The sequence below is a fragment of the Coturnix japonica genome, chromosome 3, assembly GCF_054131305.1.
Source record: "Coturnix japonica strain WE chromosome 3, WE-NBRP24, whole genome shotgun sequence".
NCBI classification, from domain to species: domain Eukaryota; kingdom Metazoa; phylum Chordata; class Aves; order Galliformes; family Phasianidae; genus Coturnix; species Coturnix japonica.
In genome coordinates, this window is record NC_140665.1 from 72,978,110 (window position 1) to 73,049,852 (window position 71,743).

The 71,743-nt window shown below is 41.1% G+C and overlaps 1 protein-coding gene and 2 long non-coding RNA genes across 5 annotated transcripts; 1 reads left to right on the forward strand and 2 right to left on the reverse strand.

The window, feature by feature from the left end:
* Nucleotides 1–6,805: 6,805 nt before the first annotated feature.
* LOC107311947 (hormonally up-regulated neu tumor-associated kinase homolog A-like) lies at nt 6,806–36,595 on the reverse strand. 2 transcript variants are annotated; one of them, XM_085541921.1, is made up of 10 exons: nt 36,101–36,594; nt 35,286–35,578; nt 30,945–31,000; nt 29,149–29,287; nt 25,297–25,424; nt 23,152–23,287; nt 21,639–21,816; nt 10,979–11,192; nt 10,612–10,617; nt 6,806–10,092 (listed from the first exon to the last, which is right to left on the reverse strand). In XM_085541921.1, exons 1-10 carry the CDS (start codon nt 36,428–36,430, stop codon nt 9,341–9,343), a joined length of 2,232 nt encoding a protein of 743 aa, XP_085398047.1. In that variant the 5' UTR covers nt 36,431–36,594; the 3' UTR covers nt 6,806–9,340. The 2 variants fall into 2 exon arrangements, with proteins under 2 accessions (XP_085398047.1, XP_015714367.1); XM_015858881.3 differs by lacking the exons at nt 6,806–10,092; nt 10,612–10,617; nt 10,979–11,192; nt 21,639–21,816 and adding an exon at nt 21,853–22,655 and having other exon boundaries at nt 36,101–36,595.
* A 17,778-nt stretch (nt 36,596–54,373) lies between these two features.
* On the reverse strand, nt 54,374–54,958 carry LOC116653253 (uncharacterized). The gene is made up of 2 exons (XR_004306808.2): nt 54,815–54,958; nt 54,374–54,683 (listed from the first exon to the last, which is right to left on the reverse strand). It is a non-coding gene; the product is annotated as an uncharacterized LOC116653253 (long non-coding RNA).
* Nucleotides 54,959–55,079: 121 nt separating this feature from the next.
* LOC107311948 (uncharacterized) lies at nt 55,080–60,908 on the forward strand. 2 transcript variants are annotated; one of them, XR_001554318.3, is made up of 3 exons: nt 55,080–55,462; nt 57,525–57,734; nt 59,434–59,596. It is a non-coding gene; the product is annotated as an uncharacterized LOC107311948 (long non-coding RNA). The 2 variants fall into 2 exon arrangements; XR_001554317.3 differs by lacking the exon at nt 59,434–59,596 and adding an exon at nt 60,824–60,908 and having other exon boundaries at nt 55,081–55,462.
* Nucleotides 60,909–71,743: the final 10,835 nt, after the last annotated feature.

The window sequence follows — 71,743 nt, forward strand, 5'->3', positions numbered from 1 at the left end:
TTCCTGATGCTTTCCTTCAGACTACAGAATGCCTTGGGTTGGGAGGACCTTAAAGCCCATCCAGTTCCAACCCAATGCCACGGGCAGGTCTGTCATTCACCAGATCAGGCTGCCCTGGGCCCCATCCAACCTGGATGCTTCTCCTCAGTGGAGAAAGCTCGTTGTTAGGCATTTCCCCCAGACTTTCCATTGTTTGTATTTGAAGCTACATCTTCTTTTTCTGCCTGGTTATTTGTTCCTTTCATTGGTATTTGCACTCTTCAGGTACTTGAAGTCATTAACATATGGCTGCTGGACATTTTACAGATAATAAATATCATTCATTTAATCTTTCCTCATAAATCAGCTCCTCCAACTGTTCAGTCTTTTCTCTCTCTCTCTCTCTCTCTCTCTTTTTTTTTTTTTTTTCCCCCCCTTGCAGCCATTGATGCATTTTTCTCCTTTTGGTGTTGAAGTATCCAGAACTGTGCAGGGACTCCTACATACAATCTCCTCAGAGATAGACCAACTCTTTTGCTTTCTGCTATGATATCTGTGACCACATACACATCTAGCTACCAATTCTGCCTTGAGTTGCTGTTTCACATCTGATCATTTGGTGCTTTCTAATACTTCTTTAATTCTGGCTAATGCAGAATAACATTTTAAACTGCTTGAACGTTTGAATTAATAGATTTATGGTTTTTAGAAATGTTGGGAAAGATGTTGTAAATCGATGATCATAGATTTGTATTACAACTAACTGTAAATAAGGACTGGATGTGTTACTGCAGTGTCAGGAAGAGATGTATTAGGAACAAATGTTATGACATTGTGTAGAAATGAGGTACTGTATTTGTGTACACTGGAAGATAATTGGTAATATTACTAGATTGGAAGAACAAGCCAGGAAGGATCTTGAGATTCTCCTGGCTTATTATCCTGATCAAGGAAAGGTCCACTGTGGCTTTGTTGCTCCTGGCTGGCTTTTTTCCTGTTACTGAAGATGCCCATGAGGGAAGTTCTGTAATTTCTACGGGAAGTCTATTACATTATTTACAAGCAATTCTACTAGAAGACTTTTCCTGTTTCACAACCTGCATAAATATAATTTTCAGGGTTCTCAGGAGAATTGAGAGTTGTCTCTTATGTTACTTTAAATGATAACACTGGTGAAATATGGGACTGGGACTTGGGTGCGCCTGTTCCTTGAAATAAATAGAAAACATAAATGGCGAAAGAAATATGGTGACCGCATAGCCTGTCATTATTAATGACAATCACGAAATATCTAAGCAGCCACCATAAGAGCTTTTGAGAATAACTGCCTGGGAGGGAGAAGGTAACAAGAAGCATTAAGAAGTATTAATTCAACCAGGAAGACTTTATCTGTATCAGAGTACCAGATGCTGGTAAAGATTGTTGCAGTAGGGATGTGCTGATTTGCACCTGCTGAAGATTTACTGTCTCTGTAGACTGAGTTTGTTTGAAAAAATAAAATACAGAATTATGACAAAACATTCGTGTTTGTAGCCACAGTTTTCCAATTTTTCACAATTAAAATACTATTAATTCAAAACTGTCCTACCAGATGAAAATAGCAGTGAAGATGCAAAGACCTACCCTGGGTATACTGTAAGAAGTTATTAATTTTTAAGTTGTATGTATAATGTTTATTTATTTATTTACAACCCCCCCCCCTCCCCCCCCCCCCCCCCACACACACCTGACTGTAAGTAAGTAAGCAATTGGCTTGTGGTTTTACTGATACTTCAATCCCATATCCTAGATAGTTTAGGCAATGCAGGAGGAGATCATGCAGAAAATGCTACCCAAGTCTAGAAAGTGTTTAGTGGTCTGGGAAATGATCCAGACTGGATATTCTAAGCAAAATGTAGCATGTTTTGAAAATCTCAGAAGTATTCTAGTTCCCATGGAAGTTGTAGCAGTTCCTGAAAATGTGGCACAGACATGCACTTAGGCCGTGCTTATCTAAAAAAGACTCCTGTGGTGTACAAGTGAATGTACTTTTAAAAGTAAGCCATTTCTCAATTTTGAGCTGTTGTTACTGAAGAAATCAGGCATTGGGATAATTGTGTGTCATACTTTCTGCCACTTGCTGCTCATAAATGAACAAATTGTAGTATCCTCTGTGTGGATGAATCTGGTAATAAGACAAACATCATTGACAAAATGGGATGTATTACCTTTGGGGCATCCATCATAAAATATACAACGTAGTTAGTGTATATAAGTAACAAAACTTATTTTAATTAAATCATACAAAAAAAGAGCACAACAAAGGCATTAAACTAGTGAGATACATAACCTCAGTGCTGCGAAACTTACACATCACTCTGGTTTGATGGAAGCAGTTTCAATTATTAGTGAGCTCTCAGGGTGCTCATTTGTGACTTCTGATGAAATTTCGCTCCTCCTGTGCTTCATCCTTAAAGACAGTTGTCCATAAATGTATGTACTGCCAGAAAGGGTGATATGAATAAGGTAGATTGTAAAGTGAGAGGTATATCTTTCTGGTAAGTGAGGACTTACAGAAGTCTGGTAAAGAGACATGATCACATTTTTATGGCAGCTCTGTACACTATTAGAAAATTCATAAGTGATGTATTTATGTTGATTGAAAATGGAGTCACAAATAAGCAAAAAATTCTTTTCTTTTTTTTTTCTTTTTTTTTTTTCAGTCTTGAAACCTATTCTCAGATTCCTTTATCAGAATGGAAAGCACAGCTGCATATTTTCACTGTTCACAGGACTATGTATTAAAATGAGTGACAAGTCAGTCTCACTCCTTGTAAGCTGCCTCAAGTATTAGAAGGCCACAGTGAGGTCTCTCCGGAGCTTTCTCTACTCCAAGCTAAACAAGCTCAGCTCAGCACTGCTGTTGCTCTGCAATGCTTTGCTTTTAGAGGCAGCTTTACTCACTGGAGACACACTCTCAAGGCAGATGTTGCCCTTAAAGGTTGTTTCAGTGCTCCATGTTTCTTGAATGTTAGACTGTGTTGTCGGTTGGTCGATTTTTTTTCTGGTTTTATACATCAAGATTGCAGTAAAAATCAAAACAGATGATTCAAACCTAAGTGGACTGAAGCATGGTGGGAAAGCACTTTCTATCCTCAAACTCCTAAAGAGAGAACTCTATATAATGTACTGTGAGTTTTCATTATCATCACTCTAAAAGGTGTCACGTGAGATACCTAAGAGTGCGTAAAAATAAATAAATAAATAAATAATCAGTTAATTTCATTAACACTTCTGCTAGTGCAGGCCTTCCTATAATGTATGGTGTAATACTGTTCCAGGTGATTTCTACCTACCAGGAGAGAGGTGTTCCCAAGTAGTGTGCAACATGTCGAAGGCCTAAGTGTCTTTCAGCAAGAGGAAGGGATAGATTCCAGGTGACTGTAATACCTTCTCAATCCAGACCTAAAGCTTGCAGTTAGCATAAGACTACAGTTAAATAAAACCTTCCTGCGCTTAAATGCCCAGAACGACTATAGCAAACAGTGCCAGATTAGCAAGGCAAAAATGACTTTATAGATCTTCAGGCTGCTGTAAAACTGTTATATATGAATCTTAGCTACCTGTGAGCTCAAAAGTACATCTGTAGCAAGGGAGGAAGCAGTATTAAAACTGCACCCTCTAGCTGGAGAATGGAAAGTGGCATACAGCTGATATTGCTGCTTTGAATTACCATATATTCCACCAGGAGAGAAAGGTTGCTGTCTTTCTGGCTCTCTTGTATTGTTGAAGTGGCAAAGGCAACTGGAGCAGACCTGAGAATCACGCTGTACAGCTTATTTCATTTTGCATGCTGATATATTTTTTCTGAGCTGTGGCAAAATGTTCAGTTGGCTTTAATTACACAGAATATAACTAATCACTCATCATTCATTCCTGAAGACATTTTCTGACATGGAATAATTATGCTGGAGATGTGTACTTATAAAATGGATAATCTTCAATAAGTTTATGTCTTGCTGTCTAGATTTGGTAGCATAAATTACAAAAAGAGAAACTATTTAAAGCAATATTTTAAAAGTCAAAGCTATGTAAGCTAATCCTAAAGAAATATGTCTTCAATAATCAATGGATATATTTTTTTAAAAGAGCAATTAGAATCTTATTAAATCTAAATTAAAAACTTACATGAAAAATAATGTAAAAATAGATTTTGAAACCTTAGAATTCACACTCTTCAGTGTTTGTTGCTATTATGATACTCATATAATAATTTCTTAATTTTTTCCAGGTGGACAAAAACTAAAAAAGGTTTAAATTCATAGCTAGTTTCAAATTTTAAAGTAAGCAGGCTATTTAAATGAGAGGACGTTTGTCCTGTTGTACCTATATGAGGACATTCAATTTTAAATAACTCATAAAAATAAGGCAGATTAACATTTTTAAGTAACTTTGTGCCATTACATTATAAGGAAGAATTTATAAAAAGTAACTGTCAATCTTATTGCTGCCCTCAGAAGCCTATTACAGTTACTAAGTATAAATGCCCTGAACGAAGTAGCAGATGATGTTTAAGAGCTGCTTTGGTCCTCTTCTAATGCTTTGGTACATGCTCCAGATAAGGGCTTAAGGGTCTTTTCATTCTGCTCATAGGGAGGACAGCAAATTCTAATGGCTAAAATGTTTGTGATATGAATGAATGCTATGTTCTTGTTCCCAAGTATGTGGAAACTCAAAGCCCAAAGTACTGGATAAAGTCATCATTATGGCAGTGCAGGTGGGGCATACCTTGAGGAGGCTGTTCAGGTAACTCCGGTTTGCTCTCCTCTTCCAGAAATTCAGAGTCTCTGGTGATTACAAAGAGATGTTAGACAACTAGTTTAGTCAGAGATGTCTATCCTGTAGATGCTTAAAGACGATTGCTAAAATCTCAGGCTGACTGATGCCTTCTGATATATAGCTCTGATTGTGCCTGTGTCTCTGCATTCTCTTCTGAGTGTTGCTGTGCTGGTGGAAGTCTTAACACAGATGAGAATTCCTTACTTGCTGGAAATAGATATTTCCTGAAGGTACTTTATCTGTAAAGGACCAGCTGCAAAACATGCATGTGTAAGGGGCTGGAGCCCAAATGCTGCGGCCAGTAAAACAGCAAACTTCCTAGGAAGATCCTGCTAATTTTGACACTGGAATGTTTTACACCAAGAGTTCTAGTAGAAATCTCAAATATTTATTCTTGAGGTGATAGTGCTTATTTCGTTTGCTAGACATTTTTCTCCAGTATCCCTCTGTATAATCTGTAACCCAAATCAACATCCAGAACTGCAAAAGTGATGAAAGAAGTGAAGGGAATAGTTCAATATCATTATGATGCTGTCAGATTTTAATTTCAGATGTGTGTGAGGCCAATGCATGTTATGTATTATAGAACATAAAAATTATCTCTATACATATACATAAGTTTTGCTTTATGGAAGAAAATATGTTTATGTATTTTTCAGGCTCGATTCTAATGCTGTAAGCACCAATATTCTGCTTTTATAATGGCTTTTGAGTGCTGCTTATCTTCTGGATTTCTTAAACTTCTCATATACCCTATGGTTAAAATCCAGGGAAGGAGTTGATCCATTTCCAGACAAGGTGTAATAGTTTTAACACCGTTTTTAAGGGATGAACAAAATGCTCCTGCTCCCCTTTTCTCATCATCTTTCTGGCATAGACAACAGGTGATCATGAGCTGCCTCCTCTCTTTTTGTGAGCTGCTGATTTACAGGGTTTTGTTGTTCATAAGCTGTAATGTGAGAGGGCTGTGAGAGAGTGACTCAGTCATTTCAGTCTCTCTTCGGCATTTTAGGCAGTGTGGATGTGTCAGCGCTACAAAAGCTATCTGATGTCAGAACAGATGAATAATTCAGGGATTTTCAGAAGCTGAACAGAAATTCCTTCACTTGCTAAATTATTAATCTTCTTCATTTGCGTATTTAAAGAACGATGACATTAAAAGTGCAGTATGAATACAGTAACAGGACTTTTTTTTCATATCTTTTCAACTGATTTTGCTTCCTCATAGGTCTTTCTAAGCATACATTTACACTCCATCTCCAGAATTTCCTGTGGTTTGAAATTCTTTTGCTGACATGAAAACAGTAGTGATATGAAAAGCAGAACAGTGTTGAAACTGGTAATTCATAAAGCAGTTGAACTTATTAATATGGCTCAGAAACAGGATAGTAGTAAAAGGTGCCATTTCCTATGTGTAAATGGAAAACCTATGAAATGGAAGGCTGGGAATCTCTTGTGATTGCATTGACAGACTGCAAAAAGCCGGATCCACGTATAGAGACCTATTTGAAGGACCTAGAGCTCTAGTGTTTACCCCCACAGAGACTCAATGTGGAGTTTGTTTGTACAAGGGACTGTACTGAAGTTGCTAAATGCTCCCTCAGAAGCTTTTTGTTTGGGAGCCCGTGGTTGTGTTTCCTCTACCAGAGTACAGAGAGAAGGTGTGAAAGCCTAACTTTCCATCGTCACCTTTCCCTGCATCTTATTAGCTCTGGCTGCTCATCAGAGCTGTAATAGTGCTCTACTCAGCATTAGGTATTCTCAGTAACCTTTCCTGAGTAGGATGCTGTGGGACTCCTGGGCAATGCATTCAACTCCCCTCTTGCATTCTCCACCTCCATAAATTACACTGGTCAAACACTGCTCGGCATGACTCAGTGCATTTCTGGCCAACTGCATCTTAGTATACGTCTTCTTGCCAAGCAGCAATGTCTTCTTCCTTAGCTAGAAGCATATTTTTTTCTTTACATTGTTTTAAATAAAACGATGGATTCCAGAATCCCTAGTTTTTGGGTTTTTTTATTTTTTATTTTTTATTTTTTTTTCAGACTTCACATCTTTGAAGCATAAATTTATCACCTGCTGAAGGGAAACAATTCTGTGGGAGCCACTTGTTAAAATATTGGCAGCGCCTCCCTGCCTGGGCCACCCATGCAGCCTGGCTGCCTGGAGGTGTTTCCATCGGCATGCGCTCCATTATCAGCTATAATGCACAGTGCTTCCTGCCCCTTCCAAGCTCAACACAGGTCCAGGACCAGCATGTATAACACTGACCCATTAACCACACTCATTCAGAGTGAGGTGGATTTTATTTTGAGGCATTAGTATATGTGGAAGATGAGGGTTCCTGTTCAGATATGGCCACTCTGTGCTAGCTGCAGATCCATTTTTCAGTGCTGCTGGAGTAGCTCAGGAGAAGGCTAGGTTGAAGCTAGCCCTTCAGTACCTGTATGGTAATTAAAAGAAGGGAATCTCTCTTCACATGATGCCTATAAAATAATGCTTAGCTGTGGAACACTGAAGTAAGTTTTATTCCTGCATTGTGACCTTTAGAGGGCCAGACAAGGCAGAAGGTATCGAATTGTTAATATTCCTTCTTTTTAGTAAAACATTCCTAGAAATAGGAAATGATGTTGCTTTGAGGATGGAAAAAACTAGAGAGAGGTGGCAGGGACCCCACGAAGACTTTCACTCACTTAACATGGGCTTTGTTTTAGTCAGGATCTGTAATGGGGACTGGGTGCTCTCTTGTGGCTGTCTTCTCCTTGGCACTCACATAGACACATGTGGAGTGAGTAGGTAAAGGAGAAGCTTCTTTTGCTGTTCTCTAAGAGCTTTCACAGGAGATGGAAGTTGATGGTAGAGCTGTTTGGAAAATGGAGTTTCAACTCAGTGGAAAAGTTAGAGCATTTTGATGCTATTGTCATCTGGAATTCAGGGATAAAGACAAAATATTAGAAAGTGTCAAGGAAAGAAATTTTTCATGGAAAAAAATGATGTGGAGGAAAAAGCTTTTGGACATTTATGGTCAGATTGAAGCATTTCAGTATTGTGAAAGGAAATAGTAAATTGAAATGTCAACTTACAGCTGAAACCATTTGTGTCAAACTGTATATTCAAATGAAAAGCATTTTCTAGGGCAAATGCAAAGCTGAAAATGCTGAGACACAAACATTGCATAAATTCTGTGGAAACCAGGTTTTCCAAGAAAAACTTTATCTGAGAATCGCTCAGATACCTCCAGGTTCTGATTTTTGTAGTACCACAGTCTCTGCGCTTCTCGTTAGCTTGGGAGCTCATAAAACAATTGCCAGGTTTGTGCTTGCTCGCCATTTGCCCCTGTCCAGAAACCAGGGGCCCTTCCTTCCCCTCTGGGCTCTTTCTATAACCCAGTGATTAGAAGGTACATACTCCTACAGTCCACAATTACCTCCTTTTTCAGTTGAAAATGAATCAGACAAAACTGAGCAAATCTAAGCCAGTAAACTGTAATGGACATAGCAGTGCTTAAAATATGAGGAGGCAAAGAGCTTGGATTCATAAATATATGAAGAAAAACAATATGCATAGAACTGGTCAAAATCTGTGGTTGCTTAAGCAAAAGCAATGTCATGAATTTAGTTGTAGGGATGACTACCCAAGTGATTCCCTAGTACCATTTAGCATTACTTAGAAACCTTTTGCATATCTTCTACATGTAAGCTTGCAAATATGAGGAGTCCCAGTGTATCTTAATCTCTGTTGTAGTAATCTGAGCTCAAATCTGTTAAGTTGAGGGATCTAAATTGATATAAAACTGATTTGAGGACAAACTCAGGTTTTAAGTTTAGTGCTATGAAAACACAACTAAGAAGCATAAGTCTTTGAAACTGAAAGCAAATGTGTGTTTTCGGTAGTAAGTGACAAATGTTGCAAGGGCACACAATTGCAAATATGCAGTTGGAATTAGGTTGTTAAATTTACAAGGAAGAAGTGTAGATTTGTTCCTTTCAGAGGAGATATGTTGCAGTCTCCCTTAATTAGAATACACACAATTAAAAATAATATTTAAGTTAAAGACCAGGGCCGTGACTACTCTGTTTATTAAGGCAATAAAAAAAAAAAATCCATTATTCTTTCATTGCTACTTCTTGTTTACCTTTTGCATTATGTTCACAGCTTAATGAAAACTGCCTGACCAGATTTATTTCCAGACCTGTGTGCATAAGCACAAGTAATACATGTTTGGAACAATGCATGTATTGATTCAAAATACTAAAAAAAATCTTCTGTCTTCGCTTTTTCACTTATATGTACTGGATGCTGTTCTTTTACAGTGCTGTTTATTCTTCTGCATCTTTAGTGTGCTCCAAAAAACTCTGTAACACAATTTGTGATGGACGTCAGAGGATACGCTTATCATTCATTTTGGTGTTTAGAGGTGTCATATGTTAAGATCTGACAAATCTTTCCTTCCTTCCTCATCTCCCTTGGTTTCTGGCCATCCTTATTTCTCTCCCACTCTTTCCATTTTCTTTTTCTTCTAATGCTCTGTGTGTTTTATTTATGTAAAATTTAACCTTAAAATCTCTCCTTTTTCCCTGAGCGTGGATTGGTATGGTGGAGATAAAGCTGGAAGATTTAGGTCTGTAGTTTTAGACGTATGTCTGAGTTGGTTCAAGTTTTTCTTAGCTTTCTTGTTGCAAAAATAAGTTGTTTTTTCTTTAGACTGCTTCATACTTCTTACAGTAAGTATTTGCTCATGGGACGTGGGGAAGGCTGGTGGTTTTGAACCACTGACTAAAAGCAGTGGGCAGATGTTTGTAAGCTGCTGTGATCTGCCTAGCCTGGAAGTCTTTCTAGCCTTGGTTTCTCTAAGGGCAATTTGTTGCAGCCTGGGAAGAGGGGAGATCTGGGGAGAGACAGTCATTAGGAGGTTGGTGCCTTCTTTACCAGGGTGCCATTTTATTGGCATGGAAATATTGTCATCTACTGCCTTCAAAAGGTCTTTAAACCTCATGTCCTGCTGAGGCAAAGGACTCCTGGTAATAGTTCTGTTTTCCATTAGTGACCGGGCAGGCACTTTGCTTGCGCTTGTCATTGCTTGGATGTTTGAAGAAGGAGGTTGGTTGTTTGCTACTGTGGCCTGTGATTTGTCCTGAAGACATGATTTTTTGGCTTCAGCCAAGTCCTCAAAATCCTTCAGATTCTCCTGAAAGTCCAAAAGTGGCTGATGTATGGGTTCACATGATGTACTTTTGCTTGATAATGTAGGAGGTCCAAGATGAATCAACTCTCTGTCTGCAAACTTGGAAACTAAATAGAATATAGGACAAGTCAGATTGGCTTTTGCTGCAATGAAGAAAAATGAAATTTTAATATCAAAACAGCTTTGTCACATATTAAAGAAAAAGACTGTAGGTAGAGCACTTGCAAAGGCATAAATAAGAACAGGTCTTGACACAGGAGACAATTTTGCACTTAAGATTTAAAAAAAATAAATTATCTGGAGGTAAGCAACCAGCGTTTTTCTGATGGGATAAATAATCTTAAATGAGCACCTCTGCATAAAACTGCCTGTCTTAATTTTGGTGTCCATCATTCCTTTATGTTTCTGGGGCTACTTAACTAATTAATTTAACCGTATCTCATAGGTGAATGGGCATACAGTAATCAGAGCAGTAATCGGTCTATGTTCAGGTCTGGAGTTTGATCATGCAGTATAATGGATCTACAAGTACACATATTTTTAAAGACTACTGAAAATGATGCCATAGAAGTGAGTGCAAAACCTCCTTGAGTGTAGCAAAGGTACGACTCTTACACCATATCCACATTCAGCTTGGGAATTCAAATAATTTCCTTTTCGTTTTTCTTAAATGATAGACATCTATTTTTCAAGGCACTATAGCAACTAACTTGCATAATGACATACAATTATTTGTAAAGGGAACCTGCAGAATATAATTTAAATCAGGTGTTGGCTTGTTAGCGCTTTTTTTTTTTTTTTTTTAACCTGATTAGCATTAAATCAATAACCAAACTTGAGGGTGAAAAACAGTTGCCCAAAATATTTGTCATTCCAAAGCAAAGTGAAAAGATATTTCTATGTCATTTTCAGGACCTGTGTTCTCTTTTATTTTTCCCAGACATGCGTCCTAGAACTCTTTCAGGCCAAGGTGCCAAGGCTGTGTTTCAGAGCGGTACCCTTTTTCCTGGTTTTCAAATGTAACTGCAATCTCATCTTGTTGAATAGCATCTGGCACTGCCAGGGTTACTACAGAAGGGAAAGTCTTACTGTCATGATTTCTGAGATTTTCCAGAGTGTCCATTTCAGCCTGCTGGGAAATTGGAATTTCTGACTCCACATTCATGTATTTATTGGGATTAATATTGTTTTCTATGGTGCTTTCCCTCTGCAAAATTATCAAATGGCATTTGATTAGTATAGAACAAAAAAAACCCAAACACTTTGAACTTTCAAAGGAAATCACAGTACAGCATGTGTAATGGGAAATCTTGCTTATACACAGACCCTATTGCACAGACCCACGGTTCCTCTGAGCAGACCCCATGCCAGAGGTTCTTCTTGAAACTATACTGCACGTGGACTTACAGACCCTTCCTCCTTCCATTCAGGACACGGGGAATTTTGGTGAAAACCCACATAGATATCCTGCTACAGTCTGAAACCCCATGTTGAGTTGTTATCTGTACCATGTGCTGTTTCTCCCATGACCCTCTTCCTTTAGGGCTGGTCCATTTGAAAAAAGTGTTTCTGCAATGCATTAATTGTTTACATGGATGTTCCAGTTCAGTACCAAGCTTCTTTCTGCACATTTTCTGTATCATCTCTGATAGACCCCCTTTGCTGACATACAGCTGCCACTCTAAGGATTATTTGTAGTGAGTTTTGATCTTTTCACTGGTGTCCCCACCTCACACAATCTTCTTGCTCCAGAAAAAAAAAGAAAAAGGTTCATAATTCTTTTCATAGACAAATATTCCTCTTGATACGCTTTTAATACAATGAGATGAACCATTACAAGAGAAGTGGAAGTAATTTCAGAGAAGAGGTGCTTTTGAAAGTTTGCATGTATTTTGTGAGTTAGAAAAATGTTTGGAAAAATCTTAAGGGCCTCAAACCTCGTGCTTATGGGGTTACTCCATCCTTCCTACATATTTGCAGCACCCAATCACAATCAAGGAAATTATTTTTTAAGTATTTGTAAGAAGAAACACAATATGTTAAAGTTGACAACATATTGCTAAAACCACACTAGATCAGCTGGGAATTGGAGATGTCATAAGCATTTTAGGCTCTGCAATCAAATAGTCCCCCAGGATTTTACACACTGCTAGTTAAGAAAACAAATTTTCATCTTACATTTTGCAAGCTGTCACCTTATATACAGTATATCAGAAAACTTGCCATGACTGCTTTTACTGCCAGACCTCTTAAGAGCTAATTGGTTAAGCACCTGGGCAGGAAGCTCTTTGGCAGAAATGCTATTTTCTGCAAGGACTAGCTATAAAGTTCTGGATGGCAAATTGTAATCATTAGGGCTCCCTCTTCTACAACAGAACACATAAAATGTAAATACATTGCTTGGAGAAATTACGATGCATAAAAGGACAGGCTGTGTTTTAAGTTTATCCAATGACTTATGGCTCAAATTTGAACATGGAAAGGATCTTATGCCATTTTCAGGGTCGAGCTTTCAGCAGACTTCTCTAATTGCACCCAGGAAAATGAGAATCCCATCTGTTTGCATCCAACAAAACTGTTATTTGTATGTACAAATGTTAGCTTGTGTATTCAAGGAGGAGCTGCAAACACAATGACTCACACTGTTTTCCCAAACACAGGTTTTTTTGTACATGAAAAATAATTTCCACTGGCTTTTTTTTTTTTTTTCCAGTGGTAGAAGTGCTGCTAAAAAATTGTTGCCAGGAAATTGTATGTTTCTTTGGTATTGTGTTAAAAATCACAGTGCAGTCTGCTGCCTGGAATGAGTTGAACATAGTGGTTTATGCATATGTGTTTGAATACCAAACATGTTTGCTCTGATTGTACTGGTTGAGCTTTTATTGTGTGTTATTCATGAGCACTGTCATGAACACAAATACTTTTCCGTTTGTGTTGATATTTGATATGTTTGGTTCTTTATGGGCAGAACTTTCAGAGGAGCTGGATGCCAACTTTCTCAACAATTAGCTGAGGGGAAGCTTGCCTGTGCTCCTTTACGAATGTTAGCTCTCCATCAACATCTCTTTTCATAGGTAGACAAGAACATACAATATCCTTTACAGTCCTAAACAGAAATAATTTCAGTGAATGGTGGCTTATTTTCTGCCACTTGTTTTTACCTGTGACTTTGTTAGTTGTTATTTGCTTCACTCAGACTTAAATTGGCAGTTACTTAGGTGCAAAAGCAAATGTTTATGCATTAATTTTATACCCAGGAATTCTTGTTGAACTCCATAAAGTCAAAACAGATGCATACGTTTGCAAGTTCTGGTAAGCTGAAACAATGTTGTGTGGTGTAATGACAGCTCACACACTGCTAGTAATAAATAGCAAATAGTTGGCATTATACAGAGCAGAAAGAACATCTATCTATGCATTTTGAAAGATCCTTGGCATAATTCTCAGTACAAGCATCAAATACCCATACTGTTGTAATTAAGCTCCAGTACCATCACACAGGGCTCAACTAGAAGCTGAAGAAAAAGTAGCAGGCTTCCCCCCTCACCCTCTGTTGACATCCTCACACTTTTCACTCCTGTTTTGCAGCCACAGCCAGGCATGGCAGCCTGCCAGGGAGGGACCTGTGCTTGGCTTCTTTTGGACCTAAGAGTAGAATCCTCCCTAGGGCTGATGCCCCCCCAGAGCCTTTCTTTCTTTCTCCTATTTACTCCATTTATGCTTTAGGCTAAGTTTTGTCATTGTGTCAGTATATGTGTGAAAGAACTTTTGCTGGATAACAGGCCAGAAAGCACTGGAAAAATAAGAGCATCCAGCAAGAAAGCTCCACTTGATTTCTTAGCTAGCCTTCCCCAGTCCCTGAACCTCAGCCTTTCTAGGCAATAGAAGTACTATTGGAGAAACTGGCAAGGAAGCAGCAGCACTGGTCGCCATTGTTTGAAAGAGCTCTTTGGGAAGAGTGACTAAGGCTTGAATGAAAAGCTTCTGAGAGGTGATCATTGTTAACTACAAGTGTTTGCAGAGCCTAACTGCCAACAAGGGAGAAATACTCATTTTCATAATGCAAAAGAATGCAAGTGGGATTAGAGGGATACAATTAAGGAACAAACAATGTAGAGTGAATATTTGGGGGAAAGAAAACAACAACACATGAGTTTTATGTAAACTTTTAGTTAACAATAATCTCTAAATAGTACTTCAAAGGGTGCTCTAAATGGTAGCAGGTTGTGAGTTTTTGAGTCTAATGGTATCATTTACAGACTCTGTGATTAGAAACAATAGGAAACAAGCCTTTAACGACATGGAAAGATTTCCATTATTCTCTTAGTAACAGCTATTAAAAATCACTGTTTATATTAGAGTCCAACCTGCCACAGTTATTCATCAGAGGAAAAAAAAAAACAACAACCCACAGTCATGCCTTTCTTATGTTTGTCCTCTTTCCTTCTTGCTTGATCAAAATTTTCAGCCTGCTTGGGCAACATGCGTGTATTGAGAGTTCAAAACAATAATCCACACCATTATTAGCCAGTAGCCAGAGCTGTTTTTCAGTCTGTGTTCGAATTCCACTTGGCCCTCTGCTCTGGGAGGACCCTTTGGTTCCGGATAGCAGGATGCAGCACAGATGGCTTCTTGGTTTGTACCCTGCTTTGTGCACTTGCTCCACCTCCCTGCCCTACTGGAAGAAGTGGCAGAGAATTTGAAGTGCTGCCACTTACCCGGAAGGTTCCATCTTGGAGGGCTGTAAATCAGCTTGATATCCAGAGGTTCAAGAGAACTGGTCCACAGCCTTGACAACACAGCTCTTTCTGTCTGAGTTGTGATTTAGCGGACTCAATTTAAAATTATGATAGGAAAAAAGCCAGATATGTAAAGGTTGCCTCCTCCCCCTTTGTACACACACACTCCCCTACTCATATTTTTGAGTTATGGCTCTGCCTGCAAACATTGCTCAGGCTGCTGCTACCTTGGGGCTGTGCGTTGGGATGGAGATCTGGATCTGCTCAAGCTCATCTAAATAATTTCTGGAGGAGACAACTGGACCTTCTCAAAACACAGCTTCTCTGGGGTGAAGGTTTTGAATGGGAGGCTAATCGCTGGTGTGTGTTGTTTTGTAGCTGAAACTTTTCCCACTGCACTTGTGTGTTAGAAGCTGGAACTTGGCTTCCTGTCTGTCCAGTTTCTGCCTGAAGCAAAATTTTTATGACTGAGCTGTGAACCCCTGAGTGGAGACGGTTGTAAAAGAAAAGCTTACAGCCTTTTTAACTAGTTGTGGCCTTACTAGTGATTACCATAATATTTTCAATTTATTTTAAAATAATTTGGTTCCCTCTGATCTCACTCCATGTCCCTGGAGTGAGTGGAAGCTGGAATCCAGGGGTAAGACACAGTGGCATAAGCATCCAAAAGATACTGGCAAAGGAGTTGACAACTTTCATAGTTCTCCACCCACCTCCCCAGACTTTGGACCATACCTGCATGGAGCGGTCTGAAACAGAAGGGCTGGTAAGGTCATTGTGATGCTAATGCTCCTTCTCCCAAAGGAAAAATAATCTTTTATGTAAAGCAAATTAATTCTCAATCCCATTACAACCAGCAGCTCATTTAAAACAAGAAACAAAAAACAACAAGTAAATAGAATTGTTGAAGAGTGAGCAAAGCCTCAAAATGGTGGTAAGGTAACACTTTGCTATAGAAAGGGAAAGGGGAACTTCACAGAAACCAAGACAAAGGGTAACTGTACATTTAAAAGTGCAGGGAAAGGGGGAATTGCAGACACTTAGTCAAAATAAAGCCAGAGAAGAGGGCAATAAAGATAAGAAGAAACTGTCCGGAGACCTCTGACAAGAAGAATTAGATCCCCCCCCGGGCAAGATGATGCCGACATGGGAGAACAATAACAGCAGATAACACCAAGAAGAAAACAGAAGAAGAATTTCACCCAAAACATCGGCAAGAGTCGCGGGGAATGGGGTCAGGGGGAATGAGGGAATGGGGTCGCGGGGAACGGGGCCATAGGGAATGTAATGAATATGTAATCAAACTGAGGAGGAGACTATTGATTATGTATTAGCTTAACCTATATCTGTAACACACTTTTCTCTTTACGGGGTGCAAGTTTGGAGGAGCTATCCCCCTTGCACCCGGCGCTGCGCAACGCTGGAATAAACATACCTGCTTTATAACCCATCTCTGGATTATAGAGTTTGATTCCGCAAGTCAATTTGGCACCCCAGATGGGACCCTCTCTGTTCGGCTGCAGGACCAGCTGAGAAGGGGGACGCCTTTGGCGCGCCCCGAGATTTCTCGGAAGGACTCCCCTCCCTCATCTGATCACTGCAGGAGCAGACAAGAACCATCTATCGGCGGACCAGGTATGTGAAATGGGGGACCCTTAAGTCGTGAGGAGACGTCCTACGCAGGGCACAGTGGAGTCAGCGTGCTCCCCCCCAGGGATGTGAGCTCACGGGTTAGGTTAGGTTGCCGGCTGGGTTAGGACTCCCTAGGGAGTGCCTACAAAGGGGCCAGTAAGTCGTACGCATGGTAAAAGAGCTATTGCTCACATTCAGGTGATTGCTAATTGGGCAGAGCTTGTCTGCTCTCTGGTACAGGGTGATTTGGGTAATCCTGGGATAATTGGTATCGTACAGTGCTGTTTATATAGGTGACCTAAGTCAACAACTAGCACCGGTGTTCTTAACATCTTTGGTTAAGCTTAACAAATGATATATTGTAATTCTGCTTGAATTGTCGTGTGAGTGTGGTGTGAGTGAGACGCAGCACAGCTGCGGGGCGAGTGCGGAGTCCTGACCCGCGGTTCCGTCCTCCCGCGAGGGAAACGGCCGGGGACGGACGAAGCGAAAGTTGTCTCCAATACTTGTTTGTCTTTGTTTTAATACATGTTTATTTTGTATTATTAATTACTGGTTGTTGTAAAGTATGTGGTCATAAGTCATAACAATGCTGTTGTGTCAGAAGTGGTTTTACTTATAAAAGAATACGGTGGTTTATATTAAGTTACGATGGGAAAATCACAGAGCAAAGAGGTCCCTGCGCGCTCACCCCTGGGGTGTATACTGGCACATTGGCGAGATATCGCTGGGGAACCAGGAGGAACCCTGAGCCAAAAAAAAAAAAAATCCTGATTAAATATTGTAATCAGTGGTGGTTGATGTATAAGCTAGAGGACAGGGACAATGAACATATAGAGGGATGTCTGTGTGGAATGAGTATCAAGCCATTTATGTGATACTGTGTTCTGCCTGCGAAGAGGTGTAAGGGAGGTGGGTCAGTCAGTGCTGGCTCTGTGGCGAGAGGTTTATAACTGAACGATATGGATTGCTAAGGGAAAGTTATAAGGTAGTAAGGGTGTTTATGGAAACTGAAGAACTGTGTTGCTTGATTTGTGGGTTTTGAAGGGAATGGGACAAACTGTTTTGCTGGTATAAGAAAGTGTAGTTGTTAATGGCATACGGAAGTATAGTTGAGGGTATGTGGAAGTGTAACTGAGGGTACAAATAGTGGAATAGTGTACAGAGGAAAAAGGGTTAAAGAGAAAGTGAGTTTATCTGTGCTGGCATGAGAACAACCCCCCCGCACCGTTCCCCTGCAATCAGAACTCTCAGAGTGGGAGAGGGAGCCAGGGTCAGAGACTGCTGCTGTAAACTGCAAAGGGGGAGGTGGAGAGGACAGGGCATTGGAAGTGAGAATAGCCTTCATGTGCAGAGATGTGGGAAATCTGAAATCTGGGCAGCACTGGAAGGCTCTGGAGAGGAGGTGAAATGTAATGATTAGAGTTTGGAAAGCGAAAAAGTTTGGGAAGGACACAGGTTGAGGAAGGCAAAGATAAAAACAGGGATGTCAGGTCTGAAGAGAGGAGTACAATAAGAAGAAAACAAACAAACAACAACAACAACAGAAAACAAAACAAACACCTGATTGAGAATCAGAGATGTTCAGGAAATTGAGAATAATAACAGCTGTTACTGTTGTGGTGCTAGAGTAGGGCCATAGGACCCAGAGATCCCCCACGAGGAAAGGGGGGGGAGGGAGGCTTGAAGAGCCCAGGGAGGGCTCTGCCCCGCTGGAATGAAAGCAGTGTGCAAATGCAGTGGGACACTGGTAGAGAAATCCGACCAAGCTGAGTGAGAAGGAATTGCCTCTGATTGCAGAACTGAACAATGAGAACTTGGGAAGTTAACCCTAGCAGATACACTGATGAAACTGCAGCTAAGGAAGCAGGATAAAGTAGTTCATTTTCTGATGGATATGGGAGCTTCTTACTACCCATAGATGGTTTTGTAACATTAGTAGGTGCTACTGCCCAACAAGAAAAGGCTTACTTTTGGAATTAATTAAATATAAGCTAAGAAAACAAGTAGGAATACAGAAATTCTTGTACCTGTCAGGTTACCCTGGCAAGAAATTTAATAAAACTGGAGCTAAGGGTCAAACAATATTGGCTGATTAAGAATTGTAAGTCTGACTATTAACACAAACTGGGAAAAACAATGTTATACCCCCAGGAGCCACAGCAATCTCAATTAAGACACACTTAGGGGTGTGGGCATCAGGGCCAAAAATTAAGCCCTAAATACAAGTTAAAAGCAAGAGCTCACCCACTCAGGGTAAAGTGGTGCCCTTTGAGGATATGTGACTGTAGAAGGTCAAAAGAAATAATAGATAATTTTTTGAGTTTAAATTACTAATTGAATGGGAATCCAAGTACAAAACTCCAATTTTGCCAATTTGCTAAATTTTCGGATAGCAAGTGCTTTAGTTTGGTAGAAGACATGAGGACAAGTAATGGAATTGTTGAATGGATACACTCAGTGATGGAAAATCCATGCACTTTATCAACCAAGTTAAGGAATGAATAGGTGGAGTTTACCTTCTGGATTTGAGGGATGTCTCTTCTGCCTGGTTTGGCTAAAGGAAGCCTAAGGTTATTTGCCTTTGAATAGGAAAACCCTAATAGAGGGAGAAGAGACTCAGTTAACCTGGACAGTGTTACCCAGGGTTGTGAGAATAGCTTAATGATCTTTGAGAACTGGTCAACTCATGAGCCTGAGACCTGGGATCCTCCATCCTAGGGTGGAACTTTACTGGAGCATGTGGATGCCACAGCAACAAAAGGACTGTGTACAATAGACTGAGAGTTTGCTGAGTTTCTTGGTTTACAGAAAGCACAAATAACTCAGAAATTACAGCTGGACTTTGGACCTTAAGGACTGCCAAGAAAGAAGCCATCTGCTAAGCCCCTGAGCTGCAAACTGTCAAGGAACTCCATACGTTCCCAGGAATGACAGGAGGATGCTGACCATGGATACACAGCTACGGACTGATGGTAAACCTCAAACAGCTTGAAGTGAGTAAGGGATGGTGCCTGAGGGCAGTGGCTGCACTGGTGCTCAATATTCAAGAAGCCTATAAATCTACACTGGGCCAAAGGACACCAGTTTTAATATCTCATACAGTGTTTACTATATTGGAGGCAAAAGGGGGACATTAGTTCATTGGCTCTCACCCCAAAGATTCCTGAAATACCAGGCCATCCTGGTAGAGCAAGGTGATGTAGAAATAATTGTGATTAATATTGTCAACCCAGTATCTTTCCTTAGCGGAACTCCCGGAGAACCACTATTACATGACTGCTTTGAATCAACTGAAGCTGCACATTCCAGCCGGTCAGTCGAACCTGAAGGACGAACCCTTAGAAGATGCAGAAGACACCTGGTTTACCAGCAACTGCAGTTTTATGAGACAAGGAGACTGTAAGGCAGGACATGCAGTAACTGCTACTGACCAGGTAATCGAAGCACAACCACCAGCTGTGGGGACTTCCCCTCAGAAGGCTGAAATAACTGCCTTGACAAGAGCTTTAATCATATGGACAGATGCTAAATATGTGCCACACGCTCATAGTACCATCTGAAAAGAGCAAGGATTGCTCACACACAAGAAAAACAGCCTGATTTAAATCTACCAATGGTTATTATATGTTGTAAAAGACATCAGAAATGTAACACTGTACAGGAAACAGAAAATAAGATGATAGATCAGGTGGCAGAACAGGCAGTTGAAGAGGGCTTCAATTCCAGACGGTAAACTTAAAATCTCTGAAGCCAAGTCAAAACCTGTAAAATATTCTAAAGAGAACAGGAGTCCAATTAATGATTTAGAAAGGAAGAGAGCAAGCTGACAGATGTGTGCATGCCCAAATGGACACATTATTATGCCCTTTAGTATTTTATGGAAATTGGTTATAAGGGAAGATAAGAGAATATATTGAGCAAACCAACACTACAAAGTACAGTCCCAGTACCAGGAACAGGGCACAAGTGTGGGCTTCATGGGAGAGGGCCTTCCAGGGCAACAACGGCAAATTGAGTTCACAGAACTCCCAAGAAAAGGGGGGTACCACTGTATGAAAATTTCTGTAACCTTAGAAACAATTGAGGATGCTGCTGCAGATGCTTGATGGACAATCCAAAAAGAGATATCCTGTTTATCCAAAGATGCATTGCAACATGGAGTAGGCAGGGATAACACCGATTGGGGAATAGTTTTCTCTGGATCATGGGATAAACTTACTAGTTGCCAAATTTAGGATGACTAAAACAGCTTTTCTTAGCCTGCATCACCTTGCTACTCTTGGTGTGTTTTACTTGTGTTGTTATAAGATGTCTTTTGTGTCTGTACCAAGGTACTGGAAGGGAATACGAGGTTTGGAAGAGACATGAGCTGAGACAAAAGGTAGAGAGCGGAGCCTATTTTGAGACCCATTAAGAATCTAGCAGGTAAAAGCCTGCTAGATTAAAGAAAAGGGGGGAATTGAAGAGTGAGCAAAGCCTCAAAATGGTGGTAAGGTAACACTTTGCTATAGAAAGGGAAAGGGGAACTTCACAGAAACCAAGACAAAGGGTAACTGTACATTTAAAAGTGCAGGGAAAGGGGGAATTGCAGACACTTAGTCAAAATAAAGCCAGAGAAGAGGGCAATAAAGATAAGAAGAAACTGTCCGGAGACCTCTGACAAGAAGAATTAGATCCCCCCCCGGGCAAGATGATGCCGACATGGGAGAACAATAACAGCAGATAACACCAAGAAGAAAACAGAAGAAGAATTTCACCCCAAAACATCGGCAAGAGTCGCGGGGAATGGGGTCAGGGGGAATGAGGGAATGGGGTCGCGGGGAACGGGGCCATAGGGAATGTAATGAATATGTAATCAAACTGAGGAGGAGACTATTGATTATGTATTAGCTTAACCTATATCTGTAACACACTTTTCTCTTTACGGGGTGCAAGTTTGGAGGAGCTATCCCCCTTGCACCCGGCGCTGCGCAACGCTGGAATAAACATACCTGCTTTATAACCCATCTCTGGATTATAGAGTTTGATTCCGCAAGTCATTGTTACTTAAAAAAAAAAAAAAAAAAGATATTTATCTCTGTGGAAAATCTTTTAAAATAATTGCTGAGAATGCTGGAATACAGGCTTCCAAAGGCTGCACTTAGATATGCAATTTCCTTACCATTTTGGGTAAGTTTTGTCTCCATTCCACAACCTGCCGTGCAGCATGGCTGTAGCAATGTTCCTTGTAAGAGTAATGCAGAGAGAACACTGTGCATATCATGACCATCATGTCTTACCTGGTTTCTTCTGTGTGCTTTCTGGTACCTGAGCAGTTTCTTCAGCAATAAGCAGTAAGAAGCCATGGCAGAAGAGGGTATGTTATTTATTAAAATTTTGGTAACTTCTGAAAGGCTGAATTCCATCATTTCTGTCATATAGTTTAATACAGTGGGATTCAATTCACTGAGGCAAAGTCTGAAACAGGAAAAAGCACTTAAACCCAAGCAGTACATCCAGGTACAGTATCAGGATTTACTGCAAGCAGGCAATGTACTTCTCATGCTGTACTTAGAAGTGGCTGAACAGGTTGGATAGGCACAGTGCGATACACCGTTGTGCAGAAATACAATGCCTGGCTCTGCTAACCTCACTGCCAGGCTGAGGTTCTGTGACTGTAGTATTAAACACACTACTGTTGATATAACTGATTACTCTGGAAGTTCACCCACCAGGATCAAGCTTGAAAAATTAGAAGGTGGAAAACGGCATTTTCTCATTCCAGTGTGTGTATTTGGGTTCTCAGTACAGTAGTCTCAAACGGACTAACAGAGGGAGACAGCAGGGACATAAGAGAGCAGGAAGAAAGTCAAAAGCAGGAAAACCTTAAAGGACAAAAAGATAAAACCATAAGGAAAGTGCGGGATGATTTTTGTTTTTAGAGATGTGGAGTAGCAAAATAACGTAAATAATAACTATTTATGTTATAATGAGAAATATTTTACTCACAGGATGCTGTGAGTAGTAAAGTCTACAAGAGGCATTTTAGAAATACAGCAGCTGTGGGTTCTAAGACAATGAAGATTTATTTTTAAACCTGCCCACAGAACAACAGAATCATAAACAGTGGAAGGTACCTCCGGTGGCCCAACTTTGATGTTAATGGGAACAGCTGTATTTTTGTGGAAGGAGGGTCAGAGATAGGAGCAGTGGGCAGTTCTCAGAGAGACAAGCAAACTGCAGGTAAGTTTCCAATAGCCGTGGCTGTGGTTGGTGGTAGAAGACGCAGACTGTAGTAGGAAAGCCTGTTGTGCTTCCTGTAGACACCAGTGAGCAGTTCAAGCTTTTATAATAGTCTTAAACAATACACTGGCTTGCTAAGCAAAAGTGAAGACTAATTATGTCCAGTAATAAAGATGGATGAATATCAAAATCTTTAGAATGACAGAAACTTCAGTATAAAATAAAAAATGTCATTCCCTCAGGTAGAAATCTGAGACCTGGTTAGGCAGGGAAGGATTAAAAGCAAACTCCAGAAATTAGTGGCACCAGTGAGGCACGTCAGGGGCAAAATTATTTATACCATGGATATAAGCAGTTTCATATGAATGTTTTCTCTCACATAAAATTTATCTACAGTTAGAAAAGTTGACGTATTTTCTGAAATAAAATAATTTCAGAAATGGCATTTTGGAGCAGCCTGCAACCGGTAACAAAAATTTCTAAACAGAAACCTAAAAAAAAGCAATTCTGCCCTCCCCAAACCCCAAATCCTGAAAACCCAGGCTAAGAGGGAGACGTGAGATTTATTACCTGTTCTCACTTGTAGTAGTGTTCAGGATTTTCTTGGTGAAACCTTCGTTCAACCATTTGTGTTTCATTGCTTCTTTGACTCCAGGCCTCTTAGCAGGGTCGGGCTCAAGTAAGGACTGCATAAAGTGTACAGCTCCTGCACAGGATTTGGATGAAATGTTATAATTTCTAGTAAGCTCTGATTATTCAGGTATGTCAATATTTTCCTTCTTCAGAACTGTTGCATGCTGCTTCTCTATATTATAAGAAGCTAAACTAAAACCTACTCTCCTGGACTACTTGCTCCATAAGACAGCTCCAGTTCTCCTGATTCTGTTGCAGTCCCATGTGGTGCCCCTGTGTCCCCAAGGGCATCTGAGCAAATTGGACAGTGTGGGCCCTGCCAGGAAGCAAGAAATGGACCTTTGGATGCTGCTATGGATGTGGCATAGGATCTTGCTTCCTAATTTGCTTGATTTATCCCAGTGAATTTGGTGTATGGAATCAACAAGTAACTACAGCACTGTGCCCACTCAGCATTTGTCTAAGGCTCTGAAAAGGGGCACATGATGCTATTTTATCTAACAAACTAATTACACTGATAAAACTGTGTATGGAAGGAGGGAGATGCACCCCTGTGCCCAGATAACATATTGTGCTTTGACATGCTAGTGTTGGGTGAGAGCAAGCTTAAATATTCCCGTATGTTGGCCACCTAGTTTTTTTGTTTTTTATTTTTTTCTAGAAAACTCTACCAAAGTCTTCCATTTTCCTTGGGGATTCTTTAAAATGAGCAAAATGGCAAGAGAGCATTAAACTGGGGACATAATGCTCCTTTTACTTTGTAATTTTCTTCAGAAGAGCTTAGATCTGAAGTATGCAATGCTGTGCTACTGCTGTCTCACTAAATTCCCAGTGGACAAGGGAACAATGGAGTTATCCACAATCTTCCACTGACTGTGTGGGCTTTGTAGAAAAACAGAGATAATGTATTTCTTAGTAGCAGCTGTAACAATAGTATAAATAAGAAAAATCAGACATATTGTAATTGCATCAATGGAGAGCTTGTAGAAAAATGTATCTTCTATCTGGTAGTCAATCTCCAAAGAAAGATAAATGAGAGTTTAATGTGCAAATATTCTGGACAGCTAGAATAGATACCCTCATACCATTTACTGGGGAAGAAAAAGATATTATATTATCACTTTATCTTAATATTATGACTGCAGACTAGATCCAGCTAGCTCATCCTGGAACTGTCTGCTGCTTCCCAGTGCTTGGCTGCAGGCAGCCTCTGCAGCTCATCTTGGTTTCCCTGCTCACTCTTGCCTAATGTTGGAGCAAAGAAACTCAAGGTGACAGGGTGGGGGGAGCTGGTCTGTACTTGGGCTGCTAGACTGCTAGGCAAGACCTGGATCATTCTCTGCCTTCTGGCTTCATCACTGAACCTGCAGGATTTAAAGGGGCTGTGAGAAGCTGCCAAATTCTGTGATGGTCTACAGAGACAATGCCAGTCCAGGTGTAGAGAAAATAAGAACTAAAGCCAGAGGTGTGTAGGAAATCTGAGCTTCGGGGAAGTAAATTTTCAAACACAGATCCAGAATGTGCATACACCAGAATTGCTTCTATGCCTTAGAACCGTAGACTTTAATCCAGGCTACAAACTACCTTTGCCAGTAGAAGACTCCATAGGTTGTAGCTTGTTAAACATTGTCAGTAAAATTAGGTGGAAAAGGTTGTATTTTGGTGTTTGTTTTTTTTTCTCATGAAAACTATCAGGATTTATCATGAGAAAACTAAGAGTGCCTGACTATAACCTGCATAAGACACACTGAACACAAAGGTGTTCTCATTTACTGTGCAACTGCTCTTCTTGTGTAAAAGTGATGTACATTTTATTCCACCTGTATATGAGAACCAAGCACATTGGTCTTTTGAAAAGAGACAACAGCAAGATCTTCCTACTGGGCTGTCAGACACAGATCTTGTCTAAGACACATAAGCTACTTCTAAGAGAAAACAAGCAGACTAGAAAAGTTTCATACTGTCTGCCAGAGAGAAGCTTATAGTATTGATAAACTGACTTTATCTCATGAATTAGACCTTAAACACATGTATATATATATATGCATATTAGTATTCTTTATAATAAAATGAGTGCATTACCAGGGGAGATGTCTGATGGAATTGGGCTGATTTCTCCAATTACCATCTTTTGATGCAGTTGCTTGATATTAAAAGGCTCCACTGTGAAGGGTAGTGTGCCAGTTAGCATAGCAAATGTGCTAACACCTCTGTAAAAGAAAAGAACCACAAACATTACAGCTCTAGATAATGATAATAAATATCCTTATAACAAGAAAAATGATAATGCTGTGAGTTGGGTTTCGGAGATTTGCCTTCAGTGTCAAGAACAAGTTTACAAATTATCATCTCCAAACAAAAATTTGCACTGAGAAGACATCTTACACTTTTTCTGTTGAGTAAATGCTGTTTTGTCGATAAAAGAATACTGTGGGAACTGTGCATAAAAGAGTCTGTACAGTGAGTGACTGGAAAGTTCTCACTGTTGAAAGTGGAAACGCAATGTTTATTTTTAAAATAAACTCATTGAAGTGTTAGTGCAATGTACCCGGTCCATCAGAATAAAGTATTTCTGTTTTGAGACTGAGTGACAATACAGAACTGCAACTGATCTGGTAGATCCTGTTCCAAATAGTAATTCAATTCTTCTTGCTTTGCTCAGATTGCTAAATTAGGTGTGACTTATGCCTAGAAGGCATTCGTTTGGTTAACAACTTGCTGTTGGCTAGAGACCTAAAGCTTTAACTCTTGCAAAATATTTTGCTATTATGATGGTTGAGCTTTAGGAAGGTTGAGGACACTTGGGTTGTCTGTTCTGGTGGAGGCTGAGAGGTGACATTGCTCTCTGCAAATTCCCAAGGAATGGAGAGGGATGTGCTGGGCTCTGCTCCCTGTAATTGATGACATAACACATGAAAGTGGCACAATGCTGCACCAAGGGATGCTCAGACTGGACATTAGGGGTGATTTCTTTGTGTGAAGGCAGTAAAACTCTGGAACAGACTTCCAGCCTAGGGAAGTTGTTGATGTTCCATGGCTATCAGTTTTCGAGAGGCATTTAGATAATACCTTCAATAAAATATCTCAACTTTTGGTTGGCCGTGGAGTGGTCAGGCAGTTTGATTTAATGATCTTTGATGGTCCCTTCCAACTGGAATGACATATTCTACCCCTCCCTATCCTATCCTATCCTATCCTATCCTATCCTATCCTATCCTATCCTATCCTATCCTATCCTATCCTATCCTAAATTGTTGAGTTGGATTGCATTAAAACTAGCAACCCGTGGATTAATTCTTTTAATTGCAAGAACTAGACCAGGATTTGCATTACCTTAAGCAGCTAAAAACTAGGCATTAGTAGTTATCAACAGAAAGAAACAATCCTCTCCAAAAGGGTCATCACAACGTCATACAACTATTTGGTCCACAGTTAAGTGTTTCAGGAAGAACTATTTGAACTATCTCTCTGCACTGACAATAGCAGCACACCACCTGCTTGCCTTGTTGTTAGATCACCAGAGCTAAGTGAGATCAATCTCTTCTCACTTTATTCAAGCAGTGTGATAAATCTAGTTCTTGTAGATTGGAGTAGCAAGAATTATAGTTCTATAATACATAACACTGTGTGGGTTAAATGCAGATGGATTTAAAGTACTTTATTTTCTCTGGTGAATAGGAGTAGCGTGCAGTGCAAAGTGGATCTCTAATATCATTACGACATTAAATACATTTCTGTTTTCAACACTGCAAACACTACCACACAGTTTAACTTTCTGGTGATGGTGTACACAATTGGTGCATTAAACTGGCAATAGTTCTTTTCATCATCCCATTGGGTGGAGAAATCCCCAAGGAGAGGGAATCTGGTGAATGGATAGAGCTGCTGTCCTAAAATCTCCTTCAAAATCTTGTCTACAAAATGTAGCTAGTTAACAGTAATGCACAAAGTAGGTAATTGTGGCTGGTATTGTAGTGGGACTCAACCATTAATTAGCTATAACAGACTACTTCTTCTCTGCCCTACCAAACTGTCTGGATTAGTTTGGATGCAGCAGCTGCTGCCTTAATTCAGCTGGTGCACAACAGCTAACCATATTCCAGTGTTCCAAAAAATCTTTAAAATCTTATGAAGAAAAAAATCATCAGTAGGAAAAATGGGCTGTTCCATGTTGCCACCTAGGTGCCTCAACTGCATTGCACTTGTATCTGGTTAAGCTTTCTGAATGTGTTTCTAAAGGAATCCAGCTGCCTCCTTCAATTGTAACTACTGCTTGTCAGTCTTACTATGTAAAGTCAGACACTGGAATCCTTCAGTTCCAGAGTCCAGTCGATCTTTAACCCTTTATTTATTTTGTGACAAAGGACTAAATTATCTTTCTAATCAAAGTTAATCCATCAGAAATCCCTTTCGCATAATGAGAATGGAAACAATTCAGGTTAAACTGTAAATATGCTTTATGTTTAAGGCTCAGAATATGTCTGTTAAATACCATGGGCCTTGTATGAATTTTATATAGCCCTTGATATGTTATGTGATCTTTATTAACTGAGTAACCTCAGTAGGTGGTTCTAAGGTTACTGCTTTGCTTTCATTCAGCCATCTGAAATTTGAAATAGGTATAATCCTATTTAAGTGCTGACAGCATCCTTTAGACTTGATTCATCTGGGTAATGTCTAAATAAATTCAGAATAGTGCTCTTGAAATCCAGAAATACTTAATACTGGTTCAGTAGAATCTGTCCTTTATCCTTCACTTTATCCTTCACTTTGTGTACCATTAAAATCCCATCAATTTAGAGGAAGCTGAGATGTAAGAATCAAGGCTAGGTCAAAACCGTAATATACTGTGTGTCTGTCAGAAACAGTTCTTGAGAAAAACAATGTACATTATTTACTTATGTGCACGTGTGCATGTGTGTCTGTGTATGTATACACAGAACTGTAAAGCTGATTGAGAGAGGCAGTCTCTTAACATAGATGCTCTGAATAACCTCTCTCTTTTGTACATACAGTTACACAAAGCTTTTACTTTAGATATTTGAGTTAGATGCCTAAATGTAGCTACTAGCATTATTGTAGTTCAAGCTTAAACCCTCTGTCCTCTCTAGATACACTGTTTGGAATGGACTGCCAAGAACTCCTGAAAGATAGATTCCGTGTATCCATGTATGGGCAAGGAGGTGGGCATACCAATTCTGTACAATCAGACCTCACTTTCGTTCTGAGAGATGTCCAAAATGAGGTGGACTGGATTTGGATCAAATGCAATATTGTGTGCTGAGCAGCAGTAGAACATTAAGATCCATTGGATCATTGCAGATATGGAGTAGGATGGGATGAGGCACTTCAAAGTTAAATAGTGAAATTACTTTTACATACCTTGTGAGCTGTTTGAAATACACTGGCTTTTATCATGGGCTTGGTAGCACTTTGAACTTTACCCTACCATTTGTTAGTTGAGCCACTGAAGTTTTGATGGTTTTTGTTTTGTTTTGTTTTTTTTTCCTGGCAAAATAAATGTTAGACACAAAATGCCCATTCTTCAGCATAGGACTTCCAAAGAGCTGAACTTGTGTGGTGGACTGACAGGAGGGTGAGAGATTAGTCTGTGGGGCTGTTATGTGCGAGTTCTTTGTCACTTCAGAATACGTTCTTAAAGCCTGATGCCCTACCTTCTGCCAGCTTCCCTTGATATAGGGTTACTCTGGAGCAGAATGCGTATTGCTCAGTCATTTTTTTTCTGTGGTGTTCTACAATGAATGCACATTTCAAAACTCATTTTTCATTCCCTTCTTTTTTCCTAGCAACCCTTTCTCTTATGTCTCTCTGATACCCTAAGGCAGAGTGCCTCCCACCCATTTATATCAGGGTCATATCCAAACCATTCAGTGCTGAGAGTGTTTTAATAAGAATATTTTTAGATCTACTTACATGGACCAGACATCCACCTTTGGGCCATACTTTCTATGAGCAAGGAGTTCGGGGGCAGCGTAAGCCGGGCTCCCACACTGGGTATGTAACAGCTCTTGAGAGAGACCCTCAAACTTTGCAGTATTGCTCAGTCCGAAATCTGATGGTCATTAAAAAAAAGAAAAAAAAAAAAAAAAAGTAATTTATTCTCAAAATTCTTTACCAGTTGGCCAAAGACAGGAGAAAGATACAGTACCAATACATATTATGAGGGCAGCTAACTGTGCTTTATCTCCTTGCACAGCATTTGTAGTATTGCAGATGCCTTTAGGGCAGAGTTGCACATAACAGAGTAGTCTTCTGTATCTGAAAAATGAGGACTACAGGAAGTTTGATTTCCTGGGGGACCATTACTTGAAGCAGCAAAATATATGCAGAGCTGTGCAGACAAATAATTTAGATGTGTTGAAGCAGTTGATGGAGCCATTGTTGAGTCCATGCTACTTCACTGGTGGGCCTAATTTGGTGGTTGATAGCATGGATACCCTGGCACACCCAAAGTAGTGGGTTGAGGGACTGGGTGCAAATGGAGGTTCTCCTGCTGTGTGATGGCCTCAGGAGATAGCCTGGGGTTTTCATCAAGAGAATGAGGCCTGGTGGTCACTGTTGGTGGCCTAAACAAATCCCTGGGATTTGCCCAGAGGAGGAGGAGGAGAAAAAGAAGGAGAGTTCCTACAATCATTTACAAAGAGGAGAAAAACTGAGTAACTGTCTCCTCAGGCGTCATCTTCTCTTGGCTATATTTGCTGACAAAAACCGCTCAGCTAGCATTAGCATCTGGTGACATCTCAACTTGCTTGGGTACAAACAAATGTGCCATGGATGACTGGAAAAGTAACAGCAAAGCTACCCAACTGTGAGGCTGTACTCTGGCCTTGGTTGGGTTTGGTTTACCTATTCTGGCTTGCCTCAGTTGGCTGCATACTCATACAGGAGCTCAGCCCTGAGTGAGCACGGCTGAATGAGTTACAGCATCTAGCTCAGCAGGCTGTGCTTTGAGCCTGTTGTAAATGTGGGGTAAAATGTGCTGGCTTAAGCCTTTTTCTCTGTATGTGTGCATGTGTGCAAGGGAAAGGGGGACAAGGTATGATTGTACAGGATTGGCTGGCAGTCAACCTGGGATGAAGAACTGGTTCCTTTTTTTTTTCTCAGAGGTGTTAAGCTTTTAAAAGTTTGGGAAACACTGGGTTAAACATGTGGCGTCTCTAAAAGTGAGCTTCCCTTGCAGGGATTTTTCCATGTGGTTTCTGTAGCATAAAATTAATGTTTCTCTGAGCTGTGTTAACTGCTTGGTGAAAATTCCCCCATTTTTATAAATGTTTGCCTCAGAACCCTAGCAAAGTTTCTTTTGGTGACCGAATGATGAGGTTTTTGTTCAAGTAATGACTCGACAGAAGCTAGAGCACCCATACCTGCATTTGGATCCCATAAGATTTATTTCTTTTTCTATGAATCATGCCTACTAGGAACAGATTTCCACACATAAAAGCTGTATTTTTTTCTTGTTTCTCCAGCAATACAGTAAGGAACACACCAAACAAAATTGTTTGCCTTGTTTTCATGAATGTTTTAATTAAACCTCATATAAACAAGCTGTGAACTTAAACTTCACAACTTTCTTTATACTGAAAGCTACAGTATATTCACTGAATAATCACAAATTCAGTCATATCAACATGCTGTTTAAATAGTAATTGAAAATAGTCACTGAAAGCTACCTGAAGAAAAAGCTGAAAACACACTTAACATGTACATACCAACAATTTTTATATTGTTGTTCTCATCAAGAAGAAAATTTTCAATTTTCAGGTCCCTGAAATGAAGACAGACGGCAAACTTTAAGATTTCTGGTGACCCAACTAACCATTTGTAGATCTGTTTTAGCAAAACTTAGTAGAAATATCAATAGCACTGCACAGCAATGCCTTACAATTGTAGCAAGATCCTGAAATTTTCATGCTGTGGAAAATTTCTGTATTTAATGGAGGATTTTATGAGTATTTTAAAATAGATTCTTCAATTTAGAAATCATCCATTCTATGGGTGCATTATTTTGGAAAAGAAATAGTATTTATTTCTTTGTTTGAGTGAAAAGGGACGTTGCCGCATGCTTGGACCTACAATGTTTTTGTCATTGCTTGAAGCAGTGAGTGCTGTTGAATATTTCAACTTTCCTGTGGAGTACATTGTGTTTGTGGGATTTGGATTATGAGGGGGAGCTGAGAAGAGAGAGCCATGCCTTGCCCTCAGTGATATGCCTGAGCTATGTTGGGGCACATACCTAAAGGTGTAGCCACTTCCAGACTAATGTCTGTACAACCAGGACCAGCCAGGAACAGCTGTGACACTGGAGGATGTAACTCAGAGCTGCAGGACTAATACTCCTGTCTGGCTCATTGACTTACTTGCTTATTGTGGGAACATTTATATCCTTACAAATTAAAACCAAAAGACAGAATATTGCTCCACAGTGGGGAGTGCCCAAGTGGCAGCTGAAATGTTTTGCAGCACAGGGGAATCCTCTGCTGGTGTAGTCTGGCTGTTGGCAGCCAGTCTAGCTGCCTACAATGCTTTTCTGGACCCCACTGTGGCCCCTTGTGAAACTGGGACTGGTGTGGCTGGCAGTGATGAAGAGTTTTCCCTTGGTTCTATAGGGACACAGGGAGGAGACCGTAAATTTGAGAAGCAGCTGTGAGTATGTGGAAGTGCTTTCGCAAGCCCAAAGACCTGCAAGTGTAGATGAGAACAAGCCAGGAGGAAGGATGGGAGGAAGAATAGAGGCACAGAACATGGGCTGGGAGGACCAGCACCCTGCAGCCAGCACTGCTCTTCTGCAGGGATGAGGTCTGGCAGTATAATGGTGCTCCCAATGCCTGTTTTTCTGGGAGCATCTGTTCTCAGTGGCTCTGGATGAGACAGTGTTGCACTCAAAAAACTGCCGCCCCAGGCTGAGAATGGAATGGGAATGGTTTTAATGATAACTTTTTAATAAGTTTTCATTTGTATTGAGCGTGTTCTGGGGTGGCAAATCAGTCAGTACCCAGAAGCTCAGAGGTAGATGAAAGATAACTTTGTACCACTGTGGCTCAACTCTGTGCACTAAACTGTGCGGTTTAAAACCAGTTGGGCTTCAGGCCACTGCAAATGTGACATGTCTATCATTTTTAACACCCCATGCAGCACTCTGATGACTTTTACTACTCTCCAATTAAACAATATTACTTTGGATCCCCATGTTTGCTGGTCTGATCCCCACAATAGAGATAAATGCTCAGTTTATAGAACATTTGTTCTCTTGCCTGATAAACTGATACTGATAGCTATTAATATTTACAAAGTGTCTGAAGTTATCCTGTATCAAAAATGCATTTTGTTCTTTCTAATCCTAAGGAAACTTTCCCAGAAATGGTGTAACTTCAAGTAACTGCATGCAAGTTTTCTTATTCCCATGTGGACTTTGGAAAGAGGGCAGCTTGTGATGTTTGTCCAGGTCTTTGGACATTTTTAATTTAGGAAAGGGGGAATATCCAGGAAAAATTAGAAATTGTACACACAGGCAGATTACTGATGCTTAGCAAGCACCAGCTGTAGGAGATGGTAGCTGGCTATGAATGTGCACTACCCCAACCCAGTTTCAAGGTCATGTGATTTAGCTTATATATATCTATTAGAGACTTTAAAGCAAAGATGTATTATCTCACTGCTTTGGCATGTCTAGAGCAGACACAGGGATGGTTAGCAGAGCTCAGCTGACGAGTGCAAGCTTATGATGCTGCTCTACCTGGTCTTGTGCCTAAGCCCTCTTGGACAGTGAAAAGATGTGCGATGAATGAACAGGCAAATGAGGCCATGCTCTGTCTTGTTGGTTATTTTGTTACTTAGACATAAAAATCTACTGTGCTTTTTCATGGACAAGAAAAGTAGGCTCTGCCTTAATTTCAGCCTTAAGCATTTGTTGGATCAGTGCCGTTTTTTGTGCTGAACAGAAAAAGTGAAACTCAGGGTAAAAAAATAGCTGTCAAAATAGGGCACAAGATTTCTGAAGGGCCATATTAACTTGGACTAAAAATAGCTAAGGAAATGGCCTGTTTTTTGTTTTTTGTTTTTTGTTTTTTGTTTTTTTCCCATCCTTTTTTTCAAAGGTATATTCAAGAGTTAAAAATCAGAAATGCACGTGTGGCCAAAAGTGAATTAAATTAGCCAATTCCTAAGGTCCTAATCCAGGAATGAGACCTTACAGTCACCAAGCAACTCCATTCCAGTGGAGGTCCCAGCTCTAGACACTGGCACACGGTTATCCACCTCATGGAAGTGTTACCATGATTTCTCATTTTACCAGCACCTCCTCAGCTGTGCCCTCACACCCATGGAGCAAACATTCCCTACAGCAGCTGGGAATCCCTCCCTTCCTTTGGTGGAAGTAATGCTAAGACTTGAGCTCTACTGAGTACTTAGATGAGAAAATCAGATTGACTTTGTGAGGTAACTTTTGTATTTCTGCACTCATGTTGCTGGAAACATTGATGCCTTCCTTTTAGAAGAGCATACACCCACAATTATCCTCATTGCCCTAACCTCTGCAATGAGTTGCTGTAAATCAGAGCAATTGGCGCTGAGCATGGGAGCCCTTCCAGATCCACAGGACGCGCTGAGGATGGCAGGCCATCACCTTGGCAGGGCAAATTTCTGCTCCATTCCAGTCTGCTTAGGGTTACAAGTTCGTGGCCATTGCTATGACCCTCAAAGCTAGCAGCGGATCATGGGCTGTGGTACATATCACCACAAACAAGTCTCCTTAGGAGCACTTCACACTATTTTTCTCCTGAGTGCTCTTAGAGCATGCAGTAAATGTCTTCTCTTGCAAAGCTTTCCCAGCAAAATGATAACAACAGTTCAAGAGAGAAGTAGAGGAAGAAATCAGGCTACTCCCCTGCTCACTTGGAAGAGCCGTTTCCAAGCAAAGAGAAGGGAGAGGGCTTATGAAATTCATGAGGAATGTTGTCATGGGAAGAACTTAAACATTATGTTCGTGGGCAAAGAAGAAATGCTGTAAAATAGATTATCTAGGGAGCCAGCATGTCAGAGATATCAGCCTGGACTGAATGCATGAAGCCCTTTGTGTTTGTTTTCTGGTGTTTTCTGTTTGTTTTTATGTTTAAATTCTCTAGGTAGATAATGATTCTTTTCTGTTCCTTATTAATTAAAAATAATAATAATAATTACATGCTGGACTGCAAGCATTTCATGTTCAGCGCACAAAGCATTTGCAGATGCTGAGCCATCACATTCAGAGCTTATTTGTTTCATGGTTACTGTAATGATGCAGTCAGCAGGATTACTTGTTAGGTCTTGGGGGCTTTCCCAATGAGTGCATTTATCATTTAAAATGAAGGATCTGATTGACTGTGAATTATTGCAGAAAAACAGAAAAAGATGGTGGGAAAAACTGCTTCTTTCTTTTTCTTTTGCTTAAAAGGGAAGTTCTTATTCTGCTGCTCTTGGCATGCGCTCTGGGATTCATAGTGGGGGAAAGAATAGCTCGCTTTGCTCAGGGCCCTCCAGCAGTAGAAGCTGTAATCTGTTTCAGTAATGCAAAAGCCAATGTGGCAGGTCACTCAGTGTGACCCACTGCATGATTTTCTCTATGCAGCTGGTGAGCTGTGATTCTCCAGTAGCAGCTCGCTCAATTGCTAGTCTGTCCTGGGTGGTGGGTAGTTGTTTCAATATGTTGTGGCTAACCAAGTGAGATCAGTATTTATTTACAAAGCCGCTCTGGAATATTTGAACTCGATACAAGTTTGTCATCAGCTAATACCAAGATATTTGTAACAAGGTGTTGATTTGTTGTGCTTATCAGTATTTATCCCTAGACTTTGTCGCTTTACTCCACCCCTCCACCCCCCAGCACTGCATAGCAGCTTAATGTCTACAGGTATGGAAATAAACTGCTTTATTAATATGGGGTGACAGAATATTGTCTTTTGAAACACTATTTTTTGTTAGGGAAAATTAAAGAAATTCTCTTTGTAAAGAGGAGTTCTCTTTTTTCTTGCACACTTTCTTTCTTTACTGTTCTTTGGGAAGAAAAAACATCTTACCTGTGAACAATTCCGTGACAATGCAGGTACCCAACCGCAGAAAGAATTTGCCTGGTGTATCTCCTTACTTCCCTTTCTGCCAGCCTCTGTTTGTCACAGATTCTGTCCAGGAGGTCTCCACCGAGACACAGCTCCATCACCATGTAATAGGAGTTGTCGGTCTCCAAGGTCTCGTATAGCTGGACAACATTGGGGTGCTTGATCATCTGGTGTATCCAGGGCTCCCGCTTCATGTTTTTTAGCACGTAGGAATCCTGCTTGGCTTTTCTCTTGTCAATTACTTTTATGGCTACCTAAATTATAGGGCATATGTAAATAGGCAACAAGCATAACAACACAAATTAATTTTCAAGTATTTGTGATGCGTTACTTCATCCCTTCTGGACACAACAAATTATCTGTGTCCTGCCATACAAGTGAACACATTTGGAGTGAACAGCTTTCCAGATTTGTTGTCTGAAACCCTAAGGGTCAGATACATGTCCCTAATTTCTCAGTAGAGATTACCAGGAAAGCAGATTTGAAATTGTCCGTGTGCCATGCCCAACTCTCTTTCACAGGAGGTGTATCTTTGTTGCCTATATTGTCTTATAATCATGAAAACAGGTGTACTCAGTACATATTTGCACATGTGACTGATTATATCCGAGCAATAAACTCAATTTATGAGGTTAATTTATGAGGATAAAGTTCAGAGGATAACTCGCTGAGTAGATTGTGGTTTGCAGATTAAGTGGTCTGCAGTTCTCTGACATAAGCTACTGCAAGGCTACTCACAGTGCCTGATGTGCGGTGCCCTCCCACTGGGCACTTACCTTCTCCCCTGTGGGGATGTGCAGCCCCTCCATCACCTTGGCAAAGGAGCCCTTGTTGATCATTCTGCCTACCAAGTAAGTCCCCACTTGTTTGGTGTGAGGGAAGTCCTTTCCGCTCTCCTGAGGCATCTTGCTAAAACAAGCAGGTATTTTTATAGCCTTTATGTTTTCCTCCCATTCTGGTAATATCCTGTCCACGTTGCCAGTTTCTGTCATTTTGTCCTCCAAGCCTGCTTTGGTTGCTGTGGGCATCCCTGGAGAGGTATTGCTGCTTTCTAGATGTAGCTGCTGATTCCTGGCAGCTCCAGGCACTAAGTCTGAATGTCTCATGGTACAGGTGCCACCCCCAGAGCGCAGAGCAAGTAATCCTTTCCCTCTATGACTTTGTTTTGTCACTGATCTCCACCCTGAGCTCACAGCGCTGCTCAAGCGGAACCAAGTGAGAGATGATTAACCTAACCTGATACATAGTGTCAGTGAGTGTCCCAGACCTGCTGAGCCAAGTGACACATTATCCCAGCAGCAACCTGCAGCGCGCTCTCTCTTCCACTTGAAACAGCTCTCCAAACACATACTCAGTGCAATCTGCACCAAACTGAGCCATAAGTCTCCTTGCTAGTGTGCAAGGGCCCATGGTTATTCTTAAAACACTGTGGTAGTGAGCATCAGTGCAAAGCTGAGCTATGCACATGATGCTGTACAAGCACTGATGCATCTGCTGTACAGAGCACAAAAATACACACCTGTAGAGCATTTAACTTCCAGAGTCCTGAGCTGAACACAGGTGTCACAGGTGTTTCTTTCACTTCCTGGGACTTGATTCCTCTTCTGTAAAATGTACCAAAATGAGAGCATTTTTCTCCTTAGAGAAATGACCCACAAAACCAAGAAAAGATAGTTTTGTAGTTATGTTTTTTTTTTTTTTTTAATGCAGCTGTTGTCCATCTACATCTGGCTTCATTACCTCTGTCCATTCCAAAATCGTGGAGTGAAAAGAGCTTTTCCAGAGAGCACTTTCACATACCTGCAATTTGAGCCGGGAGTTGCCATCTTTCTGCACTGACTGCAGTGAAATCTCAGGGACCCAAAGCACTTCCCATAAGTTAGCATGATGACGAATCCTTTCTCCACCCTTCATCACTTGGAGACGAACAATAAGCAATGATCTGCTCGCTTGATTTGACTCACGAGCTCAAGAGGAGAAAAATTTTCCAGGATGAGTGAAAGTGAGAAGGAATTAAAAAAAAAAAAAAAGAAAGTGTTTAAAATCTAAAATGGATTTAATGTATGATTTACAGTTTCTACATTGTGGACAAGTTCATTGCATGACCGTCTGCATGCAGCTGCTGGCAGACACAGGCACTCCTTGCCTTTTTGTGCCTATGGAAAAGATGAAGCCCCACGAAGCTGTGCAGGTTGTCTGCTCATAACACAGTTGTCATGCTTTGAGCTCAATCTGTAGCTCCGCTACAGATTTTTTTTTTTTTTTTGCTTGCAAAATTTAGTGCCTTTCTTTTTGTTCTGCACAGAAATCCAGAAGCAAAGAGATGGTTTTCCAAGTAAAGAAGAAGGAAATTCATGACTTGTGCTTGCTGTTTGTTTTGCCTCCTTCCTGTCTTCCTAGACCGCTGTTCATCCACTTTCCCACTAGAAACAAGGGAAAAAAAAACAAGCGAGGGGAACCACTTCTTGGGACAGAAACCCCATATTTCTGGCACATTTGAGAGGAAAGGAAAAAGCCTCTTTATAAGTATAACAAACCTTAAAACATGATAGCTAGCTAAGTTAACTATTGCTGTTGTTGGGGAGAGGCCCAATCTGACACCTTCGAAAATGTTGAAGTCGAAAAGCTTTCAAATACCTTCTGAAGTGATTTTTTGGCACACTGGAGGATTAATAAAGGGAGACAGGGAAGATGGAGCAAAAAAGAGCCCATTGCTGTTAAAGAGTCCACTGTTGCTGATCTCAAATCTCATGAGAATGCAATCCTGTATGAAGAGGGGAGCAATCAACCAGTGCTAGTAGTGCCTCTCTTCTGTGGTGTAGTTTATACAGGGCTTTCTACACTGCACTGAGGGAAGAGTGTGAGGAGATACAAAATTAAGCAGATCACTGAGAGAAGAGAGGTGCCAATAAAGGTTTATCTCCAGCACAGAGAAAGGTTTAGCACAGCAGGAGGAGTGACCACCTTCATGGCTTCAAAATCCAAGCAGCACTCTTCCCCAAACAAGCGCTAGGCCAAACCATCTAGTATTTTTACCATCTTGCATTCATTTTGTGGGCAGTAATTCTGCCTTCAGAAATTAAAAAACAAACCCAGATCACTCTATCACTCTATACTCATATACTCATATCCGTACTACTGATCTTGAAAATTTGAAGTCGTGTTTGTGTAGGAGTTACTTTATGCAAAGGCCAAGCTAGTTTAATAACCTAATTATGTTCAGCAGAGATCATATAACGTGATGAGGAATCTGTACCTTTGTAGCCACCATCCTGGATTTCCTGTTGCGAAGCAAAACATTATTTCTAGATATATCCAAATCTTTTCTTGTCTCAGGTTAGACATGAGGCAACATGGTTTCTGCTTTTTGCCGGTCTTTTTTGCAGGATGAGGCCTTGGTTTAATGAAAGGTTGATTTTTACTTCTTAGGTTTTCTTTTTTAAGAAGTCCTACTTTATACCCTTGTGAATATTGCCAGTTATGAACGATCTTGTGTGAGATTTTTCAGAAAGGCCAAAAAGTCAGATTCCTACAGCTGCAAAGTCCCACTGATTTTACTTGAGTTTCCTCTAAGTCTGTCCCTTTGTGACTGCAGAATGTGTACTAAAGGATGTGCCATACTTAAAGGCATGCTTTCCAAGGGCAAAAAATGCACGCCAGTGTGGTGGAGCCTGCAAGCATCATCCCTGTGTGGGAGCTGCTGGAGCTCCCTGTCGGGGAGACAAGGCTCATTAGTTGGGATGCAGCATCCAGCCCTTGAGACAAAAGTCAGCATCTCCTCCTTGATGGCCATTGTCATGGTGATGCATCAACAGACAGAGCCAATGCAAAAATCTCTTCTCTAAGTGTGTACTTCAGTGCATAAATATTTTTGGGCACTGAAAGATCTCCCCACTCCTGTGACTTTCTGTATCTTTCCCACTAACCACTGATGCTGGAGGTGCTTAACATGCTGGCTGAGTTTCGCAGCTTGGCCTGTTCTGGAGGGATTGATGTTGTGAATAGTTTGTGTTTCTACATGGCTTAAGCTACCTAGGTGTAGGACATAGGCTCAGTAACTCCTTTTAAGACTGAAAGCTTTTCAAGTTTCACACTTACGGGTGGGGATTTCCTTTTCGGAGAAAGAAATCCAAGATAGTGGCATTTAAATGTGGTGAATGGAGTGAATAAGAAGAAAAAATGTTTTGTAGAAATAATAGGAGGAATTTCAATTAAGTAGCAACTTTACAGTCTGTATTGTAATAATTCAATGTATCCTGGAACCACTTTGGCCTGTTTTATAACATACCTAAGATGTGCCCTTATTACACTGTAACACCTGCCATATTGTAAGTTATTTCTGACTTCCCATATGCTTTTTGGCAGCTGTAGAGTTTACTTTAGAAGTTACTGTATGTGCAAGGTCAGCAGCTTTTCTGGAGGATTTACATACTGCCCTGTGCTAAGGGGTTAAGAAGGCATGGACTCAAGGGTGGGACAGACTCTGCTCCCAGAATGGTGCAAATCAGGGCTTATCAGAGCAGGCAATGCAATCGCTGTCTTCTGAGAGCCTTAGTACTTCCTTAGGCAAATTTTGGCTGCTCTTTGCCATCATGAGGTCCGTGGAATTGGAAACATATGGGTTGTTTTCTCAGCATTGATCTGGTCCAGCTCTCACACAAGTAAACAGGAATATTTCTTTTGTCTTCATAAGAAGTTGGATCAGGCTGTAAAAGTGCTGAATACTTTGTTGTCCATAACATATTAAATATTAATTCACGTAAGTGTGTTTCCAAGATGTCACTCATTGAACATTTTATTCACAGAATCCATCACAAAATCCATATCTGCTCCGGGTCTGTCAGATTCTGTTCTGTACTGATTCCTTAGGCTAGCTGTAAATTAAAAGAATAAGTCTTTGTCTTTCTGCCAAGCAATAGGTACTTACAAGATTTGCAGAAGTTTTTCATGTGTATGGATATTCATTTTCAGATGGGTTTCCATTTCTAGAAAAAAAATCTCGCATCTTTTATTAATCATCTGTTAGTATTGATTCATGGTATGTTTTAGATGGAATAGTATGTCAGATGTATTTCATTTAAATGAGGGTCTTTACTCCCCGTACATACTGGCATCTTTGGTCTGTAACCACTTTACTCCTTGAGGTAAACTGTGTAGTTTCTTTAACATTGCAGTATCATGTCTGGTTATCGAGTATGTACAAGACCATCAATACTGAAAAACATATATACTGGGTCAGACTGAAAGTCTACTTAGTGTCCAGTCTTGGAGTGGCCAAAATCAGATACCTGGAGTTAAGCATGTTAGGAGAAACTTGTATGATAAGTCCTGGTAATACAGCTACCTCCAACCACTTCTCTCTCAATGGCTTCATAAGACAAAGGTGAATTCTGTGGATTCAGTAAATGTACAGTATTTACAATAATGTCTTTCAAACCATATGAATGCTCATAGTTTTTGTCCTCAAAGCCAACAGATTCTGAAATGCTGTGCTATAACTAGAAATAGTCATTTTCCACATATCTGGACAAGGTAGAGGAGTGGCAGAAGTATCTCAATTACCTAGTTTCAATTTGGCTTGACAGAAATAGTGATAGCAGAAGCAATAGCCATTTCCAAATTCAGATCACAATTCTCACCAAATGTGCCCACAGACAACACCTACAGCCAACAAAGGGGTTCTGTTGCCTAAACTTGGGTACCAAGTGCTGTATGAATTGCTTGCAAGTATTCTGCCAGCTCTCAGCTTCTGCTAGATGTGGACATGTGTATCCCTGGAGATCCATGTCAGATTTTCCATCCCCATAAGTCTACCTTGGAAACAGTGGGGTATCACAAGTGACATCTACACATAGTTAACTGAACCAAGCTCTCAGTGACAACCTAATCACGAGATGAGTCACTGCCAAGGCTTCCCCAGCTACACTAGAATCTCCAAGAACAGTAGGAACTTTGACTCTTGTCTTGCCCACAGACACCAGTGTGTAGAAACTGCCATGTGGGAGTTTTGATCTCAGACAGAATCCAATCCTCAGTGTGCAGAGCGTGTGTATGAAGATAAGACTGTACCCTTTATAATATTTTAGTTTAAAAATTACTTTTATCACTGTGGCATCATAAAATATTACTCATAATGCTATAATTCTCAGCAGCTTGATGACTTCAGAAGACAAAGCTGTATTGCTGGGGCAATTCATTAATGAGATAAGGTCAGATCTCATTATTACCTTTCTTCATTAATGCCTTTCAAAAAGGGAGAGACTTAGTGTGTTTCTCTTTATTGAGCTCAGGGGAAAACTACAATATCAAACTGCAATTCTTAATAGATTGAACTTAGAATGAACTTACTCTTTATCATTTTTCTTTGTTTTATATTTGCTTTACTGCTTTAAATATAAGAAAGTGATAGTGTTAACTGTCTGAAGCCAATTGTAAAGGGGCATTTTCTTTCTCCCTTCAAACTCTCAGTATAGACCTAACTCCGTCCTTGCTCAAGTTGATGAAAAACTACCTTTCACTGATATGGGAGCATTATTATGCTGATAAATGGTCTTGAAATCCCACTGAAGGTAGGTGGAGACCATATTATTTCCTAATGAACTTTAATGTAAGCATATGTTGAACCTTGAATTAATAATAATCACTAGAAACCAAAAGAAGTTTGGATAATTACAAAAAACGTTTCTTGAATGTTGTACTCATATTCAAAGACTTAATATACAGCTGGCAGCAAAGAACCAAATAGGAGCCTTCAGTCTCTATGGTTGTGAGATTTCTCCTTACTTTCCTTCTTTCTATTTCAGTCCCCACCTCCAATCTATGTCCACCTCCAAAAGTATGCAGTACCATGTAGAAGAGACAAGATCAGTGACATACTGACTTGTAAAGATCACAAATTTTACAAGACCAGTTGTGTTTTTTTGGCATTGAAAATACAAATCATTACTTTATAATGCAGTATCCATGTTCTTGATTGTCTATCCACCAACTGAAGTTCTGTAGGAATAGTTCTGTATCAATTTGCATCTTCTGTTTGGCAGACTATTATGCAAACATTGTAGTAAGCTGTTGCACTAATAATAATAAGATGAAGAGTTGAGACAACCCTAGAAGGTATATTTAGGAAACGCATCCTATTGCTTCCATATATGGGTGATTTTGTATTTTTGTGTATGTAGTTTCTTTGAACAATCAAAAATTTGTTGTGGTGAATCTGAGTGAAAAAATTATTTGGGAGAAAATATAGTAAACCAAAAAAGTGAATCTCTATTGTGAATTGCAGCACTGAAGAAGTATTTCCACTTTTTAACAAGTTAACCAGTGTATTTATTAATAAAGTGTTTACGTTTTTGATCAGTTATGTGCTTAGAAGTTCTAGACCTGTCAGAACAGCAAATGTTTTGCATAACTTATTCAGGCTACGTAATTTTTCAGCAGCTGCGAAGTCAAGGATATACACAGGATATCTACACAATGTGAAAGTAGTAAATCTATGATCAAATGGTAAATGGAGACCCAGTTAGAAGACTTTGAACTGAGGAAAGAAGTTTCTTGCAGGATAGTGCTGATGGCATCCCACTGTCTTATACCACATATTTCTACAGGAACAGTTGCTGGAATTATGGAGGGTGAAATAGGAGTCACAGAGCAAAGAGAACTTCAGCACGAAGAAACCCTGCATAACAGATCATGGGCTAAGAGCACTGTGTGCCTCCCAGATAAAACCCTAAACCCTGGTCCTACTGTTCCAAGAACTGAACTGAGCATTGAGAAGAACACAAATTAGTCAGGCTTAATGCATAAGGAGGGACATACCCAAGACTGTGAAAATTCATCAAAGATTTTGACTATCATGTGAGATTTCACCAAACCAACTGCAGTTAGCACTAAAGATACCAACTTGAACAGCCACTATTTACAATTGTCTGTGAGGCTGGAACAGGCTGGGGTTTCATCAGTGAAGGAAAGTTTTGTTAGGCATATATAAAACCATTGTTTTATGGGAACAAAATAATTCTGATGAAAATTGTTTCTCAGCTCCAGGGGGAATTTGATCCAATTTGTATGGATCAAATGTATGATAAATATTTCAGGACCAAGCAAATAATAATTTATTAATGCTAAAGCTTTTGTATGGACTGTGGGAGACACATGCCTCTGAACCCCTGCTCTTAAGTCTTCTGGCACAGAGAAATGCTCTAACAGGAATTATAAGGGACTGCCTCAGTTCTGTGAGTGAAGGAAGGTTTATTAAGCCAGAAGAGGCAAGACTGGATTACTGGCTCATGGGCTAGAGCATTGTCTTAGTTACAAAAGGAGCTGGAAACAGAAAGATTTGCACCTCAGTTTCTCTTGTCCTAGAACAGCTGGTGGTTACTGTGGTGGTCTCTTTGCACTCTGTTCTCTTTGTGGATAGAATTGCAGTGATTTGGTGGCATTCTAATGCCAAATGTAATAATTTTGTTTTGTTTTACTTTCTGTCCTGGAAAAGTCTTATAAAGTGAGAAAAGCATTTCTTACTCAGTTCTGACAAGTTTGAGCCCAACACCAGCCAGGTCTTACTCCCCTGAAGTCAAATATAAGATTGCCATCGACTCCACTTGAAGAAGGTGATTTCTTAGGAATCTGCTGCTCAGTGGAAAAATGACATTTTTTTTACTATTTTCTAGCTCCCTAGGATTCGGAAAAGAGCAGGCTGTTTTATGATGATGCCTTCCAGAAAAGCAGTTCTGCAAACACCTAAGAAATGCAATGGAATTGGAAGGGACACAAGGGTTAGAGGCAAGGGAAAGGGTCCCAGTGCATTATGGCTAAGTCACACTGTGCTGTCCTTCCCTCCAGCTACAGTATGTAGAAGACAGCCTTCATGGAGGTCTCTATACTTCATCTTCTTCCGGTGCACCTTCTTTTCAGGATCCCCTGTAACCTTCTGGAACCTTCATTTAGTTGGATTTGAAATCTCAGAACAGCGTTACAAATGGCAAAAAAAATAAATGGGAAAATATTAACATGTTCTCTATGTGTCTTATTTTGGCTGTGTCCTTGCCAACTTTCCATTAAAATGGTAATTTTTGAATTTGAAAGAAAGAATTAGAATTAAAAAGCATGTTTCCATGCAAGTTATTTTCCTTCTTTATTGAAAATGACAGCTGTATAATTTGTACCTACAAACCAAGCAACAGAAAAGAGCTGGAGTACAGGCCTCAGGCTGTCAGTTTTAAGCAACCTGGAGTTTGATATACCATGACGATACACCAAGACCACCACAGAGATGGCCAATTTCAATAAGAGGTAGTTACAAGAAAGAACACATTTTTTTTCTTCCCCTCTATGAAGCTATGCAGTTTGTGTTACCTTTGGATTCTCATTCCCTTGTGGGCCAGTAAATTAAATAACACATCAGTACCAGAAAGTAAACCAATCTCTTCTCCCCACTTTAGGTTTCTCTCTTGGCACAAGAAGCGTTTGATCTAGGTGTGCTGTCATAAAAGATAAGACCACTTAATCATCTTTAAGGGTTTTGATTTACTGACTGAAACTGTAGGGATACCTGTTAAAGAGATCCTGAGGTGCTTTTATTCATTCACTCCTTCATTAAAGCGTTCACTTTTAGGGGAAGAATAACAGTCTGAGGAGGAAATAGTTGTGGAGTCTTTAGGACTGCCTTTTGAGCAGCTGCTACACAATAGTCCAACGGCACATGAGGGCACAGCACTCCCCTGGAAGCCTGCTCTGCACGAGTGGTGTTTGCTGGGGCCAGACACTGTTAAACCAGATCCGGATGCAGGACTGTGGGCAAGATGCTCTGTGCTTGTGTTAGAAAGCAGAGCTCTTTATGGGAAGAGCACGAGGCAGGAGGATGGTTTGTTTTACAGAGAGAAAGGAGTCCTTTCCCTTTTCACCAAGCCAGGGGTGAGGCAGGATGGGTTAAGCCCACAGTCCCTTCCAGTAGGTTGACTTTCCATGCCACATCTGCCTGGAGCCCGCCAGCTAGAGACCAATGCTGGTGAGCTGCTTGTAAACCAGGTAATTAGAGATGTAGCTGGCTATAACATCTTGAAGGAGGCTCAGCATTGGGCAGTGACTTGTATTTATCGTTCAGCAGTTAAACATATTATACTGCATAAACCTTGCAATGGCTTGATTATAAAATGTGTTTTGGAAAGTCTGTGTGCCTTCCCTACAGAGTGCTAAACCTGGTGAAAAATGGGTAGCATCAATAAACACCAAACCTTGTACCAATAAATGAGTTCCCTTCATTACTCAAAGAGCCCAGAGCTATGGAGGTATAAAAGGCTCCATTCTCCCCTGCAGGGGAAAAACACATGTAGGGTAGAAAAAACTCAGTGAATTTCAGCGTGCTGTTTCCTGCTCATTTCTGCATGACAGGGGGATGGGGAAGGATCTGGGGCTTAACTTTCTCAATAGGACAAAAAATCATAAGATAGCCACCTCTCTAATTTACAGATGCTGGGATGCCCAAAGAGTCAGGAACATCTTGTTAACTGTCTTGTATATACTGTTTTTGCAGCTTTCCTTACATACCCCTCATCAGTGGGTTCCTCTGCTATGAAATTCTTCAGGATGGTTGTACAGCTCCCTGTGTTATGCATGCTTTATATATATTCATATATATATGAAGAGACAGAGTGGTGAGGCAGTGGCATAAGCTGCTTTGGGAAGTGATGGAGTCACCATCTCTGTAGGTGCTCAAGAACCGTATGGATGTGGCACTGAGGGACACAGTGAGCATTGTGCAGGTGGGCTGGTGGTTGGACTAGGTGATCTTAGAGGTCTTTTCCAACCTTAATGATTCTATGATTTCAAAGCAGACGAATAAAATTAGAGTACATTGCAATGACTGAGTTCAGTTTTTGGAGGAAAATGTCTTCCTTTGTTTGCCAGATCTCAGTTTGAGTGTAAAGAAAGTTTTTTCCCAGATCTTGAACCAGAGATGAGCCTATAATCTATGTACGTGTATGTTTTTTAGTATCTACAAAACTCTGACAACACTGGTCTTTTGAGAGGGTCATTCTTATTGTGTCAAGTGACTTTTTACCTGATCTATGACCCAAACAAAGATTCTCCCATGCCATTTTAGCCTTGCAGACCTGTTGGATTTTAGTTCCACTGCTTGCAGCTGTGTGTCAGGGGGAACCTGGAGGAGCTGCCACCAGGAATGAACAAGAAGCTCTGGCAGGAGGGAAGAGCAGCCGCAGGGGATTCACAGGCAGGGGCTCTCACTCTGCTGGAGTTGTTCTCATTGCAGCTGCTGAAATTTCTTAGTGAGACTGTTTCTGACTAAGCTTTCCCTTACTTCTCAAGCACAGACCCCAGAGCGGTGCCCTGCCATGCCTTGCTGCGCAGCCGCTGTTTAGGAGCAGCCTCCCAGCAGTGCCTGCAGAGCCATTGCCCCCGTGTGGCAGAGGAGAGAACGAGCAGCACAAACACCACTATACATAGTGCAGCACAGGAGCCTGTCTAAAATAAAATAGACTTTTTGCCCTAAACTGTTTCAAAGTGCCATAAAATTGCAGATTTATTTTAGGCACATTACCCCAGCCCTTGTTTTCATTACATCTCTGAGATGTAAGCTGGGGGATCTGAGTGTAGTGCTGTGCCTCAGATAATCAACAAGATGCTTGCTCTGAAAATCCAGCAGAAGTGCAGAATTTCACCACTCACTTTTCCTTCTGCAGCCTGTGGGCTTGCTGTGCCCATACAACCCCAAGCTTCTACCAATATTTTGCGCTTGCCTAAACACGAGTGCCATTGTGGCCTTATAAAAATCTGCTTTTGCCTCTAAATACCTGAAAAACTTTAAGAGTGTATTATTTTGGACCCCAGCCCTGGCAGTGGAAGCAGGAGGAGTGTAGTGAGGTCTACTTATTATTTGCCATTGCCGTAGACAGCTGTTAGAGTTACAATAACTTTGATCTTTTGTTTTCCCCACTCGGAGAAGCCCTCATTACCAAAGCATCACCTCTGACCTCCTTTTATATTTCCAGCATGTGTTTTATTAACTCCTTTTTCATACGGGACATGTGGTGTCTGCCACTTGGTAAAAAGGAGGCCAAGTTCGCACTTTTGATGCGAAGAACAGCAGCGAGGAACATGGCCCCTTGCCAGCAGTTTATGCAAAAACCCTCTTCTGTGGAGGGGTGCATTAAATCTGTGCTTATGGAGCTGAGTCTCTGAGCGCACAGCTGGGATGTGCCTATTGCACTTAGTGGGATTCAGCTTGGGGAGTGGGATGCAGCTTTATCCCAGCTCTTCACACACCTTATGCAGACATGGCAAATCTCTACTGATCAGATGAGGGATTTATTGTCACGGCACCCCTTTACTTGGCGGGCTGAGAGAGGAGGCATCCGGCCCTCCCCTGCCAGCAGCACCACTACTTCTGTGCCTATCAGGAGCTCAGCAAAACTGTATGTGACAGTGAAAATGTACTGGATGTTGTAGAAAGAAACAGGGGAAAGCAAAAGCTCAGCCCAGAAAAATAAGTGCTGTTGCGCATGCATTGATCTCTGACAGCTGTGGTATTTTCAGGAACAACAGAAGGGAAAATAATTTCTGTCTGTGAATGGATGAGTGATACACAACCCCTTGTTTTTAACTACTCTTGTGTGTGTGTGTATATATATATATTTTTATATATATATATTGTCCTGGTGCATGCATGTGCAGAAGGGTGTCTACCTAACTGGCCTCGAGGGGGGGTTAAACTAAATAAAATCACAGTCCACAGTGGGCCTCTAACTATGGCCTTTTAATTTGAAAATTTTTGTGGGTTACAGTGTAATTCAAGCTTTTCAAGCTTTATTAGTGCGTAGCCCGTTGGGCTGCTTGCAGAGCTCCCATTCCGCCAGCCCGATATGCTGCAGCAGAAGGCAGGGTGCTCTCTTTGGCTGTGAAACAAATGCCGCGACACAACCAAAGCCTTCCTGCAAATAAAACACGTGCTAACAACAGTGGCGGGAGGCAGCTGGAGCCAGTGGTGTGCATCCAGCAAGGCTGCCCTGCCTGGAGGTGGCTCTGAGTGGGGCAAAGACAGCTGCCGAGCATCCCTGCCTGCAATGGAGAGCAGGGAGCAGATAGCAGCAAACACCAGCAATGCTGCATGTTCTATTGCAATAAAAGTCAAAATATGCAGCTTGGTGTAACTAATTGCTGTGGAAGGAGAAAGAACCAATAGTGCTCGTTGCTGTGAAACTGTTAATGGAGAACTTATGGAGAGAAAGTCTGAGTTCTCTCGTCCAAATTGGAATGTGAAAGAAATCTGTTGGAAGGTGATGACAGAAATGAAGTAAAACAGTTGTTTCCTGATCCATGTGCCAGATGTGTCACATACTGTGATAAATAAGATCTGCATCTTACACTCCAGAAATTGGGGAATATTACAAGCGTTTATTATAGTGAGGTACAAAAAATGTACTTGAAATGCTTTGTTTCTCCTGGCACCAAGCAGTGAGAAGTTATTGCACAATGCCTGGAGCTGCTAATTCTTTTGTTTAGATTCAATCCAACACAGCCTATTAAAAGCTTAAATTCAATTTTATTGTTAAGGTATTTATTAACTGATTATGAAAAGACATTAAAGGGCTCATAATTAAACTACTAAATTGTACCTTACCTTGATGAATCCCCCCTTTTTCCAAGACTGACTTCCACTGTATAAAATATCTGGGTTTTAATTTAGAGAAGAATGCTGGTCGCGGGTGAACCTGAGCTGTTGCTTCAGCTCCTGAGCTGATCCCAGGCTGCCTTGCTGCTGTTTGTACGCCCAGAATATCATGGCAGAAAGCCTAATGCATTGGTGGCATTTCTTGGGAAGACTGCTCTGTAGGTTTGTGGCATGTTGTCACACATTTGCAGAAATAGCTGCGTGTTGATGTTGGATAACCCAGCCTTGTTGCTCAGGAAAAAAAAAAAAAAAGTCTTACTGACTTTTGGCCCATGTGCTCTTTGAAATGTGTGTTGTGAGCAGCTTGCTAGCCCTGCTGAGATTGAAGGCACATGCTTCCAGACAAAGCTGGTTCCCATAGTCGGATGTGGTTCCTGGAAACCTACTATGTACATAATCCCCCCAAAACCCAAAGCCGGGAAGGCAGGGGGAGATGAGGGGCTGGATCTCACATGCCAACTCAGCATACAACCTTGAAGAGAAAGTTGGCTCTCCAAGCCATGGATCTTATAGGAGTAACTGCCTTCATTTAGACTGCTGATGTCTGGGTTGGATGTGAGCATGTGGGAGGCACTCAAGGAGGGGTTGATTCTTTTGTAGTTTTCTCTTTGGGATTTGTTCTGTGTCCAGAGCCTGCACCAAAGCTAACTGGGAGACTGGGTTGTCTACCTGAAGATAACTCCAGCTCTCAACTGGCTCTGGCTGCCTGCACCCTATGAGAACTCACTCGCAGGCTGTAATACTCAAAGGCCTTCCATCATGACTTCATCAGGAGGCTTTTGCTGTCAGGATAAGCAGAAGGTATGCATCTGATTATTGCAGGTAGAGATGAAAGCTTGAAAACTCTGATAAGCACCATTATGTGAACCACAGAGACCCCAAAACATGGTAGTGAAGAGCAATAACCTGAATGTGAGCTGCTTTTAAAAAAGAGATGTCTCGTGGTCTCATAATGCCTGTAAGGACCCAGGCATACCCTCTGCTATTTGCTTTGGGATCTTGTCCTTGGCAGTACTCGTGTTCCCAGAACTGTCTGGGATGCATGGGGCAGCTCACATTTTTCCTGTCTGATGGTTCAGGATGTCTGCAGACTGAGTTTATTGCCCAGGCTGGGTGCTTCTGGCTGAAGGAGGTGACTCTAAGCACAGCATGGAAGCTGAGATGAACTGCAACCTTTGATGATGAAACCTCATGACTGAGTGCATGTAGGTGGAGCCCATCCTGGTTATCATGCATTGCATTTTTCAGGGTTAATTCAGAGAGATGTGTTTGAGATGCATTTCTAAAGATGGAATTCACAAAAACGGGGCTTTGAGGAGGTGCCAGTACCCTGTCTCAATGTGTAAGACATGTGTGAGTCCCAAATGGGAGCACCTTCTCTCCTGATGAAGAATACCCAGTTTGCCAACACAGATCCCCTCAGGAAGGTTTTTAACCTTTTCTCTGTTGGGTTACTCTGATCCACCTCAAAGTCTGACATCATCCACAGTCATCAACTATATCACGTTGGCCTTTACTCAAATTTAAGAGGGAATTATATCCTAATCAGTTTTAAAATTCTTGGAAACACCTTTATTGCTATGGTACTACTGGTAGTGTGTTTGCTTACTCCATGGTGGATACTGTGCTCTAAAACCCCTGCCTGGAGGAGCACAGGTAGCTCTTGCTTTAAGGTAGGCATTTTACTCCTCCAGGGATTTGCCTTCATTAGTAGTTGAATGGACATAGAAGCTCTCTTCCCTTCACTGATGTTTCTCAGTGAGATTCTGAATTTAGCAACCTCATTGGAAAAACAACTCTTTTTTTTTTCTTTTTTTTTCTTTTTTTCTTTTTTTTTTCTTTTTTCTTTTTTTTTTCTTTTTGGCAGAGAAGCTGCAGCTGTAAGTGTTTATGGGAAATAAAGATATCTGATTAGGTTTTTTTTTGCTCACTAAGCTGCATACCCTCTGGTAACCTTATTTGCTATCCTGTTGGAGGCTGGGGAGGAGTGGAAAGATTGCAGTGTCTCTGCAGTGCAGTGAAAGCTAGCTCACCCTCTGGAATACAGAGGTACTGTTGCTGCTCTGAGATGTTTTATTGAAGAAAGAGATACTGCTTTTGACAAAACCAGGCGCAGCCTTAGAGTAAGGGCTAGTTAGGAACCTCAGCAAACTGCTATTGTCATGCAGAGCTGTGTTTACCCGTAAGGGACACATTAAGGAAAACAATGGACAATGAGCCATGCTGACAGATTATGGGAGCAAATGAAAGAAATAAAATCTAGTATGCTCTTGTGAAGCTAACATGAAGACAGCTGACAGAGGTCAGTAGGTTACAGCTTTGCAAACGGTGAAAATATTGATTGTCCAGGCTTGTCACAGAAAGTGCAAATACCTCTTGTGTATGACAAAGATACAGGAAAAAAAATAAATAGGTGATACTGCAGTGAATAGACAATGAGGAATGTGGAGAATAACTGGTGGTGCACATCATCCAGGCCACGGAGGGGATTCCCATGGGGCAGGGAATATTTTTAGGTTGCCTCTTTGTACATTGTGGGATTTCCTTCTCCTAAATTGAGAAGCTGGAATCTAAGACCCAAAGTGCCGTCCAGACACTTACCCATCTTCACATGCAACTATGTGCTTTTCTCCCTAGCCTGAGGGATCCCTGGGCAATCAATTTCAGTGGCCAGATGTAGCTGTTCTGGGACCCAGAGGCAGTTAGAAGAGCATCAGCTCCATCTGGGACAGGGCAAGTGGCTGAATTCAAACATGGCTTGGATCTCAACAGAGATCCAAAACCCAAACCAACACAACTGTAGGCTTCAGGAGCCTAAGAGAGGTGCACTGAAGGGGGAGCATGTATCAAAGCTGGGAAGAATGACTCTCTGCCTGGGGCTTTTCAGTGTTAGCAATTATTTCAAAGGGACTAGGAATCCATCCATTCTCTGGGACAGGGACCAAAAACTGGAGCTGGAAGCCACTTGACTGCAAAGGACTAGGTTGACTGGTTGCCTTCCAATACTACCAGTGAAGTCCTGTCAGGTTCATTCAGCATGTGTGCAATAAGGGTGACAGTAATAACTTTGTATTATTTATGCCACTACAATTCTGGAAGTTTGTGCTGTGGATTTCTTGGACCAGCACAGATAGACAATGCCAAAAATGTACATTTCTAATTCCTGTTAGATAATCAAAGTTTGCTCTTTTGACCTGAATTCTTGGTGAAAACAAGATGTGTTGGGTTTAAGGCTGTGGCTATAGTTCATCTTCAGGTTTATGCAGAAGCTTGGAGCGGGTCTCATGGGCTGCCCAATTTTTCGGGCTGATTTCACCTCATACAGGTAAACAGGAACAGCCAACATTAGAGTCCTGAAAGCTCTCAGGATCTCCGAGGAGTCCTTCTCCTGGCCAGTCAGTGTGGGTGGTGTCATGGCCACAGGAGACGCTACATTGGACATGGTGGTGGAAGGAGGATCCCCCTAACTCAGGGTAGCCTTCCCCCATTACCTCCACTGGTATGGTCCACAAAGGACAAGCTGATTATGCATAGTGGTTTGTGCTATGGATTGCATGTCTGGATTTAGAAAAGAAAAGCTTGTCCTGTCTTTATACACCTAGCGCCAAATTCTGTCTGTGGGACTCTTGCAGTGGGAGAAGGGGCAGAGCATGAACAATCTCCAGTGTCTGAAGGGATCTCCAGTGCAAACCTGGCCCTGCCGTCAGCACTACTGAGGACATCCTAGCCCATAGGTGTTACTGACAGATAGTGTTGGAGGCAGAAAGCTGTTAGAAAAATCAACATTATTAAGACCTTGTTCCCCTGGCTTCCCTGTTTGGAGTAGTTTCTTGAGTATGACCAATTACATTCTTTTTTTATGACCAGTTACAAATGCAGTTTTTATGAGCTGGTTTGCTCAATGATTCAAATGTATAGACTTTATTTCAATCTCTTTTGAGTTGGAGGAAAGCATACAAGGATTTTTGCTGGCTTAAATTAGTGGAACTGCCCCTTTGGCTGAATGACAGGGCCCTCGCCTTGCAGAGCAGAGCTCCAGCCCTGTCTCTGACATTTGCCTGTAAATTAGTTTGTGAAGTGGTGTTTATTGCTACATTGGGAGGTTAAGACAGCCTAATTGTATGTTTGTACAGGAGAAAACATCACGCCAGAGCCTTGAGCAATTATTCTTTCCATGTCCTTTCACTGTTTAATCTTGACACTGTTCAGAGAGGAAAGGAGACAATTTGTCTTCACCCTGCAGCCAATTAGCAGTAAAAGTGCAGAACTGTTAATACAGTATCCACTAAAGTGGCATCATCCATTCATCAAGATAAGGACTCTGGAACAACAGGCATCTAGAACCCCTTCCTGGGAGTTGTTTTGAGCACAGCCAAGGACATGGCCATGATTTACAGCCCACTGCCCACTTTCAACCTACGGCAAAGTTCAGCACCTCTCCTCCCACTTCTCCCCAGTGGCTGTCTCCACTTTTTGGAGGAGTTACTCTCCAGCAGATCAGTCTTTTTCTTAGGCCATTACTCACTGAAGTGTTCTGACTTTTCTTAATAGCTACAGTGAATCACAGGGAACAGCCATTCTTCTGTAAGGAGGACATGCTGAATATATGCCAGACAAGAGTAGTGTCTTCTCTGAGTTGGCTAAAACATGTGGCACAGTAAAGGCAGATATTTGGCATGTTCCTCACTATGTTAAAAAGAAGAAATCTTTCTTTCTCACCATGTCTAGTGTGTGGAAGTGGCAAATGTCTTCTGTAAAGCCACCCAGATCTTGCTGCCCCACATGTATGTGCAATTAGCCAGGAGAGCCACGGTAAGTGCAGGTGTAAATGACTGATGACAGTGGAGCTTTGAGCAGATCCACATGATCTGGTTCTGGATGTCCAGGATACAGTTCCCTTGAAAATGCCTGCAGGAAGGTTGTCTCAGTGTTTTTCTCGTCTGTGAAATACTTATTTTTCTGGTGGGGTATAGAAACCATAAGGATCCATATCCCTAGCACAGTCCAATGGCCAGTACAGGTCATTTCAATGGATGCTTAAATATATGTAGAAACTACAAGCTCATCCTCAATTTCTGCTTTGAACTGACATGCCAGAAGTTTACTATGCCTCTCTGCTAGAGGGATCTACTCCTGTGTGTTTGAAAGAGGTTAAATTCAGCCCTTGGCTGTCAGTACAGGCAACTGCATTGCATCATGGCTGGGCCTAACCCCTAATTTCTGTAATGAACAATACAGGAGAAGACCTACCCAGAAATGGTTATTAAATCCTTAGTGTGCTTTTTCACCATCCCAACTCATTTTGGTGGAATAAACAAAGATTTTTTTTTTTAAGATACTGAGTCTTGATACAGGAAAGCTAGACATTTTCAAAGAGACTTTATTTGCTGGATAGAATAAAAGGGAGGCACCAAGAACATTCTAATCAAATGCTCGTTACTGAGAGGATGCAAGAAAAAAACTCTGGCTCTCCTATCCTCTTCCAAGCCAACAGACCATTTTGAAGGCTTCAGCATCTATTTAGCTATATATACACACACACACAAGATGTTCTTACACTTCCAGCAAAGGATAAGGTGGAGGAAGACTGGTGGTTAGCAAGATGGGAACAAGGTTGCATGTGAGACTTGTCTGGGAAACAAGTTAGACAATTCCAAAGCTTCAGTTTTGACCTTTCTTAGAAAAAAGAAAAAAAAAAAAAAGAAGAAGAAGAAGAAAAAAAGAAGTGCTTTATGTAAAAGCCCTCAGATCTTTGCTTCTCAGAGAAGCTGTCTTTTGCCAAGTAGCACAGTCACTTACTTACATTCCATATGTCTCTGCCAGAGGGTATGTCCCAGGCCTGATGTGCTAGTAAAATGAGGAGTGTAAATCTGGATGAGGTGTGCACGCCAAACTCCATGATGTGAGAGGCAGAAGACAGATTTTAAATGCTTTGCTGCCCTAAAACACGCCTAGGAAGGTGGTCATGGGTGCTGTGCTGTGTTGGAAGTTCTGCTTCCCAGGTACTCTGGGGGCAGAAGGAATGACATCATGGTGATGTCACAGTCACCCTGAGCTCCCTAATGTTATTCATAGCAGCATCTGCCACAGGGAAGCGTTTCTGGGGGAAAGGTGTCAAAAACATGACACCTTCCAATCATGGTTGGAAAGAGGAGTTTCAAGCAGTAAAGTGCTGACGCTGCATCCCTTGGGGCATGAACTGCGTTTCTTCTAGGTGTCTGACTGTCAAATCTGCTGCAGCACATGTTTTTCCTCTCTTCCTTTTACTTTATTGAGGACGGCATCAGTTAACAGCTGTTTAAAAAATAACCGAGCAGGTTGTGGCGGGAAGGGACAGAAGTTGTTGCTGCATAAACACAAAGATGGCTTTTTTGGCAAAGATGAAGATCATTCGGTTTTTCATTCGGGGCTGTTTTAGAAGAAGAGAGGCATCTTTGGTGTGAAAGAGCTGGTAAGAATGGGTAGTTGGGGATTTTGGAGCGCTGACAGCGACTCTGGCTCTCAGTACTGCTGAAACTTAGCTAAAAATTTCAAACTGGAGTCTCTGAAAGGTTGATAATAATAAGTAATAGAGCTGGATGGAGAACAAGAATTCTGTTTTGTAAAAAATGTTGTGGTTTCAAAATTTGTTTTCATTCCAGTGCAGAAAAAATATGAGCTCTTTCTTCCTCTTTTTTTTTTTTTTTTTTTTTTTTTTTCCTTTTCAAGGGATAGAGAAAAAAGTAGAAAACAGGCAGATTAAAGAGAGCCTTGTAGTCTAGTAGGTTAGGGCAATGGTTTGGATGAGGAACTTGACCTGGAATTGCCCCTGCACTAGGTGAAGTGAGGATCTTGGCTATACAAAGCTGGATTTCCTACCTAGAATTTTTACCCCAGAGATTAAACAGTTCCTGGACTACTTTTTTTAATTGAAACATTTGTGATTTAAAAAAAAAAAAATAAATAAAAATAAAATTATTATTTATTTAGGAAGAGCACTGAACCATTTCTGATCATTTTTAATACTACACTTATATATATCACTTATAGCAAATTGAAGGTGCGGAGACCTTTCCTTCATCTCTTTGACACGATTCATCTGCTTGCTGAAACTGGGGGAGATACAGACACCTGACTATTTGGCCATTCCTATATGAGGCTGTTTAACATTCTGATTGTGTGTTTTGCTCTGCAGCTTCAGACAAATGTGTCTGAAATAAAGGTTTGAGCATCCCTGACTGAGTGTCTTTTTCCACCTCTGAAATGTCACTGGTTATACCGTGATGGCTTTCCCCAGATGGAAAGGATATTGAAAAGGGTCATTAACATCTGCACAGCACTTTGAATATGACACCCTCTGGTGCATTTCTGAACACCTTGCATAGCGACAGGGTAGTCAGAGCTGTAATCAAAGGTGCAACACATCAGCAGTAGCACTGCAGATTTATTTGCACTAAGCCAGCCAAACAAAGGTCTGGTCGACAGGCCAGCTAATGTCTGTTCTTCATTTTGGCCCTGGCATAACAACATGAAGTCATTTATAAGCAATCAATGTTTGTTTACCCAAGTGTTTTGTGTAAAAACTTTGGAGGGTTCCCCTAGGTATGGTGAGCCAACATGAAGTACAATGGGGATGAGGTGCAGCTGTAGCTACTACTTCGCTTGTAATAGCTAATAGCAAGTGCTTAAGTGGCGCGACAGGAGATGAGATTGCATTTGCAGGGAATTCACACAAGAAACAGACTTCTCTGCAGAGTACTGAAGACATTAGACCTACAGGTGCAGCCTGTGAACTTGTAAAGTCTCTTCAAAATTCAGCTGGGGCTTTTCCAAAGCAAAATACTATTTCTGTAGGCAAAATAGATTTAACACCTATTCTTGCATAGCTGTGAGTTTCCTTAGCTACCGCTGAAACCAATGAAATCTGAAAATGTGATATTGGACTCTTGATGTACATAAGGCCTATAATAGTTATATGCTGACTAGCTCTTGGGTCACCATCTTCTAGCCAAACAGGACAAAATACATAAGCAGGACTACAAAATTTTCTCGTAGCCTTTGCTCATCTGTTTACATCAAGCCATGACAACTCTTTCAGCAGAGCTGTCTGGAGTGTGACCTTATGGGCTTTGTGGACGACTACAGTAATTCTCATTACACTGGGCTGTTTCTGTTTTCATTTCTACATTGGAGATGGCTCTGCCAAGTCCAGTAACATTCAGCAGTGGCAGCAGTAAGGACAAAGTGTGAGATGTTACTCTCAATGTTCATAATATAGCATGGGCTTGGTTGAGTTTTTGTTACACAGCCTCTGAGATAGCTAAATATCTTCTCTCTGGGTAAGTGAGAGAGGTAAGTTGGGTTAAAAACAGTCACATTTTTTTCTATAGAAAGGTAGGTAAATATGAGAATCTCCCTTGTTTTTCCTCCCAAAAGGCAGAATGCTTTGACTGAACTGCTTCCCTTGTGAATGCTCAGGATAAGAATAGGTTTGCAGACTGGGGACTTACTTACCTTTTGATTTTCCTTTGCAGGCAGGACTTCGCAGGCAGGCAGTTCTGTCACTTTGCTGCATCTTGGACACTGATTTGGATCTCCAGCCATCCAAGTAGAGGTGGTGGGAACCTCATATCCTGCGTTTGCCAAGATTGTCCCTGGGCACTGTGCAAGTCTTAATGCTTTGTTCAGGCTGAAAGAAGGTAACACATCTACAGGGCTGAAAAAGAGCTGGATTTCACAGACAGGTATATATTTGTGATGGTTGGTAAAATTCAGTGAAATTGCATTTTTTCTGCTCTTCTAAAAGATATTGTCACTGACATCAGGCAAGTGATTATATATATTCATGTGACGATAGAGTTACATCTTGGACTTAGGAAGACATAGTCAAGTTGGTGGCTGCTTCATAATGCAGGAGAGTAACTAAAAGTTCTCTGCAGGGGAAGGGATCTGCTGAGGGAAGGGACTTACCCCAGGAAACGAAGCTCTGGCTGCTGCCACAGATCCATTTTCCCAAGGTTAAAAATAACACAAGGGAAGAGTTTATGGAATCGTCTCCTGAGACATCAGGTTTTTGGAATTTGGAATCAAAAATTGATTCTTTTGGCCCACATTTGGTGAAAACACTGGAAAAACTAGATTCATTTGAAGGAGAAATTAAAAAAACATGAGTGGTAATAAAAAATAGTACCGACGATGACAGTAGGACAATTTATAATTGGGGGGTCAAGTATCCTATTAGTTTGGGGTTATTTCTCTTTAAATAGAAGACCAGTCACAAAGGATTCCTGAGAGATGATATAATCTGAAACTATATTGAAAAAAAGTTTGCTTCCCTCTTAAGTTACCAGGGCCTTTTGTATTCTAGTAAAATACTTTATTACTTGATCTGGCTCTAGAGAAACAGTGATTCCATAACAAACCTTTCCCAGGACTTTAATTATTTCCTTTATTATATCTTGAAAAGAGACCAGGTCATTTCTGAAGGCCACAGAAAGAATAAAAAAATAAATACCTCCTGAGCAAACAAACAAAAAACAAAGGAACATTTCTTTATATTACAATCCTGTATTAAAGTTAGGCTGCTAAGTACTGAGAGTGAATAGTTCTATTAACAGAAACAGTTCAGAATATATTTCAAAGAATTATTTGATGGTTTTCCATCAAATATCTTGAAAAACAGACCTATCCCAATGCAAGTGTGATTCTTCTTTCTTGCTAGGAATATAAGGAGGGTTTTCAAATGAAAGCTCGTGGCTTATGAATCATTTAGTTGCTTCTCTAAAGGTGCTGATTGATGTTTCAGTGACAAGCCCATCTGCGCAGCACAGCGCATGTTCCTGCATTCAGTAACCAAACATTTCTGACAGTGCTTGACTGCTTCCCTTTATGATGGTCAATTACTGATGTTGTCCCCTTGAAAAATGCCTTCTTAGGGGGGCACACGACCTAGACTTCCAGGGAAAACTAGAAAAAGATGTGACAAAGCATTTGCACTTGGCAAAACAAGCATGCATCGCAGGGACTTCCTTCATCTAATTATGCCAATATTTTTGTAACAAACCTGTAAAATCTGTGCCCTGATTCACAGTTAAATAGCTAATTATTCCTTCCTTCCTTCCTTCCTTCCTTCCTTCCTTCCTTCCTTCCTTCCTTCCTTCCTTCCTTCCTTCCTTCCTTCCTTCCTTCCTTCCTTCCTTCCTTCCTTCCTTCCTTCCTTCCTTCCTTCCTTCCTTCCTTCCTTCCTTCCTTCCTTCCTTCCTTCCTTCCTTCCTTCCTTCCTTCCTTCCTTCCTTCCTTCCTTCCTTCCTTCCTTCCTTCCTTCCTTCCTTCCTTCCCTCCTTCCTTCCTTCTTTCCTTCCTCCCTCCCTCCCTTCCATGTTCTTTTTTCTTCCTTTCCTACCTTTTACGATTTTCCTCATTTTTGCCCTTTTGTCTTTCTAGGTAGTGAACTCTAAAGCATTTTATTCCCTCCAAATATGATTTCCTATATGTGCAGAAAGGGATTTACTTCCCCAAGGAAGAAGAAAAGAAAGGAAGAAAAACCACAACCCATGCCACCATCTCATTAAATACATAAAAAATTAACTGTCCTCATTATAACTAACATTCCGCTTCCTCTATTATTGCCTTATATTTCAGAGCATTCAAAACTTGCCATTTATAGAAATATCCCAAGTGAATAATATATGGTCCCTGATTGACCTTAAATGTATAATTCAATCATGGGCTCTTAGTGACATTGGGAACCACCAGGGTACAACTTCAGGGTTTATGAATGGCAGGAAAACTCCCAGGTTGAATTACGGCTTTGTTATTCAATCTGAGAACACATTTCATTATTTATAGAATATAGAAAAATTGTATGGGCTCCTTTCAGGTGAAAAATGATAAATCAGCATAACGATAATCACTTCTGATTTTAAATGTAAAGTCTATGAAGCAAGGAGAGAAGTATTAATGTGCACACAATGCATGGTTATGGAGGTGTGATGGGGAAGGCAGAGGATGGATTATAGGGAAATCAAAGGAAGTATTTCACTGGAAAGTAAGCCCTTTCTGTGGAAGTTATTAGATGACCAATGACTTCAACTAGTCCTAAAACCATAGTAACAAAACCCAAACAGAAAGACAGTCTGCACCAGTGGCTTCTCCCTCCCAAAACACCTCAGGTCTATCTTTAGTTAAGAATGTGCTTTTTATATATTTGCCAGTGGTTGTACCCTTTTGTATCTCCTGTACTGCTGTTGCTTTGGGAGATTCTGCAGATCTGTTGATGCCAACCGGAAACCAAGAAAACATCAGGCTGGCACACAAGAACTGTTGCAAACTTCTGACAATATGAATTCAAATGTACTTTTCGTTTGTTTCCTTCTGAGTCTTCTATCATGAAAAAAAAAAAAAAAAAAAAAAAAAAAAGGCAAATGGTCATAACTGTTTATTTCATGTTAGCTGGGAGTACTTTTATAGCCAGCAGTGATTCTTGGTTATTGATTCTCAGGTACATGCAGGTTCACTCTTCTTCATACCAATTTAAGAGTACCTATGGTGGTTTTGCAATCCATTTACCTGATCTTTCTCCTCCACCATCTTTTCAATACTTTGAGCCTCATTTCCTATATAACAGTTAATAAAAACAGACTGGCAAGAAACACTCTTTCCAAATTTATGAAACTTTTGTCTAACTGTTATTTCACTTTTTTCTTCTGTTCTTCTTTTCCCTCCCCCCCATCCCCATGTTTTTTTATGTTTTGTGTTGTTTTTTTTTTTAATCTTTTGCCCAAGGTTCTACTTGCCTGTCAAACTCATTGAGTTCAAACTTTCTGAATTTTAGAAACCATAGTGCACACAATAATTGGAAGAACAGTCCCATAATTTCCAGCTCCGAGGGGAAGATATCTTGGAACACAACAGCTGAAAGAAACCCTTGGGTGAAAGAAGAAACCTGGTCAAAATAAAATCACAGATCATCGATTGAAAATGTAGATGTGATTATTTCTAATAACCAGTGAAGGGAGGCAATTAGAAGAAATGGTGTATGTTTGGAGCCCAGCTGAGTAGTCATTTTTAGAGTGATGAAGATTTATTGAAGATCCGGTTTAAAGAAATTAATACAAATATTATGGGTTCTTATGCTGGAAGTTATCCCAAGGCATGTGCTTAGTGTTGCATTGGTGGAGTTTAACTGGTGAACGGACCTGAAAGCCTTCTGGTGACTTTGCTTTCACCCTTTCCACACCTGCCTGCAGAACTGCACTTTGATGGGAGTATTACTCTCAGAGAGAGCCCCACCAGCCATATCAGCATATGGTGCTGTACTGACTTCACCAAAGAAGCTGACACATCGACTGTGGTCCAGCGGATCCATGAAGAGAGAAGCACAATGAATACTGGCACTATTTATTCACAGCCTTTGAGGCTGCAAGTTCTGCTCCATGGCACAGGCCATGGACTAGCAGTGGTGCTCTTCTCTTGCTTGATATGGCTTCTCAGTCCTCTCTGCTGCAGACTACCTCTATTGGGAATCACTATGAAGCTGGAACAGGTAGCCAGTATAAAAAATGTTCAGGATTTATATATCTTTACTAACATCCTGGATTATGTCCAATAACAGCAACATGCTAGTGTAAACTTCAGAGACTCCACAACAGGGAAAGACTGTGGCTCCTTCCTCCCCACCAGCTCTGGGCATGCATTGGGAACACTGGTGCTCATCCTTCAGTGCGGCAAGAACCATGTGAAAGGCAAAAGGAGGCAATCACTTTTCTAGGTGTTGCTAAGATTAAGGGTTGACATTGGCACAGTCAGTGTAGGAACTGAAAATACCTGTATGCTTGCTATTTTGGAAGCAGGTGACTTTCAGCCTTCTGGAATGCCAATGGTGCCACTGTATCTCAGAAGATAGTAAAGGAAACTTGCCACTGAAGCACTGGCTGGTGTCCCACCAGCCAGTGGTCTTTCTCTGCTGTCCAGGCCGCTCCTCTAAGACCCCAGGTACCACTCTTCTGCCCCTCTCTTTCACAGCCTCCTGCATGCTCTTCTTTGGGGTTGCTTCTGCTGATTAAGAACACAACAGAGTGAAGGGAAAGACTTGGTCCCTCTTCGCATCTCATGGGCAAAGTGCTGAGAGAAGCAGGCAGCTTGGTGTCTCTGATCTTGAGGTGTGATATGTGGGATTGTTCCATGGACCCATCCTGACTCTAACTTTTCTCAACTCAGATTATCACTGAACCATAGATTGTGATGGTAAAAGATAGATAAAGGGAGCAAGAATCTTTAAGGCTTTCCACACAGCATCTGTGCTCAGAGAGGCGGGGGACATCCCATTGTACATCACTTCTGCCTTTGCTGCTCACAGCTTCACGGCCATGTCCCAGCTCTGCAGTGCAGAGGCACTTCCCTGCTAGCACACACATTTTCTCTGGCAGAAAGAGTCAAGCAAGAAAGCTCCTGGACGGTTTCTTCCACTCCCCAGTTGTGACGGTGCTGCCAGGGAGGCTGGCCTGGCTGCCTGTGAAGCCATGTAGAAATCAAAATAGCAATAATCCAGGTTAAAAAATATAACATCTTCTCCAGGAGAAGGTCATTTTTGTTTTCAGCCTCCAACATGCGTGGCCTCTCCATGGATACTTGCTTGTTCAGGTAAGGATTGGTAAACAGGATGTAGAAATGAAGAGCTGCACATAATTAGGAGTGGGGAAAAACCATCTTCACTGACAAAGGAAGTGTGTCCTACATCAGCTTGGCTACTGAAATGGGGCAGAGAAAGTTGTAGCCAGTGTGCTCTCCAGGTCTGACTCCTGCCTAAACAAAGGAGACAGCCCTGGCTGTCCCTGCTCTGGGCTCTATTTTCATACCCCTGAAAAATAAATAACATAACACATACTTCCTACGGAAGGTAGCCAAGGATTTGTCCACAAAACATTGCACAATGTCATATGATCTTCACATCCAAGGGAGTCTATTCCTCTGCTTTCAATATGTGAAATATATCTAGCGTACTTAAAGATGGAGTGGCAATTAGGGTGTGTTTTCCTCTTTGTGAATTACCTCAAGATCTGGTCACACAAGCTGTCATACACAAAGAACAGGTATGGAAATTCGATCATAACCTCTGAGCTTAACTTCCCTCCTGCTTGGCGGGACCAGGATTTCACCCAAAGCATTGCTAATACCCAATTCATCAGCTGACACAAAGTCAACAAATGCAGAACTTTGCAAGAATGGGAAAATGAAATGTCATACAAATAAAACTTTATAGCCATCGAGTTCTGTGGTGCAGAACAGGAGGGTGGCTGCAATCCCCACTGCACTTAGGGTCATGTCACCATTCCCTGTCAAAGGAATGGAGATTACCTTTGGCCTTTTCCTTTCATGGAGCCGTTCCTGGGAACTCAGGAGCTGCTGGCAGGCTCTACTCCAGGTGTTCTCTCCTATTAAGCTGTTCTTAATCTCTGCTCTCCGTCTTGAGCTAAACAGGCAGCTGCAAACTAGAAGAAAGGAAGTGGTTACTCCAATGCCTATGGGAAAGGCACTGATGTTGCAAGAGGGCTTATCAACAACTTCTATACGTACAAAATTCATGAAGCGGCTGCCTCCCCTGGGGCTGGCGAAAGCGAGTTCCCACTTCTGCTGCTTCTGAGACTGACCCAGTGCAGAGACTTCTGCTGACAGAACGGTGTTGGTCTGCAGCATGGTGGCTTTTAGGAAATCTCTGTACTGACAAAATCTGGAGTGGAGGCCCAGCTTGCAACAGCAAGGGAAATATTCACAGTACAAATACCTTGGTCTACATGTGCTCTTTTCTTATTTCACTGACTACCTCTGCCTCTCTGCAAGAGCTCGTAAGTTAGTGAGAAAGCTGTCTGTCTTCTAGTGTTACTGCAACTTAGATGAGGGCATGTCCAGGCACACAGATGGGTAGGAAACCTCTTGCAGATGGGAGAGATTTATAGACTAGTGGCACAAGAGGGGCTGTTATTAGCTCCAGCCACTTTTAGCAGCACACACAAGGATGTCCAGAGGTGTTACCGGTAGGAAAAGTTGGTGCATGGAGACAACAGGGTCTCCAGAGGGATGAGCGGCGGTCAGGTTCATTTTAGAGGAAAAGGATTTGGGGCTCAGAACTATAGGGGAACAGAGGCAAGAATTAAGTACCTAGCAATTGTGTGACTCTGTCTTTTAGGATAAAAACATGTGCGAGTGAATGTTCTAGAGACCAATGGAGATGTGCCTATAAATACTCCTCCCCCCAAACAGTCACTTGGCTCTCCTAAAGCAGTGGTAATTGTGCAACTCAGTCCAATGGCATCAGGAGCAAATCATAAGAGACTATACTGGTAGAATCCCCAAACTGTGACTACTTTGCCTATGCCTGTGACTTCCTCTCCTTTCTGTTTTTCTGATACCAGGATACTCTTTATCAATGAAGAAGCACAAAGGTTTGAAGGACACATATCTGTGGTAATGACCAGTCCATTCTAATTGTGATCTTTGATCTCTGGTGATAACAACAGGTCCCAAGGGAATGGCATGGAGCTGTGTCAGGGGAGACCCAGGTGGGGGTTAGGGAAAGTTTTTTCACCAGAGGGAGTGGGCATGAAACAGGCTGTCCAGGGCAATGGGCATTGCCCCAAGCTGCTGGAGCTCAGGGAGCATTTGGACAACTCTTAGATGTGGAGTTTGAATTCTGAGTGGTACTGTGTTGAATCAGGAGCTAGACTCGATGATCTCTGTAGGTCCCTTCCAACTCGGGATTTTCTGTGATTCTCTGAATTGTTCTAGCTCTTGTTGGTAATGGATCCATTAACTTAAGTAGATTGGCTGTAGTCTTTTCAGCTGCCAGGGCTGGATGCATACAGAGACCAAGAACTGAATGAAGAGACTGCTGGGTACAGAAGAAACTCCTGAATGAGAAAGATATTTCCTGGAAACAATTGCACAGGGGGAAAATGTTATAGTGTTAATGCCAAGGAATTTATCTTAGTCATTTCCATTTCCTCTGTTATAAAGGATCCTATATGACATACCATTTTTGGTAAAAAACATATTCATTTTTTCTTCCAAAATCTATTAGTCTTTAGCAAAGCGTGCCATGTTTGCCCAGTTTGGGAGTATTTTATCAAGGCAATGGAGGAAATCCTGTCACTTGGAAGTCAACAGAAGTTTCCAAAAGGGGAACTCTTGATTTCAGCAGGGACAAAGTTGTACTCTGTGAACTATTTGATTTATCCCACGGAATATGAATATTTAAAAATATTAGACTTCTTTTAAATTTGATTAGAACCTGCTAAAGCAAATAGCTCAGTAAAATACTTAATCCATTAAAATAATCTAAAACCATGTGCTTTTCAAATCACCCTGAAAAGGGTCAGATCTGCATACAGTTTCCAACATGGTTAGATTGTAAAATGCTTTTTAATTTATACTCTCTGGCTTGCATCCAGCAGCTTCAGCCTTCAGTACTGCATTGATGCCATCCTCAAGACATCCAGTGCCTTGGTTCCACAGGGACAGATGAGGTCTGAGGTTACCAGTTGACGTGGTTTTGAGTGCACGTAGTTATGCTAAGGAACAGGAAATCAGCCTATAGCTCTATCAATAAAAGCTTCACCGCTATAAGGCAAATTGTACCTTGTGTCTTAATGCAAACTCATATATTCATTACTATAAATAATCCTTGAATCTGCTTTATCTGTATTTTGGGAAACAAGTACATGGTGATTTTTTCTATTAGGGATCTTAGATCTTGTCCATGCATGCAAAATTGACTGGCTTAGCTAATCTAAAATAGTGCATGTCCAATATAAGTTAACAACACCAAAATAATTCCCATATTCTCTCCTTTGATAAAACTAACACACAGACAAAAACTACCTATCCTGAAGGATAAAACTAACTTAGTTTAAAAATAATGGATATTCCACATGTAAAAGGTAGAGCTGATTATTCAGGAAAAGAACAATTTTAATTCAGAATAGAAGGTCCAACTGAGGCATTGGAGGGTAGATCTGGGAAGGGAAGATAGTGGGGACTAAATGACCTGAGAGGTCTTTTCCAACCTTAATGATTTCATGATGCTATGACTGATTAGCTCTGTCCCATGTGAATGCACAAGTCACAGGTCGCACTTCCCAGGATTTTGTCAAGGGAATCCTGCTTCTGGCAAAGCAGGTTGGGCCCCTAAGAACTGGTGTACCACACACCTCACCACTGTTCCCTGGGGAGCTGAGGGTCAGAAAGGCACAAGGACCTCACAAGGATGGGATGAGTACTGTCAAGACTTCAGAAGCTTAAGAGGTTTTAAAGCTTTTCTGGACAGCTGATGGGCATTGCTGTTACACGTGGCTGTGAATCCCAATTAAGTCCCTCAGCTCATCTTGCAGATGGGCACAATTGTGTGCCCTTTCTTCAGGCACACTTCTTCAAACTTGCCTCTGTGCCAGATCCAGTTGTGAAGCTGAGATGTGCAGCATTTATTTTATTTCTTTGTGTGTGTCCCACTCCAGCTTGTTCACCAGCTGCTTTGCTGAGGTTTTGAGGTCACCGGCTGCGATGTGTGAAAGTTTAGGCACTGCTGAACTGAGCCTAGCCCTGTGCCATTTCACATTCCACATACGCTGGCTTAATATCAGTTTACTCTCTTTCAATATCCGGAAGCTCAGTGCCCTCAGGGAAGCTGCTCCTCAGTACTCAATCTGAACATCTGCAGCTGCAGGCCTGTCCTCTTACAAAAAATCAAATAATGTGTGGGACAGAAAGGAAAAGAAGCCTAAAGCATCTTCTCTGCTTTAATTCTGGGAAAGGACGCCCTTCCCCCACAGCAGAAAAACAGGATAAAGTGAGCACTTCTTTGCGAGATTCAGAGATCAAAAGGATGACTAATTGACCAAACCTGAGTGGGTCTAATTGACTTCAGCCTTTGAGTTATTCACTATCCTGCACCTGTTCTAGAGGGAGCCAATTCAGGGCTCAATCCAAAACTCACTGCTGACATTCATTTTTTATGAGAACTCACAATATCAGTTGACATGGAGCATTTTTTGTTGATTTTGGTGAACTTCATTGTAAAATATTTGTCCTTTCATAGTACCTTAGGTAACCTACAAAGCTGCATGATGAAGTTGATATACAGGATTAATGAGTACATCTGATTGCCACCAAGGCACATAAGAATATCCCAAATGCTATATGGAGTATACAAGTATCAGACAGTACTGTTGACACTCATTTTGTGTGTCCAGTCCAGACTAATCTGAAGGTCCTGTAGGTGGTGGACAGGCTTTGGAGCCCTAATGCTGATTTTAGGGAAGCTTACAGATTTGTTAACTGTGTCATCATTCATCATCCACTGGAACTTTCTGTTCCATTCTATGGGTTCTGGGTGAAGTGGAAAGTCTACAGCATCCCTCAGGTGGGCACCACACGCAGCAGGGAATGCTCTTTATTCTTAAGGGAATAACAGCCTCTATCTTACACAAGTGATTTTTACAACACTGAAAGTCTTGGTAAATCCTATACTTAAACCTCTCTTTCTCTCTTTCTCTTTCTCTTTCTCTTTCTCTTTCTCTTTCTCTTTCTCTTTCTCTTTCTCTTTCTCTTTCTCTTTCTCTTTCTCTTTTTCTCTTTCTCTTCCTCTTCCTTTTTCTCTTTCTATTTCTCTTTCTATTTCTCTTTCTCCTTTTCTCTTTATCGTTTCACTTTTTCTTTTATTCTTTCTGTTTTCTTTGCCTTTTCTCCTTTTCCTTCTCCATTTTTCCCCTTTTTTAGTTTTCTTTTTTCTTTCTTTCTTTTTTTTTTTTTTTTTTTTTTTCCTTTTCTTTTTCTTCCACCAGTGCAGTATTTTAACACTTCTGTGCATTCAGAAAAACAAGTCATGGTCTGGTCTTTAAGATTTTGTGAGAACTGACAAATTTGGTCAAGGGTGAGATTTTGCAAATGCTGTTAAAAACACAGCTTTTCATGTGGCAACATATTCTTTTATGCTGGAACACATCCTAAATTTTCACACATGTGCAGGAAGTGAAATCACACCTTTTTATGGCAGAAACAGCTTAGCACAGTGAAATGACAGCCTTTCCTTATAAAAAATGCCCCTAGCTTTTGTGAAAACCAGTGAATTACTTGAGGCAAAACCACAAAGTGTTTCATCAGCAGCACATTGGATTTTAATGCAGCTCTGCCTCGAAAAAAGCTGGGGGAAGATGGAGATCAGGGGATGACACCAATGGATATATCAGTATCACAGCCCAAATATGCTGTACAAGGTTTTAGTGTTTTTTCAGAAGACTTTTAGTCCAATAGAGTCTTAATTTTCCCTCCTTCGCCATCTTCAAAGTCTTTTATTTCCTCTCCTTTGATCCCAAAATTTCATCCCATGGTATTTTTAACTCTGACTGCCGCCACTAGACTGACGCCCACCCTGCTCCCCTCCATATGTGGCTGCACACTTCCTGAGCACTGAGGAAAGCTGAGGGACATTCATACTCATATCAGAGCTTTCCAACCTGCTTTAGCATTGCATGCAGGGTCTGAGTTAAAGACACCCCAGTGTGTATTCGGGCCAATAGGACATTTGATACCTTGCCAACATAATTTCAGTGCCTTTAGTGGAAATAAGCATGGAAGTATCTGGAGGACCAAGACAACCCCTGTTAGTGGGAATTCTGTTTTGTCAAGCTCATGGCTGGATATACAGCCAGGAGGAGGATATATTTTCTTCTAAGCTTGCTTCCCAAAGAAGTAGGCATTGCGGTGAGGCAAGATATGTTGCCATGAGTCGGCATGTTCTCTCCAAGATACACCATTTTCAAATGTAACTTCCCTTTCTTCTCCTTTACCATTTGTATGTACTTCTCTTCCCTTAAGCCATGGAGACACTTGTAGTCATGGAGGAGCCTGATGGTTGCCTCACTGAGGATCTCTGTCAGCAAGGTATTTTCAGCAAGCAGGTGCCTGGCAGGGATCAAGAAGAGTCATAGGAAGCCCTCAACATGGTGCAGAGTAATTTAAATGTCTCTGTTATCATGAGGGGGCTAAACTGTTACGTAGAGCCAATGGGAGGAGAAGCAAAATTTGATGTGGTTGAAATGCAGAAGTAAATCACAAGGCAGCAAGCAATGCTACTGTCCCATTTCAGTAGGTCTGTCAACGTAAGAAAGGGAATAAGTGATAAAGCATTTTTACAAGTTTCTGGACAAGGGCAGGTCATATGTGCTGTTGTACAACTCCTTGCCTGTTGTAGAGAGAGATTTTAAACCTGCCTGTAAGGCCAATAACCAGCTTTCTAACCACACACATCCCACACCTACATTTTTGTGTTCTACAGCTTTCATGTTGGTCAAATAAAAAGCATCAGCACTACATCTACTTGTTTGCATTGAGGACCAATATGTTTTCTTTGCACTTTAAATACTGTTTAGAGCTCTCTTTATGAGCTTCAATTAGGACTTTGCTATGGAGGGCTTATTAGAGCAGTTTTATTGGTACTTTAACACATTTTCTTTGTTAAAAGCTAGTTTAGAAGCTAGTTTAAAAAGCTTGTAAATGGGAGCCACAGTGAGCTGTCTGTTCCACTGACAAACCTATATCAACAGGCCTCCCAGAGGGGTTCCTCAAGTCACCTGGTTCAAACCCATGTGAACATCCACAGGTGAGCCCCAGCTTCTATGTCTCTCAGCGGCAAGAGTCAGGTGGGGACAAAGGAAATTTGTATTAAATCTGGAATTATGGGGAGAAAGCAACCTCGAGCTGAATGTTTTACTTTTGATATAGAGTTAATATTTATGAGACATCCCATTAACTTGTTATCCAGGGCACTTGGGTCATTAAAATGCAAAGAGCTCACTTGGGCTGGTTTAACCAGCAGAAGTGGAAGATGGGAGGCGTTTTCATTCAAGGCTCAAGCTGGAGAAACCCAAGGTGTCAAGTCCCTCTCTCTCTTGACCAAGACATGAGGAAAGCCCATTCTCATCATCTCTGAAGACCCCACACTGTAGACATAGCTGAGGAGACCTAAGCCCTGGATGAGGCATGGCCAGAGAGCATTCAGAGAGGCCATGACCACCATCATGCCCCTTCTTGTTCCTGGAGCAGACACACCCTGTATGGTGGTTTCTGCTTTCACTTTCAGTAGGGATCTGATCAGTTTGTGTTTTACAGGCACGTATATGTGAAAAACCTTCCTTACAAGAGTCCCACTGCAGAAATCCAGGCAGTGTTTGCTGAAGTGAGCTTAGAAATTGGTAGAGAGTATCTTCTCCAGGTCCCTGAGGGAGAGCTACAGAATATCTAAACAAGACTATTTCAATAGCCACATTTATATTTTCCTACAAAAAGTATGCATGCAAATATTTTCTTCAGTCTTTTTTTCTGCTATCCTTTTTCTTGGCTCCTTTTTTCCCCCCCCTGTAAACCTACAGTACATCACTCAGCAACTTAAATGGTGAAAACTGTCTACAGTTTATCTAAGGATCAAACAGCTGTTGTCTTCACAGGCCTTTTTTATTAATATGAATTAATGTTTTCCAACTTATTTCCTACATTTCTGCTGGGAAGAATAACCCTTCCCAGAAGCATTCTTTGGCAGATAGCAAAATAATTTGAGTAGCAGATATATGATCTCATTTTTTTCTGGACAGATTACAAATTGAATATTGGCTAAAAGTGGATGAACACAATAAGTATTTTAATCTTTCAGTGATTTCATGTACCTAAACACATCAGCTGCCTACACTTTCCAAGATATGAGCTGCATCCTCAAGCACTTAAACCACCTCTAATTACAAAGAATACCATGGCCCAGACCTCCTGTAATGGAAGAGGGAGTGGGTTGTTTCCATTTGTATGTCACAGCAGAGATTTCTAAGCATTAAGTTTTTTCCTGAATACTATTTCTCAAATGAAGTGCTTTGGAAATATCAATGTTCAACTCCTACTGCAGCCCAACAGTCACAGAAATAGGTTTTTTGACACAGCTGGACTTCTGCATCTCAGCAGCTGGATTTTCTATAGTGCGTCTGGAAGTAAAGATTTAGAAGTGCTGCCCTAGAAATGCTCTATTATTATCTTCCAGGGTGAGTTTTACTGCTTTAAGAAGCTTTATAGAGAATCAGTTCTAAAATTTTACTGTTGAGTTGGAAAGAGCTCTTGGATTTCCCCATGTGAGCTTTATAATTTGCATGGACATCACAGATACTTTTGTTACCTGTTGTAGGTGCTCTTGGAGCTCCTGTTGACCCAACCAAGATACTGCAATGACACATGAACCAACACTCCTGTGTCTCAGTATTTCTGATACAAGCAGTTGTGCATTTCTCTTCCACTAAGAGCTGATGGTCTTCTTGTACCTGATGGTCTTGTTTGTGCCCAATAGAGTGATGGACAGAAGTTTGTCAGAGACACAGTAGATGGAAGAGAAGCTGTTGAAACTCAACTCCAGTTGTTTCTTCTTTTGGAGAATTAATTTCCAATTGAATTTACTCAGTTTAATTATCCTGTGTTGGCAATAATGATTTTTCCATATAAGCACTGTGTTTATTAATAGTCCTTGCTTTTTTTAGTGCTCATCTATAGCCAAGTAAGGACTGATAAATAACTAGGAATCCAGTCTCCTCTACACCTCAAATTATATTCTGTTATAAGTTTTGGAAATCCTGGAAAAGGTTCATTTTGCTTGATTGATATGCAGTGTATATGGAATGATAAGTTGATGGGAAATGTCTCAGTGATCTCCTGGAGCTGTGAGCCAGACCTG

What these genes read in the sequence shown, in the direction of transcription:
- LOC107311947 (XM_085541921.1), bottom strand. Translation starts at nt 36,430, where the DNA reads ATGAGACATTCAGACTTAGTGCCTGGAGCTGCCAGGAATCAGCAGCTA. An exon ending in ACTACTACAAGTGAGAACAG is followed by an intron (nt 21,817 to 23,151) that starts GTAATAAATCTC and finishes TTCCTGTTTCAG; the next exon opens with ACTTTGCCTCAGTGAATTGA. An exon ending in AAGCACACAGAAGAAACCAG is followed by an intron (nt 11,193 to 21,638) that starts GTAAGACATGAT and finishes ATAATTTTGCAG; the next exon opens with AGGGAAAGCACCATAGAAAA.